This window comes from Triticum urartu, chromosome 6, assembly GCF_003073215.2.
Source record: "Triticum urartu cultivar G1812 chromosome 6, Tu2.1, whole genome shotgun sequence".
NCBI lineage: Eukaryota > Viridiplantae > Streptophyta > Magnoliopsida > Poales > Poaceae > Triticum > Triticum urartu.
In genome coordinates, this window is record NC_053027.1 from 15840922 (window position 1) to 15897221 (window position 56300).

Genomic DNA, 56300 nt, shown 5'->3' on the forward strand with positions numbered 1-56300 from the left:
TGAAATCTCAACGTCTTGATATTCTCAACCTTTTCCCAAGGCAACGTCTTATTAGCATGTTTTTTCAATCTCAGAACAAGATGCTAAACTGTTATGCTAGTTATTATGGCCTGGGAGTTGTGATGGTAGAAACATCCAGCTATGTTCGGCTACTTACAAATGGAAGGCATTGCAATGACTCTAAAAACATTGACTTCCACTTCAATATCTTTATAAGCATGTGCAACCAATAGCATTCATTTATATTATTCACGATTATTATTTGGACATTTAACATATTTTGCTATCAACATTAAAATCTTGGCCATTTAATTCCTAAGATGGTTTGTGTTGATGTACCATCATTGGACATTATCCAATAAATCTTAATTTATGATTTATTTATGACAAATTCATTTGGCCACCTGCCCCCCTCCCTAGAGAGAGAGATGGTACATATCCTTGCCATATATACTTCCTCTTCTCGTGCCGCGAGCTAAGCATTATGCTCACAAACAACTCCCCTCCTCGTCCAAACAACATGTTACACCTCCTCCTTGTGTTTTTTCGGCCCATTAATTACTCTATGCTCAGCATGGGAGGCATCAAGAAGTTCCCTATGATCAGTCTCGTCCTCGCTCATTTTGCCCACCATTCCACGACCGGATTCTCACGGCGAACATGCCGTGGTATACAACCATGTTGTAGACGCCCACCCGCCGTCTGTATCTGAGCTGCCATGAATCGTCGACTCTGCTGTGACCGATGTCTGTTCCTTGGCGCACTCATCTACTTCCCTGACCCATACCATCGCCATTCTGAGTCTGCTTGCGTACGTGGGTGATCGGTAGGAGGAGCTCCCTGGAGGCCGATATGGCTTCGATTTCTAAAGGTGCTGAGGTCGCTGCTGCTCGTTACTGGGATGTGATAGGGTACGAAACTATGAATCATGAGACAAAGCTGCTCTGTAAAAATGCAGAAAGAAATCTGCCTTTAGGCCTTGTAACTGCATTTGTAATGTTTTGGCAAATACCAGCTCAGTACGTTGAGGCCTCCGTAGCATAGTGGTAGTGCGTTCCCTTCGTAAGGGAAAGGTCGTGAGTTCGATCCTCACCGGGGGCTTCTCGTTTGCCTTTTTGCTTCTCCCCATTCTGTTTTCTTCTTCATCCGCATCCAAGCAAAGCATCCTACTGAATTACATTTCTTCATGTCACAACGCTTCATCATCCAAATCAATTTCTGGTCTTCGCTTGGCCAACCTTTTCTCCCATGTTGCATCTCAAGACCACCTTGGTTGGAGCATGCATACGAATGCAGCCTATGAATTCTGCTGTTGCTTGCCACAGCCTGTCGGTCATCTTGTTGACAAATCAGAGGACCATTTTGTCTCCCATCATCATACATCTACAAAATCAGAGGACCATTTTGTCTCCCATCATCATACATCTACAACATTGATCTGCATTTTGTTTGGGAGAAGGGGATGATGAGCCTTTGTGTGTGTGCGTGTGTGTGTGTCCCAGGGAATGGTCCTTCCTAGGATGAAATAATCCAGCAAGTATTTCTTACTTTCTTGCCAGATCAAAGCGAGAAAGAGAGAGATGCACACACATGGACATGGACATGATTAGTGGCTATACATATCCAGCTGAAACTGGGGGGAAAAGAGGGTACATGGAAGGAAAACATGAAGCTGCAGACAGACGCTCATTGAGACCACAAGTTTTCAGAGTCGGTGTCCATCACATAGCAGCGTAGAACGTCCTCGATGGCCCTTTTTCAGGAACGGCTTCACTGAGTTCCCCTTGTGTGAATCGGGGCCACTTGGCCAGCATTCTGAACCTGCACTCGCACGGACAGAAAAAACAGGTTACTCCTCAGTAATCTACACTCGCAACGTACCAGGTAGACTCACTTCGTTTTGAATTATTTTTGGAACAGTAGGTATCGAGATGAAGTGAGAAAAAAAGAGTAGGTGATTGATCACAAACCTTGACGGAACTGACTGTCCGGTGGCTCTTCAACACTCCAGCTTGTGCATCGTCTACCAAAAATGATGATTCAGCAGTTTTGGCAAAGTCTTTCTGACCAGACCATTCCATGGAGTGGATCCACCTTCAGTTTCCTTCTCAGACATAAACAATGTTACGCTGGATAAGTTGATACTCTGACGATGGCTGAAATGCATCTAATAATCTGACGATGAAGTTGAGTATATCTTAACTGCAATGCATCTAATAATCTGATGATGACTGTAATACAAGAAAATGAGGAACATGGTGCTAAGCATAAACTGTATTTTAAGCGTCACACATGCTTCATGGGATGCAGTCTTTGTGTCTTGCTCGCCTATGAAGGGTCTATATGGAAGTTGCAACTCGCAGTGAAATCTCAACTTCTTGATATTCACAACCTTTTCCCAAGGCAACTGTCTTATTAGCATGTTTTTTCAGTCTCGAAACAAGAAAACAAGATGCTAAACTGTTACGCTAGTTATTATGGCCTGGGAGTTGTGATGGTAGAAACATCCAGCTATGTGCGGCCACTTACAAATGGAAGGCATTGCAATGACTCTAAAAAGTAAAAACATATTGACTTCCACATCAACATATCTTTAGAAGTATGTGCTGCCATTCATTTATATTATTCACGATTATTATTTGGACATGTAACATACTTTGCTATCAATATTAAAATCTTGGCCATTTAATTCCAAAGACGGTTTGTGCTGATGTCCCACCATGGGACATTATCGAATATATCTTTATTTATGATTTATTTACGATAGATTCATTTGGCCACCTGCCTCCCTTCCTTGAGAGAGAGAGAGAGAGAGAGAGAGAGATGATACATATCCTTAGACAGATTCATTTAGCTCCCTACATGCATATATACTTCCTCTTCTCGTGCCGCGAGCCAAGTATTGTGCTCGCATACAACTCCCCTCCTCGTCCAAACAACATGTTACATCTCTCCCCGCGAAAATAAAAATAAAAAAAAGTGTTACATCTCCTCCTTGTGTTTTGGCCTATTAATTACTCTATCCTGAGCATGGGAGGCGTCAAGAAGTTCCCTATGATCTATCTCGTCCTCACTAATTTTGCCTACCATTCCACGATCGGATGCTCATAGCTAACATACTGTTCCTGATGACCACTATGTACACGCCCACACACCATCTATATCCGAGCTATCTTGAGTCGTCAAATCTTCTGTGATAGATGTCTGGTCCTATTTGCACACTCATCTACTTCATTGACCCCAATGGTCGAGTATTTGCCTACGTGGACGATCGGTAGGGGAGCTCCTTGGAGGCGGATTTGACTTTGATAACTATAGTTGCTGAGAGCGCTGCTACTTGTTATATGGATGGAGTAAGACCATGGGATAAAGCTGCTCTGTAAATGTTGAAAGAATCCACTTTATGCCTTGTAACTGGATTTGGAATTTTTTTGGCCGATGCTGTAACCCTTTGACATCGGAGTAGCTATCTGGCGAACGTGAACGCCCCAGAGCCATCTGACGGGGGGGTCAGACGGCGGCAGTTTTACACCAAAAACTCACGCGATTTAAACAAACTTCCATGACAGTTCTGCAAATTCAACCTGTCATCCTGACTGGCAAATTGGCATTTCTACCATTCTGTTTTCTTCATCATCCAACTCAATTACCATTTGTGTTCTGGTCTCTCCGCATTAATGCCTAAGGATTATCCTGTTGCACGCATGCCAGTCAGTTAGACCATAACTGCTTGTTGGCAAATCTGAGGACCACTTTGTTTCCCATCATACATCTGAACATTGATTCGTTGATCACTTTTTGATTGGAAGAAAGGGATGATGAGCCATAATTTGTGTGTCAGTGGCGATGCTGCCCAGAGGGTATTTCCTTTGGCCAGATCAGAGAGAGAGGGACACACAGTCACACACACACACATCGGCATGATTAAAACATGAGCGGCTCTCAAACATCGCCCCCCATGGTGTATTCCATCCTTCATCAACGTCATAAACCATACATCCTGCAGTTACATTTTGGGGCCAACTTTCTTTTCTTGTTATTAGGGACTACATATCCAGTTGAAACAGCGGAGAAAAAAGATACATGGAAAACAGGAAGCTACAGCAGACACTCCTTCAGACCGCAAGGGCGACGCGTGCAGGCTACCTAGCCAGTTTCTTTTCCCTTTTTGGTCGGTGTTGACGATCACATCGCGGCGTAAAACGTGGTCGTAGATGACTCTTCTTCAGGAACCGCCTCCTTGAGTTTCCCCTGGGTGAATCTCCTCAGCATTTCAAGGGCGGCCTTCGGTTGGTCCATCGGAACCATGTGGCCAGCATTGTGAACCTGCATTTGCACACACAAACAGATGTCAGCAATCTAGACTGGTCATCTATCTAGACTCGCTTCTGCTCCTCATTGATCTAGTGGTTAAGTAGTACTGTTTGGGTCATGTCGGCGTAACCATGCTTTACTGTGCCATCTAGGCATGCTTACTGATGCACCAAGTTTCTTCAAAAAATGAATGGGCCAACTTCTTTCGGATTGTTTTTTGGGAGAAGTAGGTATCGAGTAAAGTGAAAAAGGTGCTTGATCGCAAACCTTGAGGAAGCTGAGTGCCCCATGGCTCTTCAATACTCCAGCTTGAGCATCATCTACTAAAAACGATGATTCAGCAGTTTTGGCAAAGTCTTTCTGACCAGACCATTCCATGGAGTGGACCCACCTTGAGTTTCCTGCTCAAACATAAACAATGTTACACTTGACATATTACATGACATACATCAAATAATCTGACAATGTGTAAGACAATGCAGAACATGAGGCCAAGCATAAACTTTATTTTAACATGTTAGGTTAAAAAAGTAGGATTCAGAAACTGGGATGCTGGTGTTCCTATTCACCTAAAAATGACATGTAAAGATCCTGTCATGAAAGAGCGAGCTATATGCAGTATAAATGGGGGACATTTCAGTACTTAATTAGTTATGACAAAGCAAATTTGCAAAAATGACTCTAAAAAACATATCGACTTCGACATATCCTTACCGAGCCAATTGCATATAAGGTCATATTCCCCAGCATATATGAGCACATTGATCCCATCCTCAAGTAGAGCTGGGATGCCGACTTCCAAGTTCCTCATCCAGTCTGTGAGCATTGCTTGATAAACCGAAGTGCTGCATGAGACGAATTCAATGTCACCTACTCCAATTGCCTGTCTGACTGCTTTATCACCGAAGAACTTCTCCAAGTTTGAGAAGTCGTAGCAGAGTTTCCCTTCACACTCCTTCCTAACGTCGTAATACTGTAAAGAGGCCATTAACAAGTTTTAGTTTATAGCCGCAAATAATATGTTTCTTAGTCTTTAGTCTACTGATGCTATTAGCAAAATTAACATCAATTCCTCACTTACATTCTTGGTACCAACAAGCTTCATGATAGAGTTGAAGATGGAATTGCAGACCATATATGCTGCCATGCAAGATGCCTTCCCATCTGTACCTGAAACGTAAGTATGCCGTTAGGGACATTTTTCTTTTAACTTGGAGAAATCTTCAGGTATCAGGATGTGATTTGAATGTGTTGTTTGGTTGTTAAAAAAATGCGTTGTTTGGTTGTTAAAAAAATGCGTTGTTTGGTAGAAAATACTCCTAGATACTGTGTAGACAACTTTATTTTTTTTAACCAAAAAAGTGTACGCAACATTATTTAACCTCATTTATACCCTATAAATGGATTCATTCAAGTTTCAAGAAGTCTGACAGTTGGAAATATATACATGTTATTCTCAGGCAATGGCATCACACTGCTTTTATCTTTTGCAAATGATAACAAGGAAACAGAGCATTTTAGTTCAAAAGCATTTATGTAGTACTGACCACAAAGTTTGATTGCAAATTCACATGGTGGGATGAATTTGTTGATCCTTTCATAGTCAGCTTTCTGAATAAGGTTCATGTCCAATGCATAGTCTGTGTAGGCCTTGTATTGAATTGCTGGATCTGTGAGGCCATTACCGATCGCAAACCCCTATAATACATAAGAGAGATGCATATTAATTAAGAAAAACCAAATCATCAATAGAGAATTAAGGGCAACACGAACTTCGGTAAGGATCTTACCTTCAAGTTTATGTGAGTGCCCTCATTTTTCTTATTTCCCTGGTGAACTCGGCTTGCAAATGCCGGAATGTAGTGCCCAGCATAGGATTCTCCAGTTATAAAGAAGTCGTTCTTTACAAATTCCGGGTGCTTCTTGAAGAAGACCTGAAATGGGAGTTAAGAACAAATAATTACTACACAGCACTTCTCTGTTTTTGCTGAAGTCAACAAAATCTAAATAATCAGACCTTAGAACAATAGTACAATATGCAGCTATATTACATGATTCTTCTACTTCATCTGGTCTGATCTGAGGGCTAAATTTTAGGTAAATCATCGTTTATACCGCCTCTAATGAAGATATGCAGTCAATTTGCTATATTCATAGTTTTGCGTAAGCAAGTTCCCAATTCCAGCCTGAACAATTTACGCGGTACAGACGCACACTATCAGGCATGGGCATCAATGCACACTATGGACAGATTGAAGAGCACACATAATTAGGCATATCAGTCGGAGGGTACCTGCCTAAGTCTTGGGACAGTTAGCCAAAAGAGGTGGATGGGATACACATTTGTTGTTCTGGTGGATCAAGGGGTGCAGAAATAGTAGCTAGCACTAAATGCAGAAAGTACGGAAAACATCTTGTAATGCACTTAATCAGAAAAAAAAGGGTTATGCTCCGGTGGGAGTATCCAATCGTAACGGAATTCTTGTGCCTTAAGAAAGTAGAACTGCACTATATATGAGCATATTATTAACTGATACTACCAAACTACTACAAATAAAAGAGTGCCCTGATGTGTTTATTCTTGTTATGTCATCGTTGTACAATAGAGGATATTTTAGCATGTCTTGCTAAAATGTTCCTTACTGAATTAATGTATCATCTCGTCAGTCGTCACCATCAATTTATAAAGTACATAAGTAAAGTGCATCTTGGACCGAAAACAGTACCTGGAGAAAGTCATACAGGTCGTTGCTGACCCCTGCCTCGTCATGACGGGTATCGCGGTCGTCGGAGCTGTAGCTGAACCCTGTCCCGGTCGGCTGATCAACGAATATGATGTTCGAGATCTGCAGGCAGCAAGTACCATCAGCACAGGAGGAGGTAGACCAAACCAGAGATCACTCTCAGGCCATAGCGGCTTAGTTATAATAATTGACATGATCCAGGAGCTGACTGTCTGTCTGCAGCCCAAAGACCTCAAATTGACCTTCTGGTCACCATCAATTTAACCACGGATATATACAATTACTATTTTCTGAACCACTAGTCAGACACAGAAAAAACACTTCAGTTCAGACTTCAGAGCAGTTGCTTTCACCCAAAATCAGGCGACAGTTTCAGACTTACAAAATTTCAGGTCATATTTTTCAGTGGTTACGTGCTAGGTGAGCAAAGCATCCGGTTTCTTTCTTGACGAAACGTATAAAGCATTTTATTATTAGAATGTGTATCAATAAAGTGCATGGCAATTAAAGGTGAGATTGCCTACCTTGTCCCATCCGAACTTGTTCCAGACGAGCGACATGTTGTTGGCGATGGTGAAGGGCCCGTTCTCGTAGAAGACGGCGAGCTCGCTGCTGCACCCCGGGCCGCCGGTGAGCCAGATCACCACGGGGTCCTCCTTCTTGCCCCGCGACTCGAAGAAGAAGTAGAACATCCTGCAGAAAGAAATTCCCTCAATTTCCGTCCCGAAAACCGCTCCCCAATCGCCGGCAAGCCGGGCCGCCGGCCGTTACGGGCCAGAAAGCCTTGGAATTTGGCGCAAAAACAGAGCGAATTGGCTTCACGAGAGCGGAAAGCAAGGCGCGACGGCCGGAGTTTATCTGACCGACTGACCTGGCGTCGTGGGTGTTGGGGAGGCGGTAGTAGCCGGCGTGGTGGCCGAGGTCGCCGACGCCCTCGGGGAGCCCGGGCAGCGTGACCCGGCGCTCCAGCAGCTGCCCGGGCGCCACGTCCTCTGCCCCCGCGCCGAGGCCGCGGAGGCCGGAGGACGCCCCCGGGAGCAGGTTGAGCGCGCGGATGAGCCGCTCCGCCTGCGCGCCCGGGAAGCTGGCGTCCGGGGGCAGCCGGAGCGCGTCCACCGCCGCGCCGGCGAGGAGGCAGGCGGCGGCGAGGAGGAGGAGCAGGAGGCGCGAGGTCGTCGCCATTGATGGTGCGATGGTGGGGAGAGGAGGTAGCGGTTTCGTGGGGATTTGGCGGAGGTTTCCCCGGGAATTTATAGCGTGGCGTGGCTTTCGGGGTGGAGCTTGCAACGGACTGCTGCTGCTGCTCTGCTCTGTTCTTGACTTGGCTTGGAAGCGCATCCTGAGATGAGATTCCTCTCCTTTTTTTAATTCTTTTTTTCCCTTTTGTATCTGGATATACTCCCTCCGTTCCTAAATATTTGTCTTTCTAGAGATTTCAAATGGTCGTATATAGACATATTTTAGAGTGTAGATTCACTCATTTTGCTCCGTATGTAGGCACCATTTAAAACCTCTAGAAAGACAAATATTTAGGAACAGAGGGAGTATATTACAGTTTTGCTAAACCACATCTAGATGTGCCATAAGTATTGCACATCTAAATCCTATGCCATTGATCTTACATGGAGATTCGTGTGGGTATTTTCTCTTTCCTTTTTCTTTTCCTTTCTATACTTGATTGAGCCACTTAGATGTACAATAACTGGGGCATATCTAGATGTGTCCTAAACATTATTATCAGGTGTTGTTTAATCATAAATAACTCTGATCAAAATCCTAATTCTGATCCGAATCATGGTGCACGATGGAGTAGACCAGACGGTGCCCGTACCCACCGTGAGAAAGAAACTTCCCAGATCCAGGGAAGCTGGGCATAAGGAAGGGCTTTATTCCTTACTTTCTGCAAGGTAAAATTTTCTTTTTTGATGAGCCGGTGAGTTTTATTATTCCTCAAGAAATTAGTACATACTACGGATCCACGGAAGCTTGTAGAAGCATCGGATAAGAAGTCGTCGATGTAGACTAGAAGATGTCGGTAACTTGTGCAGTAAATCACCGACTCGGAGAAGAGAACGCAACTCCCACCCACTCCCCGACAAGGTCTAAGTTGGTCGATGTTTAGCGGTCGGAACTGGAGCCGAATAACAAGGTCGCGCTATCTACTCCGCGGGATAGCACCACCGGGACAAAATCCTACAGAATAAAAACAAACCCTTGCCTGGAGAACTAGATCTAGGAACACACCACCCTTCCCACACCTCCAACGAAGCCAAAAATCACTATAAGAACGAGGAGAAGGCAGTGAAGGACTTGTTCCATGCTGACGACAGCGTCATTGCCTCATCGTCGATTATTGGGGACAAACCTGAACTAAAAACCTCACCCTGCCATGCATCATCGATTGAGTGGCGTGCGGTGGGAGAGGGGCACGGGATCTCACAGGGGAGGACGTGGATCGGCGCTATTTCCTAGGCAGGAAGGACTTTGTTACCGGGAAATTTTTTTAGAACAATCATATTTTGAAGTTCCCAGAATTCTGAAAAAGTACACATGCATCTAGGGATGTATAACACCTTCGAAAAAATGCATGATGAAATACATTATGGTCCCAAGTCTTTCTAGCACATGCACTATTCATTTTCACTATAAAAGTATATTATTTTGTTTTTATACAGGTCACACCTAGTCGTATTTGATCGTGAAATTCTACATAAATGTAGTATACATCCCAATGTTCATGAGTAATTTTTTAAAAGATTTTCCAAAATTTTAAATATAATTTCCAACCAAAAAAAACAGAGCTCCATGGAGCTCGGGAGCAAGAGAGCGACTCAACTTATTAGTCGTAGTAGCAGCCCCTCCGTTTGAAAATAATTCAAGCTTTAGGATTGTCCTAAATCAAACTTCCACAAGTTCAACAAAGTATACATAGAAATACATCAACATGTATAAAGCCAAATTGAGCTCATTAGATTAGTTATATGAAATAGTACGTATATTTTAATATTATATATGTTTAATATCGTACTAGATCTGTGCGTATTCTATGAACTTGGTCAACCTAAAAAAAAGTTTATAACTTAGAAAAAAATTCTTAGAAGTTCAATTATTTTGAAACCGGGGGGGTAACATACAGTGTACCACGTCGTCGATATTCACGTGCTCCTGCATTGATCCTGGAACTGTCTTGGTGTTGGCCGTAACAGAATCTTTCGGCATTACACGTACACGTCCGACGGCAGGACATAGCAGCAGGTGGACGAAGTCTGTTTGCCTCGCCGGTGACATGAATGGACGGCCTTTCTTCGTGGGTTGTGGCGACGTGCAAGGCAGGACAAGCTAGGTAGCGATGTGATGCGTTGCTCAACGCCGAGAGAGACGGCAGCAAAAATAGCACCGGCTGAGAACGCAGACGCTACTTTTATTTTGTGTTGCGGATCACTGCCACGGAGAAGAAAACATCCAAGAGGGCATGTATTGAGCATGAAACTTTATGGAAATGTGGCATACACCCCCAATGTTTCATGTGTATCTATTTTCGACTTTCTAAAACTTTAAATATAGAATTTTGCTTAGAAAAGTTGATGGGTTTGAATCAGATTAAAGGTGGAGATTACAAGGTACTATGTACCCCCTGTATGAAAAAGTAGACGACAGTCTTTTGCATAGAAATCAACCTATTCAATTCGTGTATACTTTGGCTTTTAAGGAGGACGTACCCAAGCAAAAGCTCTTAAATATGATCTTTCTTGGTTTTTATAAAGATGGTTCCATGGAGCTTGAGATGGGAGCAAGAAATGCACGAACCTATTAGCGTAGTAGGAGTAGTAGTAGTAGTAGTATGCAAATGTACTATGCTGACATGTCCGACATTCATGCGTTCCTCCGTTGGTTCTGCAACTGTCCTGGCGTAGGATGCAACAGATTTTATTCGCCATTACGCGTACACGTCGGACGGCACGACATATATAGCAGCACGTTGACGAAATCTGTTGGGGTTTGTTTCGCCGGGTGACATGAACGGACGGCCGGAGAATCTGACTCAACTCAACTCTCGCATTCACGACTGCGTGCTCTGGTCACTGGATCTCGACCGTTCCGCTCTTTTTTTGGCTGCTGTCGCAAGCTGAGCTGAATCTTGTTGTGTTGGTTGTTGCTTGTTGGAGTCTTCTCCTGGTAGCACCAGCACGCTTTGGGTTGAAGGCCCCAACCACCACTGGTCGGTCAGCCGCTCAGCTTTACAGACAGACCTACTTCAGTTAACCTGAACTTCAATTGTGCGCGTAGCGGCGTATGAGCAGCCGTGTGAGCCTGAATCTTTCCCCTTTCTGAACCTGGGCTGTGGCTTGGACGGCAGGAGAAGCGAGCGAGCGATGTGACGCGATGCTCAACGCCGAGAGAGACTGAAGGAGACCAAGATAAGTAATCCGGATATCATCTTTCTTAGCGGCAGAATTAGCTCTAGGGCCGACTGAGGAAGCAAGCAGACGTTGTCGACCTGTGACGGGTGGATGCATGATAATTGATTGATTGATCTACCTGGCCGGCGCGGTGGAGTGCACGCACACCATATCGCTTGCTATCCATCGGTTATCAGTGGTGGTGGTAGTACTAACTTGGGCGTTCCTTGCACGCAGCAGCATCACCTGCGGCATTGATTGATTGCTCCGTGCTGATCGGATCGGACGTTCGATTATTGGTCTCCGTCTACACTGAATTGCAGATGCAGACTGCAACGTGAGTTGCAGCAGAGGTTGCTTGGCTTCCGCCGCTCGCAAGCTCCCTGCACAGCGCGTACGTGCGTACGTTGCAGCGACCGGCAAAAGGGCAAAGAGGCCGGCCGATTATTAGATCATCCACATCACGTCACATGCAGCACCGCACCGGCGCTGGAACAAGAGAAACAAAGGCAACATGTACACGGAAAGCAACTGCCAGAGTTCCGTCCACTCGATCGCCTATCACCGTCGGCCGTGGCTGGTAACGAATGTGCCTTCCTCTGCCTCTGCGGCTGCTCTGCGATGCCTGCTGCAGCAGAGTCCGTCCGTCCGTTCAGATCGGGGGGATGAACTGTGACCGCCACTTTCGGCCCAGCCACGTGAGACCAGTGGAACGTGATGGAGCACGGACTCCTCCGAAATGGTGGCACCGGTCAACACGACGGTGAGCGCGGGTGGTGGTGACCGGCGCTTCTCTTCTCCTGGGTCCAGGCCGGCGACGCGGGGTGCCCGTGCGGCGGAGACGGCCGGGACCTAGGGGCTAGGGCTGATGGGCTTGCTCATGCTCTGGGTAGGCGAAGGTGGGCGTGGCCCGGGAAGCGTCCGCCGCGGCAATGTACCGTGCGACAATTCAAGCTTGATGCTGGCTCACCCGCATCTGGTGAACAGTAAATTCCAAAAAATAAAGAGTAAAGCAATTCAAAAGGAATCTGACATTTCTCAAATCAAATATGCTCGAGCACAGTGTAGAATTTCAACGTTCAGCGACATTCAAGTAGCCCTACACAAGACAAGCAGAAATCAGCTTGTGTTTCTTTTTCAAACTTGCTCACATGTCTGAATTTTGTTACTTTTCTATCACGGCCTCCTCGAATGTTCAAACGTCAAAGATGCTTGAGTGCGCCAGGAGAGTGTAGAATTTCAGCGTTAAATGGTACTGTATTTGAGTAGCCCTGCAGAAAACAAACAAAATCAGCTCGTGTTTTTTTTTTCAAACTTTCTCGGATGTCTGAATTTTGCTATTTTTGCCACAGCCTCCTCGAATGTCCAAACATGACCAAGTTTTTGCACGGGCATTGCGCATCCGAGCATCTTGATCGTCAAAAAAGTAAAACAGGTTTTTTTTTGAACGTTTTTTTGGTATTTTCAACGATTTTACTGTACACGCAAAGAAGCTTTGGCTTGAAAGCTCCGACTGCAAAGAAGCTTTGGCTTGAAAGCTCCTGCAGGATTAATGAAGAACCACCGGTGGCTCGGTCGGCCGGTGAGTGAGTCAACTTTGCTGACCTAGCTACTTGGATTAATGAAGCTGAACTTGTAGGAGCAGCCGTGTGTGGGAGCCTGAATTCTTTTCCGTTTCTGGGTTTGGCTTGGAAGGCAGGCGGGAGAAGGTGGCGACGTGACGCGATGCTGGATCAACGCCGAGGGAGAGAGATTGCTACGTAACTCTAGATGATGATCCATTAGTTTCTACTAGTAATAAGTTGTGCTGGATTACAGATTCAGACTCCCCTGCTGATGAGGGCATGAGCTAGGCGAGTTGCCGCAAAGGTTGCTTCGCTTCCGCAACTCGCAAGCGCAGTACGTACGTAAGCACAACAAGGAAAATGGAAACACCCGATCGATCGATCCGTCTATCACATGCCTGTCTCGCTACCGTTAAAAAGAAACAAGGGCAGGCAGGCAGACGGAAGGCAAGAAGCTGCCGAACCAGCTCGTCCGTCGGCGTCGCTCGCTGCCCAACGAATGAACGTGCCCGTGTCTGCGTGCGTGTGTGTACGTTGTACGGACTTGCTTTGCTGCGAGAGTCTGCTAGCTGCAGAGTCCAGATCCAGCTGCATGCGCCACTAGTAGTGGTATAGCTAGATGGACGGACCACGCCCTCTCGAAATAGGCTTTCGTCCCGCTTTATAGATAAAGCATGAGATCACACATCAGAGTACACGCCGAACGATAAAAAGTGATGGGTGACCCTCATACAATGCCGCTCCTAAGATGGCCAGGCCACCAACACGCGGCGCAACCGAAAACAAGTACATGATGAGCTGAAAACACCGACACACTACGCCCTACCCACCTATAGTCACACAACATCGCCCTCAAGAGGGAGAACAACGTGAAGCGACGCCAATGCCGAGTCCAACCGGACACGGATAGAAGCCCCGCAAAGACGTTTTCAGGAAGAGAACGGCGCCCACATGCGTCGCCGTCATCGGCGACCAAGCGCAAAGCAACCCACCCGTGCCACCACGAGGTCTCGAGGGAGAGAGTGAAGAGATGAGCTCCCCAGGTCCGGGATCGGGGCGCCACCGTCGCCAGAGGCAGGGAGCACCCGAGTCACCTTCCGCCATAGCCCTCGCCGCCCACAAGTCCAAGAGACATAGCCACCACCGCCGCGATGGTGCCCGCTGAAGGGCCAACCATATGGACCACGCCCGGCACTTCCACCCACGCACGGTGCAAACGCTTTTTGGGTTGGGGGCAAACGAGACTCTACTTTTTTTTGGAGTGCAAATAGGGTTCTTTATTATTCAAAATCGTTCAAAGCAAGTCCAAAGGTGACGCGGCCTTAGCTAACAAATGAGCTTCTGCTATACTCTCTATGCTCATGAAGCTATAGTCACTTGTCTAAATGATGATGCACGATGCTCCATCTCCCTCAAGATCATCATGTACGAGCACAAGACCTTCTTATGATAATTGATTAATTGGTTACCACTTGTAGACAGCCAGTGGCCAATGTTACTGCATCGATGTTAATATCCTGTGCAAGAGCAAAACCCACATTGCATGCAGTAGCTTCAAGGCACGATGGATCGGTTTGGCCTTCTGCTACAACCACGGAAGCGCCCAAAAACTGGCCCTTTTCATCTCGCCACACGACAGCTGCTGCACCCTACCGGTCATCTCTACATAGATCCCGCCAACATTAACCATCCCGCGTCTGGAGCAAGCCATTTTCTTGTCGGCCTTGACGTTCCTTGATTCGCATTCTACTTCTTGGGTTTTGCATAAACCTGAATCTCCTCCAAATTTCTTGTTATGAAACCCCAAGTGGACATCGGGTCTTGATATTCCTCGTCGTGAATCGCTCTTCTCCTTGCCCACCATATGGCCAGAGCGTGACAAGCACTACAGTCGGCTCGTGTTGTTTCAGATACTTATCCCCAAGGTTCCGGAGACTCCTTTTTTGTTGAAAAGGTCCTTAAGGTCTTGTTTGATAAAGGGCGTTGGAAAGGTTACAGGGGATTAACCATGTGGGCCTGGTAATCCTCAGAAATCCTAACATGGGTGTTTGGTGTGCAGGGTTTTGACCGGCCCAAACCCTCAGATCCCCAGCAACCCCCTTCATTCCTGAGACAGCTTCATCACACTCAACGTGAGATGGCAGCAAGGCTCGTCCGAAGGATTCGCTACCACCTGTAGCTACTGGGTCGTCCTATATTCGCTTTTTTTGTTCGCTGGATTTCAATTGCTTTCGCTATGTTCGTTCACTAAGTTGGTTTCCAAGGTTTTTTTTCATTTGCTTTTTTATTGTTTTCCGGTTTTCCTTGTTATCTTTTTTCTTTATCTCTTCACACTTCTTAGAGGTTTATTTTTTCTTCACGGGTTTTCTTCATTTATTTCATCGGTTTTCATTTGTTTTTTCTTTTCTTCTTTTTTTTCTTTCTTGGTTTCTTTCTTGTTTCGTTGTTTCCTTTTCTTTTATTGACTTTTCTCACTTTTAAGTACACATCAACATTTTTCATATACATTAAAAAGATTTTTATATACACGTTTAACATTTTGAAATACATGATTAACATTTTTTGAAATCTTATATTTTTTATTTCTACTTTTTTCATGCACATTGTACATTTTTGGTATATATCTATTACATTTTTATAATATTTGTTTAAGATTTTTCAAATACAAGTTTAACGTTTTTAATACATTGTCAAAAAAATTCAATACAAATTTTAAATATTTTCAAATGCTTGATTTTTTAATACATGGTTAACATTTTTCTATACACATTTAACATTTTTCAAATGCTTGATTGACCTTTTTTAAAAACTTGTTGAACATTTTTTTGAAATGCTTGATCAACTTTTTTCAGAGAAATTATATATTTTTGTACATTTTTCGTATTTGTAAGAAAATTTTATTTCATACACACTTAACAGTTTACAAATGCTTGGTTAACTTTTTTTTACATGTTTTATTTAGAATATTTTGTAATATATTTATTTGGAATATTTGGTACTATAAACAAAATAAAAAAACAAAGACAGAAGACGTGAATAAAAAACAAGGTTCAGACCTCTTGCGTGCCTAGGCTGGCCCATCTTGCGTTGGCCTATGCAGGAGGCTTCCCTACGTCGCGCTAAAAGCGAGACATAGGGGCACCCTCCGTTCCTCACAGAACTGAACTCATGAGGTCCCTTGGAACTGGACGACGCGGAGATCGTGTGAGATGCTGAGATCGAGCAAGTTTAATCAAATGCAGGGAATTAGGAAAGGGGAGGGATTAATGGGGATTGGATGAAAGGGAGGGAATGACCAAATACCCTGCAATCCTCCGCCCCCTCTGGACAGCCTCCCTTCACAAATGAAGCCTAAAAGGGATTTTGAAAATAATGTTCGCATATTAAAAAAATATTCATGATTTTGAGAAAATATTCATGATTTTGTAAATATGTTTGGAAAATCCAAAAATGTCCTCGTATTAAAAATAAATTCTTAATTTTCAAAAAATGTCCATGATTTTTTTAATGCTATCAAAAATGAAAAATGTCCTCAAATTTCAGATGAAGTTCATCTATTCAAACAAGGTTCAATGATTTCGTTCATGCGTTTCACAAAATATTTTTTAAGGAAAAAATATTCTTGAATTTCAAAATTTGTTCCTAAAATTCAAAAATGTTCACGAGTTTCAACAAATGTTCACTATTTCGAAAAATGTGGGCGAATTCATAAAATATTTTCACAGTTTAAGAAAATGTTCATGAATTTGTAAAAAAAATCACAGTTTGAAAAAACATATGTTTGAATTCAAAAAATGTTCATAGTTTCCTAAAATGTTCACGAATTTGAAAGATGTTCACAAAATGAAAGAGAAAATAAATGTAAGGAAAGAAATCAAAATGACATAAGGAAAAAGAAAGCAACAATAAAGCCTTTGGTCCCAAACAAGTAAGATCTCGCAACCAATTCATGGTTCTGGCACACATGACACGTAGATAGCAAGCTTTCACACACCGACGTACATGACTAGTTTTTTGGTGATACTCTAGTCCTTCAGATCTCTCTTTTACAGACTCCTTACATGTCAAGTTCAGTGTACCCTGAGTAAAGAAAAAAGGAACAAGAAGAAAAGAAAATGAATAAAGATTCTTCTTTGGTTTACACTGGTTTTATTTGTTTCTTTCACGATTTTATTTGTTTTACATAGGTTTTCTTTGTTTCTCTTTCGGTTTTCATAATTTGTTTCTTTGTTTTCCTATGGTTTTCTGTTTCTTTCTTGGCTTTTCTATGGTTTTCTTGTTTTCTTTGTTTCCTTCTCTTTTTTGCACTGTTTTTTCTCTAGGTTTCTTTCCCCTTTTCTCTTTGGTTTTCTTTGTTTTTTCTTTTTCGTTTTTACATATATGTCTACATTTTTGCTACACATTGTAAAAAAAAATACGTCGAGAACATTTTTTAATACATGTTTCACATTTTTCGAATACTTCCTCCGTCCCATATAAATTGAAGCTAAAGTATATGTATGTAGACACACTAAAATGGTTTCTCAAAAAAAAAGACACACTAAAATGGATGTATCTGGCATTAAAATACGTCTAGATATATCTATTTGCGCCAATTAATATGAGACGGAGAGAGTAGATGATTAACGTTTTATTCCAAAAAAATGTGTCAACGTCTATTGTTTTCATACATATTGTACATTTTTTATACATGTAAAACAGTTTTTCATACATGTTTAACATTTTTTTCTGAAGCTGTGGTTTAACATTTTTCATATATACGATTAACAGTTTTTCAAAATTGCGTTTTGAGATCTACTTTTCTTGATACACATCGTATATTTGTTTAAGTCTGACACATTTTTTATACATGTTTAATATTTTACATATACACATTTAACATTTTCTAAATACATGATTAATATTTTTTGAAACATATATTTTTGGATGTTCACTTTGTCCATACACGGTGTATATTTTTGTATCATCAGGAAAAAAATTATTTACATGGTTAACATTTTTCCAAGTACATGATTAACATTTTTGAAAACTTATATCTTTTGATGTCTATTTTCTCCATCCACATTGTATATTTTTTGTGTACATTGGAAATATTTTTTCTGTAGACATTAACATGTTTCAGATGCTTATTAAAGATTTTTAGAAAATTTATGTAAAATTTTGTTTGTAATATATACATTTAGAGTATTTGGAAGTATAAATAAAAGTATCAAAAGGAAAAAAAAACTTGAAAAAAAGAAAGAAAAAGAACGCGGTGACCTCCCGCATGCCGGCCGCCCCATTTTGGCAGGCGCCATGTTGCCCGCGTTAGTTGGTCCGGCCCATTCGTGAGCTCCCTTCGGGCGAGAGCTGACTCTTTCTTGCGTCAAGCAAGACGTAGCCGGCCCCCTTCCCACCACCATTCTGCCCATCTCACAAAAAAAAACCCCCACTATTATGCCCTTCCATGGACCCCCAATTTCCCCTCCGGTTGGAGTCCTCTGTCGCCATCTTTTCTTTCTCTGCCCAAGGAAGCTTCTCCGACCCTGATTTTTCCCTCCATTTACCTCGATTTTGTAGAGCCTGAATATTTCCCAGTTTTGCTGTGCTTGGAAGGAAGGCAGAAGAATGCAATGTGTTAACCTGAAACAGATTGGACTATCTTGCAGTCAGCATCGGCAGCAGCACTGATTGATTGGTCTGGGAGTCTGGTCGATCTAGTGATTCTGTCAGAAACACATATTCGTATAAATTTGGACGGTTTGTTTCAGTTATTCATGTTGTTAGCCTGTTGGGTATACTCACGGAATGTTTACATCACCACGCAAATTCATACAGATGGTTTGTTGTCAACGTGATGTGAACTCCATCAGCATGAATCACATATGAATAGACTCAACAGTACACACTGCAGTAAATAATTGCCCATACTAATTAAGCTCTTGTACTGCTACTCCTCTAACATCATATGGATGGGCAAGAATAAATGGATCCACATATCCAGACCAGTTAAGCTAGGATAAATTACCAGAAAATTCAACGGAGATTTTTCTACCAGTGGGCCGACAGGGCTAAGGAGGCCTGAGAGGGCGTGCTTTTAGCTTGTTTTACTGCTGGAGAGGAATTCATAGACTTGTTCAGAGCAGCAAAATACATAAATTACACATTGATCATCGCACATCACTCTATAATTGCACGCACCTATCAGAAGCTTATTCAACGCAACACATATCTTGTCTAAAGTTTAAACTAAACTAGTAAATGCATGGACTTGTGCTCCCATAGGCCACGGGATTCATTCAGTATGCGGAGCCGCTTTGCAACATCTGTCATTTTTGGTCTTTGATCCAAGTCATGGCCAAGACATTCCACAGCAATTTGTGCCAGATCGTCTAGATGCTCCAGATCTTCCATCACTGCAATTTCTTCATCAAATAGATCAGTTGATTTCCTACTCTGCTTGTGATTCTCAAGGAAATTCCTTACTAAACTATTATTGTCAGAGTGTGTGGCCTTCTTCCTGGTAAGAAGCTCCAATATAATGATTCCAAAACTGTAGACATCACTGTATTCGCTAAGTAGGCCTGTTTGTAGGTATATTGGGTCCATATAAGCAACGTCACCCTTGACTGTTCTCGTGTGTTTGTAGCCTCTCCCCGTCGACCTTGGTATGCCAAATTGTGAGATCTTTGGCACAAAATGGTCATCCAAGAGTATATTTTCTGGTTTAATATTACCATGTAAGATATTGTGCCTTGAATGCATATAAGCTAGACCACGTGCTGATTCTGTGGCAATATTTAAACGCACACCAAAATTGAGAGGTATCTTGCTGTTGGTGTTGTGAAGAATGTCATCGAGGGTGTCTTTGGAGAGATATTCATATACTAGCATCGGGATGTCAACTTCTACACAACAACCTATGAGCCTAACAATGTTCTTGTGGAGGACTTGAGATTGCATGATTACTTCCTTTGCAAACTGTCCATTTTGTAGCACAGCACCACTGACCTGCTTCTTTACTATGACTGGTACCTTATCAACAAGGCCTATGTAAACATCTTCAAAGACACCTCTTCCAATACGGTTCTTATCCTGTATAGCTGGCTTAAGCTCCTCCTTCTTGAAAAGTTTCAACATATCTATCTTCTCCAACATAGGCCCACCATTCCTCGTATAATTCCTGCGTGCTTTTGTAGTGAAGATGTTCAACTTGTTGAGCACAACAGAGTTAGATCTAGAAGTACTTGCCCCTTGTTGTTGGCTGGTATTTGGCTTCGTACCTTGAGCTCCTAGTAGTGACCACTGATGTTCTTTCCCGTACCGCCAGTGATCTCTGAATGCCCCCAAAAATTCCATGGGTTCTTCCGTTTTAGCACGCCCGTTCATATCTTTTGAGAGATACTCAAATGAAAGCTCCAATGTTTGCCTTTGACCGTGTTGTTCATTCAGGGATCTAACCTGCTGCTCAGCAGATGGACTAGCGATGCCAGATTCTACTATACTTACTGTTTTATCAAGCTTATTAACTATATGATGTGCAAACGGTCTCTTCTTTGGGTTAGGGTCCATGCACTCTATCCCTATCGTAATGCATACTCTTACTTGCTCCAACTGCGTCTCCCTTTGATCTGCTGTCTCCAACCGATTCATCCAATTCTCTAGTACCTTTAAAGATGCAATGGTGAGTTCAGATCAAGATAGGAACTCTACTTATAGATGATTTGTAGCTACTACAGAAAGAGAAAAGAAAAAGAAATACGCTGGAAAGCCTAGAAGAGAAGATCATATATAACCGTTATGAATTCACATGAACACATGGGGGCAAACTAGAATAAGATCTGCCCTTTAGGTGTGATCGTGGGATCAACCACAAAATTTCATATTTAGAGAATCCGAAAAATTCTGAGTTTTTTGACACCATACCTGTGGGGTATGTCTACAACTCCAAAATAATCACCTCAAAACTCGATCTACATTTAGAGAATAAATAAAGACAAATTCGACCATAAATGATGTCAAGTTCGGGTGAATGGTGTCTCATCTGATTTTGTCTTTTTTTGTTCTCTAAGTCAGTGGAGGAACGTGAACTAAATCCAAGGGGGGCCAACAGAGCTATGGAGATTAGAGAGGCCGGATAATTAGAAGGGAGTTTAGGCTAAAGGAGGAGCTTAGCACTGCAAAGTTTTCATGGAAGGGGGCCGGGACCCCTGTTGGTCCCGCCGATGCTCCGCCAGTGCTCTAAGAGCAACTCCAATGGGGCGACCCAAACGGACGGTGCATTTGTCCGCTTTTTGTTCGTTTGGGTCGGCCGCCCACCGGCGTCCGCTCAGTTTTGTATTTGGATCGGCAATGCGCCCAACGCGCCGACCCATTTCATGTCCGCATTCAACTTTTAAATAAAAAAAGGCCCGCGGCTGATCATGCCAGCGGCTATGTCTCATGCCGGCACCATGCCAGCACCGGCATACAATGCCGGCTTCAGAAAATACCACAGTTCATGCTGGTGCACTCGCCAGCCGGCCGGCACACATGCCAGCACACAAAAAATGGTGGGACTTGGAGTTCGACCACGCCATCGTGGCTCCCGTGGTCATGCCGGCACACCTGCCGGCATACAAAAAGATGGCCCTCGACGCCATAGATCACTCGTCCTGGAACTTGAGCATGTCGGCCTGCATCTTCTCGAACCACGGCCTCTTCCTTGGCGACAAGGCGTTGAGATCCACCTTCATGATCTCCACCCCGGTCATCATGCTTGCAAGAGCCACTTCTTTCGCCTTTGTCTTGGCGTTGGCGGCCTCGATCTCTAGCATCTTGGCTTGCTTCTCGGCCTCGAGCTCGAACATCTTGGCTTGCTTCTCGGCGTCAAGATCAAGCCTCCTCCTTTGGATCTCCATGAAAGCATCCATTTGCTCCGCCTTGAAACGCCGGCGCTCCTCCTCCCTTGAGTCCTTCTTATTCATCATGCCGTCCACGCTTGCGATCAAGGCGTTGGTGGCCGCATCTCGCTTGTCCAAATTGGTAGGGTGGAAACTTCTTGCGCTCATGGAAACTTCGAGGCCGGCGGCGGCGTCGAGGTCGAGGTCGATGGCGTCCTCCATAGCTGGTTGGGGGCCGGGGGCGCGCGCTGGCGGGAGTGTTTTTGGGGGAAATGGGAGGGAAATGGTTGTGGCTGCCACCGACAGGCGGTCCCGGGGAGAGGAGTAGGCGCGCGCGCGCGTCCGTCTCCTGTCCGCGCCGACGCAAATCCGGCTCAAAAATGGGCCTGAAATGGGTCGCCCGCGGACGAAAAACGGACGCGCGTCCGTTTGGGTCAGTGCGTTGGGCCGCCATTTTTGTCCGCGCCGACCCAAACGGACGAGGGCGGACGAAATGGGTCGCCCCATTGGAGTTGCTCTAAGTGTAGTTCGAATTAGCAGCTGGAAATTTTTGAGATTGTACATCAAACATGAATGTGTGTCTGCAAAAAAATTCATAATTTGTGAATATGTTTTGTGTCTTCATAAAGATTGATTTCATTGATCTCACCTAAAGGCAGATTCTATACTAGTCTTTTATCACAGGTTGTCATGGGTTTGAGCTAGGGACTGAGTTGGTTGTTCGTGTATAAAACTAAAAAACAACTCCGTATCAGCACAATTTAAAATGTAAAATGCAATCATTTCAGTCCAAATATAGGTCTTTGAGAGTTACACGTGTGCAAAGTGTTGATATATAAGCGCATTTTCAGCATTTTCTTCAAAAGTTAAATTTTTTGGCAAACTAATGTGAATAAAACTGTGGAGTGCTACAAATGCGTCCTTAATGAGTCTGCCTTTAGTGCTCCCTGCGTATATATGAGCGCATTTTCATTTAAAGTAGTGATCTAAACGCTCTTATATTTCTTTACAGAGTACTACCTTGCATGTTTAATGAAACCATGTTGGTCTATGTCCTAGCATTAAGATCTCATTTGTAGCACTCCGCGTATGCATCATTTTTGTAATTCTCAAAATTAAGCTATCTCGTACCCGTACTTTACTTGAAAATATATTCTTAACATTGGGCAGACGCTATGCTTACATTTTTTTCTTCCAAATACCCCTTCTCTCCTGTCAGTATCTCCACAATTATAATGCCAAGACTGTATATGTCTGATGCAAATGTGACTTGTCCTGTGAAGAATTCGGGTGCCATATATCCCCTACAAAAAGACTTATGAAGTATGATCGATGAATGTGAACACAAATATAAGAAAATGTGTCAAACAGAAGAAAAGAAAAAACTGTCAGGAGGCTGGCTTACAGCGATCCACATATGCTTGAAGTGAAGGCCCGAGTCTGGTCTTTATCGAGGCACCTTGAGAGGCCAAAATCAGCAATTTTGGGTACCATTTGAACATCAATTAATATATTACTAGGCTTGAGATCTAGGTGGAGGATACGCTTCTCGTGAAGATGAAGTAGTCCCTCACAGATTCCCTTAATTATTTGGTACCTCTCTCTCCATTCAAGTCCATGAGATGCATCTGTGCAGGATTTTTTTTGTATTTTATATATTAGAGATAATTTAATGTAAATCTACATGTGCTTGATCATGCAAAGCATTTTAAATAATTTTTTCAGATGTCCCTACCTACTCTCAAATACTTAAATGAGCAGTGAATAACACTCAATAGTTAATTAACCTCCCCAAATTTATAGTGGGTCACTTCTGCTTTCCACAAGATGGAAAATTAACTTGCTCAAACCTTGTTATTTTATTGCATGCATCTGGTCTGACAAAATAGAAACATTTTCCCTGAATCTAGTAACTTGATCAGGATTCTCTTTTTATTATGAATTGAATTATTCAAAAAATTGCTAGTATATCTAACACAATATATTGACTTTAGTAAAGACATAAATACATAACATTGTGATCATACCAGCAATATACTCATCGAGACTTCCGTTTGGTACGTACTCGAAGCATAGCAACCAGTTCCGAACATCTGCCATGACAAACTTTCCTTCATAATCTTCAATTCTCCCTTGCGTGTCAGAACAATATCCAAGCAAACGCACTATGTTTTTGTGCTTAGCCTTCATAATGCATTCAACTTCTTTGTGGAATTTATGCTCATGCATCGTTTGAGATAGTTTCTTCACAGCGACCATCTTTTTTCCCACCATTCCCTGCAATCACAAAGTGTATCACATATGTGCACATGTGGTGGTCTGACTATTATGTGCATATGTCGTTTACAGTTTTTGAGGAACCAGGAGGAGCTCTGCCTTCTTATTAAGAAGAGAATTGACCGGTTAATAAGGAGAACTGGTCAAAAACCAATACATTTGTGAGACACACACACGCCAGCCCCAAGGCTACGCATTAGCCGATCTGGCGACTCTGCCACCCGAGTGGTTGGACACGACACCCCCACAACACTACAAAGGACTCCGGAGTAGCCGCTCCGACTTCCACACCTCCCTCAGGCCGCGAACCAAACTAGTTGATGACACTGCCGCCCAAGCGACCAATGCCAACACTGCACATAGGAGAAATCCAGAGCCGCCGTTCCGACTTTTACTCCAGTCCCGAGGTCACCAACCAGGCGAGTTGATCAACTACAACTGGAATAGAGAAAGCTTACTAGCTAGGGGTAATTCAGACCTTATAAACTACAGAAAATCCACCGCTGCCAATTTGCTGATCTTCTGAGAAACAGTTTGTGATGTCTTCTAAAAATGATAACGGCAGGTATGTTGGCTCTGCACTTCGATCAAGCAGCATGCGCTCTAGATCAACCTTGTTGTGTATAGTACTGATTTTGGTATCCATTTGTAATCAATACCAGAGTGTAGTACTTTTCAAACAAGATAACTATTATTTTTATCCCTGTGTTGACAACAAGACAGCTATTAGCTTTTACTCAAGTAACTAGATGAATTCCCCGCGCGTTGCGGCAGGAATTTAACAGAAAATCTTATATATCTACAATGGAAGAAAGATACTCTAGCTACAAACTTTGGAAAAATGCAGTGCCCCTGTTCCTCTATGCATGAAGAAATATAATTAGAAAACATATGAAGTTTAGTGGAGTAATCTGGAGTGCCTAGCCGCAAACAAACAAAACCTTTGACTTTGAATCCCAAGTCCAAAAAGCATGCCTAATCTTGCACAGAGCTAGCCAGCCGGATTGGAAACCGATATGCAGGTGGTTGGTTGGCAGTGGAGTTTGAGTAAATGCTGGAACGAAAGAAGGGTGGGGAAGGGATTGCTGTTGAATCCAACGGTGCCTGGGCTCACATAATATTGATCCAACGGATGTGAGTAATTAAGGTGATGTGGGGTTGCCTATATAAGATATATATAGATCATAAAAGACAACTTATATGCATCTCATCCCTCTATTAGCTAGTTGCTCAAGTTCTTTCACAAAAATTAAAAATTATTGTTCAAGTATATTCATGAAAGACAACTACTCCCTCCGGTCTTAAATAAAAGTTTTTTTAGATATTTCAATGCGGACTACATACGGATGTATATAGACGTACTGTAGAGTGTAGATTCACTTAATTTGCTTCATCTGTAGTCTGTAGTGGAATCTCTAGAAAGACTTATATTTAAGAACGGAGGGAGTATTTTATTAGCCTGATTGCAAAGTAGAATCTGTTAGAGATCTAAAAGTAAATCATTCAGCAACGCAGCATTAGATCCTCATATAGCTAGCCTGATTGGACTAGCTAGTAAGCTGTTTTTGGACTACTATACTAGCACGGCCGACATGGAAATTAGGAACCTCATAAAGGAAGGATGGATCGATGTCCAAAATTAATTAAGAGGAAACCGAAACATATCATATGCAGCAGGGAGTTGATAGCGGCCATCCATCTCAAGAAATTAAGAACACATGCACATACATACCTCGGCAGGGAGACTAACTAAGTCCTGTTGAAATCGAACCCGTCGGCTAGTCAGCTCTGGATCTGGGATCACTGACGACGACCCCAGATGGCCTAGCCTGCAGCGTCAACGCTTGATTGTAGCTAGATATTCTCGTGGCCCGATGTAGAAGGGGAAGGAATTGTGTGGAGGAGAAGGCCTGAGAGGAGATAGGGGGGGGGGGGGGGGGGGGGGGGGGGGGATATCAGAAGAATGCACTACCGTAGAACGGTGCTATGAAGCTATCACACGTTCTTAGACCAAACCGTGTGTGATACAGGCATCGCAAACCGTGTGTGATACAGGCATCACAAACCGTGTGCAATGGCCCCATTCACCGGGCACGATTTTGAGATGCAACTATGTGTGATACGGCACACACAATTCGGTATAAAGAGACAGTGTGCGATAAGTCGTGACAACACACACACACAACTGAAATTTTCTAATCGTGTGCGTTGATTGGCAAACGCTTTGCACAAATGAATTGTGTGCGATTATTTGGAGCATCGCACATGTTATGTAATACGGACACCATGTGTAAATTTCTGCACCCGGTTTCTAAAGGTAACTTGTGTCGGAGAGGTGTTGTATAATGTTCCAGGTCCGGCTAGACGGAGTCGCACTAGTAGATAAACCATCATTAGTCCCGGTTGGTAAGGGCCTTTTGTCCCGGTTTCTGAACCGGAATTAAAAGGTCGTTACTAATGCCCTAGACCTTTAGTCCCGGTTCAGTCCAGAACCGGGACAGATGGGCCTCCACGTGGCCGGTGCGCCGAACCCAGACAGGAGGGCCTTTGGTTCCGGTTGGTGGCACCAACCGGGACCAATAGACATCCACGCGTCAGCATTTCAGGGATCGGGGTTTTTGTTTTTTTTTTTTGAAAGGGGAGGGGGTTAATTTAGGTGTTTCATATATTGTGTTAGCTAGCTAATTAATAGAGAGAAGTGTCCTCTCTTATGTCCGTGCTTGGTCGACGCTACGTACTATACATACGTATAGAGAGGACTAGACACGCTAGCTAGCTAGTAAGAAAACGAAGGAAACAAAAGATCGTCATGAACATATATGCATACAGAGAGAAGTGATATCGACCACCTCTCCTTCTCCGAGAGAATGGTCGAGCAATAAGTTCTCGTATATCTATCCGACACTACCGGCTATATATATACAATAATTATCTCTTACAATATAATCTCCTAATTATATACGAAGTCAAGCTCCATATGGTATTCTCCGTCTTCAGCGATCACGTGGTCAAGGAAGAATGCCGCCAATTCCACTTGAATTGCTCGCATACGATCTGGTGGTAGGAGTTCATCCCGCATCCGAAAGACCTAATTTGAAGAAGGGGGTCAATACATATATATATATATATATATATATATAAATGAAACTCAACACAAATAATGGTAATACAATAAAATTGTGAATATTATTGCTTACGCACTTCATATTGTTCTTCAGTGTACCCCCGTTCACAAGTCGTGTAGCGGATGGACTCGCAAACATAGTATCCACAGAAATCATTCCCTTGATCCTGCCACAACCACTTTACAAGAAATAGAGGTCAATCAAACTGATAAGCAAGCATGCCAAATGGTATTGATGAAACTAGCGCTTGAATCACTAGGAGACGTGCGGAACATGGTACTATAGTACTTACTTTCGGGTATCTAAATTGCAGCTTCTTCGGCAGTCCCGGAGCTTTTCTGGTGAATTTTCTCCAAACCCTGCCAGACAATGAAAACAATTACTTGATATCAGGAAATGAACAAAGTTGCTGATATGGTGGATAATGATCGATTTAAACTTACTTCTCGAGGATTTCAGTCATGTCCGCATAATCCTGGGGATCTTTTGGTCTCGAGTCTAAGACGGTTACTAGTTCCTGCTCAAGCTTAATCTCTAGGAGAATATAGTGGAAACTGCGCACGCATGCATAACTCATCAATTACATTACTATAACCTGGACTAATATATAAGGGAAACTGAATATGCACAAGACAGTAACACTCACTTGAAGTTGTAAGGAAAGAGTATTATATCTTTGTTTTCATTTATTACCAACGATCGTAGCAAGTTGGCCTCGGATCTTTGGCATGAAATTTAACCTCAGTTGCATCTATGAGATTTGTGTTAATGAACCCAATATCACCGACTTGTCTTTTCTTCAATTTGGCGATCTTCAATCTGCATAATATAGTGAGGATAATTATAAATACATGCAATGAAAGAGCTGATCTATATAGAGAGACTTAATGACAGAAGTAGTAGTACTTAGAGACAGTAGCAGGTGACCGTTGCTTTATCGAGGGCCCTTTGATTGAAAAACTGGAAGAACTCCTCAAATGGATAATTCAACAGTTCAATTTCAATGAGGTCATGCTTCTCTCTAACTCTCAGCGTTAAAGTATTCCTCCCCCCAGACTCTCTGCAGGTTTTCAAGTACCAATCATGCAATCTTCGCATCATCGTTGTTAGAGATCTTTCATCATTGACGAGAGGCTTCCCGTACTCGAATCTATGTACCGCCTCCACCTCCAAGAAATCATAATGTACATCGTCGGGCAGGTAATCTCCAAGATTGCTATAACCTGGCACCATCCTCGGATCATTAGCGACAATGTCGCTAGGCACCTTGAGGGGGGGGGGCACAATTGGTTCGCTTGTTCGTCGAGCTGGGCAATTTGTTTCCCAGCTCGTCGTTCTTTTATCCTTTGATCACTGACAGTACTTCCCGACCGCTCCGCTTCGACAAATTTCTTTCCAATAATGCGCTCATAGTTGCCTTTCGGCGGGGACTTTGGTGGTTTTCTCAGGGCAGCCAGAGTGCGCTTCGCTTTCACCGGATCTACTTTCTCCTCCGGAGGTGGTTGTTTCTTTGCTTTCAACCCTTGAAACCAGTCCTTCACTTCGGTTCGCACGATCTTCGCGTTCTCCTCCGGGGTCATCTCGTGTGGTAATTTCTCTGGAGTCTTCAGAGAAGGACCGAATCTGTATTTCCTCCCGCCTCTGGCTATACTGCTAGACGCCGGCAGAGCAAACGGAGCGGCTGTCTTCTTTCCTTGCTTACGAGGCGGAGGAGAAGGACTACGACGCGCCGGAGCAGCCGAGCGGCGGCGGGTCTCTTCCGCCCTTGCTGACGAGGCGGAGAAGGAGGAGGCTGGCTGCTCGAGCACGCCGGCGCAGGCGGAGTGCCACCACGCGTTGGAGAAGGAGGCCGAGTGCCCTGATCGTCACTCACCGGAGGAGGAGGCGGTGGAGGAGGCGGAGTGCCTTGACTCGCCGGAGAAGGAGGAGGAGGCGGAGGCGTCCAGTTCGGAAGGTTGATGAGCTCCTTCCGCCATAGGCATGGAGTCTTCAGAGCAGAACCGAGCCGAGTCTCCCCTTCACCGGTAGGGTGGTCAAGCTGGAGGTCCTCAAATCCCTCCGTTATTTTATCCACCATCACCCTAGCATATCCTTCTGGAATCGGCCGGCAGCGAAAAGTTGCGCCTGGTTCAGTAGGAAAAACAGAGCCAACAGCCGCCTTGACCTTCAAATTCATCCATTGCGTCATAAGGTGGCAATTTTGAGACTCCGTGATAGCATCCACGGGATAGCTGGCAGGAGCCGTCAAGACATGCTCCGGCTGAAGCAGCTCGATGGAAGCCACGCTACTTCTCCGCCGAGATGGCGGGGTAGCTTCGGCAGTTCGTTTGCTGCGATTTGCTTCTCGTTCCTCTATCGCTTGTACCCTTGCGTGCAGCGCCTGCAGTTGGGTCTGCTGCACTTTTTTCCTCCTCTCCTGGCATTTGTAACCGCCTGCGTCCGGAAAACCAGCCTTCCACGGAACGGAGCCTGGCGTGCCTCGTGTCTGTCCAGGGTGCACAGGATTCCCGAGGGCCATTGTGAGCTCGCCGTTCTCTCTGTCTGGAACGAACGTCCCTTGCTGCGCTGCATCGATATAGTGTTGAAGCCTCTTGACTAGTATTTTCATTTGCTTGTCCGTCCAAAGGCACTCCCCTGATACAGGGTCCAAGGTTCCGCCAGCCCCGAAGAATCAAGTCCGGCAACGGTCTGGCCAGTTCATTGTCTCTGGTTCGATCCCTTTATCTACCAGATCATTCTCAGCCTTGGCCCACTTAGGCCGGGCTTTGAGGTAGCCACCTGACCCCGTGCGATGGTGAAGCTTCTTCTTCGCAGCATTTTGCTTGTTTGTCATCGACATCTTCTTACTCTTTTCCGATGTCTTGTGGGCCACAAATGCGGGCCAGTGATCTCTGATCTTCTCATATTTGGCCTTGAATTTTGGTGTCTCTTCTTTGTCGACAAACCTTTTCAGCTCATTCTTCCACCTGCTGAATAGGTCTGCCATCTTCTTAAGAGCAAAAGACTTGATTAATTGCTCTTTAACTGGCTTCTCAGGATCATCCTCTGGCGGTAGGGTGAAATTTGACTTCAGCTCAGTCCAAAGATCATTTTTCTGCATATCATTGACATAAGACACCTTAGGGTCTTCTTTAGCCGGCTTTAACCATTGCTGGATGCTGATCGGGATCTTGTCCCTAACCAGAACCCCGCTCTGAGCAACAAATGCGTTCTTTGTCCGGATGGGTTCAATCGGTTGGCCGTTGCGCGCAATTGCTATGATCTCAAACCTTTCATCCGAGCTCAACTTTTTCTTCGGGCCTCGTCTCTTTACCGAAGTTGTGCTCGATCCGGAGGGCTAGAAAAAAGAAGAAAGACGAGAGTTAATTAATATGTGTACATACCAAAACAATGAATGCATCAATTAGCTAGTCAGCACAGGCTTAACTAATATATATACCTGGCCGGACTCAGTTCGGTCACCGGAGCCGTCATCACGGTCTCCTTCTTGCACCGTCATTGGGTCACCGGAGCCGTCCTCACGGTCTCCTTCTTGCACCGGCATTGGGTCATCGGAGCCATCATAATCATAGCCAGCTGCTTCTTCACCCCGTCCTTCCAGACCATCGGTGTCGTTGAGAAACAACGAGCAGACAGCATCACTTCCTTGTGCGATTATGTCCCCCAACAACGCTTCTTGTGCTTCGTCTCGGGGGGTGTCCATAGTTTCTACAAATATTTAAAACATGGCAATTATTATTCAAACATGACAGATGGATATATTAGTGGCAAACGTAGAAGTAGCTAGCTAATCACAGTAAAGAATCATATTAATTAGTGGCCTTGACGCTGCTTCTCTAGGGTTTGGGGTGGCCTCGACAATGCTTCAAGGGTTTGGGGTGGCCTTGAGAATGCTTCAAGGAGGGGGTAATATCGACAACGACGACATACATACACGGGAAAATAATGTTATCGGGGAGGGGGTATATCGACCCCCCCACGTGTTGAAGTTATCGGGAGGGGGTATATCGACACCCCCCTCGTGTTGAAGTTATCGGGAGGGGGTATATCGACCCCCCCACGTGTTGAAGTTATCGGGAGTTTATATCGACACGACATACGTACATGGAAAAATAGTATTATCGGGGAGGGGGTATATCGACCCCCCTCGTACGTGTTGAAGTTATCGGGAGGGGTATATCGACCCCCCTTGTGTTGAAGTTATCGGGAGGGGGTATATCGACCCCCCCCCCACGCGTTGAAGTTATCGGGAGTTTATATCGACATGACATACGTACATGGGAAAATAATATTATCGGGGAGGGGGCATATCGACCCCCCCCCATCGTGTTGAAGTTATCGGGAGGGGTATATCGACGACGACAGACCCGATAAAACATAAGAAAACGAAGAAGAAATAAAAAGAGGAGAAGAAGAAAGGAATAGAGGAGAAGATCAAAGAAAAAAAAGAGGAGAAGAAGAAAGGAATAGAGGAGAAGAAGAAATTCTACTCTTCTTTTTCTTCTTTTTTCCTCTTCTTATTTATTTCTCCTCTTCTTCCTCTCCTCTTCTTCTTTCTTTCCTCTTCTCATTTTCTTCTTTCCTATCCTTCTTTTTCTTCTTCTTCCCTTCCTAGTTAGATATATAAAACTTTTCTAGAATTGTAACTTTTGCATATATAAAACTTTTCTATATATGAACAAAAAACTTTCTATGAACAAAAAAAATTGACATATATATTTAGCATATTCTAGCCACACACACATATACATCACATACACATATACATTATAGCCACATACACACATATACATCACATATGAACAAAAAAATTAAACTAATAAAAATAAAAAAACATATAGCCACATATGAACAAAAACATATAGCCACATACATACACATATACATTATATATATATGAACAAAAAATTAAACTAATAAAAATAAAAAATACAGAGCCGGGACGGCGGCTCACAGCGGGGGCAGGCGAGGGCGCCGGCGCGGGGGGGGGACGGGGCAGGGGCAGGGCGACGGCGACGAGGAGCGAGCGCGGCGACGGCGAGCACGGGGCAGGGCCTCGGGGAGCCGGGGCGGCGCGCGCGAGCAGGGGAGCTCGAGGCGACGGCGGGGGTGGCGAGGGCGCCGGCGTGCGGGGGCGGGACAGGGCAGGGGCAGGGCAACGGCGACGAGGGGCGCGGGGAGACGGCGATGAGGGGCGCGGGGCGACGACGACGAGGAGCGGGCGGCGACAGCGAGCACGGCAGCCTGGCGGCGTCGAGGAGGTCGGCGTCGTCGGGGGCAACTGGCGAGGGAAATCAGAAAATTTCTCAAGTGTTGCTTATATAGCAAAGGCTTTGGTCTCGGTTCGTAGCACCAACCGGGACTAATGCCCCCCTTTAGTCCCGGTTGGTGCCACCAACCGGGACCAAAGGCCGCCACTTCCCGCCCTTTGGGCTGCTAAAAAGAGACCTTTGGTCCCGTTTGGTGGCACCAACCGGGACCAAAGGCCTTGCCCTGGCGCGGTGCGGTGGGAAATTTAGTCCCACCTCGCTAGCTGAGAGAGCTTAGCACTTGTTTATAAGCTGCGTTGTGGCTCAGGTGTTGAGCTCCTCTCTAATATGTAGGCAGTACTTGCCTACCCTTGTCACCGCCTTGTTGGGCCTATTGGGCCTGCGGGCCTGCATCCTGGCCCATGTACAAATGGGTTTCTAGTTGTATGTAGGCCGTGTGGCCCAATAGGTGGCATTTTTTATTTTTTCCAGTACTTGTTTTGTTTTTTGAATTATTTATTTTCTTTTGATTCTTAATTTTTTTTTTGCTTTTAGTTTTAGAAAAATTATAAACTTTTTATTAGTGCCATTAGTTTTCAAATTTGAAAACACTTTTTGTTTTTTTGTTTTCTTTGTTGCTTTATTTATTTTATTTTATTTCTACTTACAACAAAATACTTATTGTTGCTATTTTTATTTTTTCCATTTTTTTGTTTTGTTTTCTGCATTATTTATTTTCTTTTTTTTGCTTTATTTTTTTATTTCTTTTTGCTTTTAGTTTTAGAAAAATTATAAACTTTCTGTTAGTGCCATTAGTTTTCAAATTTGGAAACACTTTTTTTGTTTTTTTTATTTCTTTGTTGCTTTATTTATTTTATTTTGTTTCTAGTTACAACAAAATACTTATTGTTGCTATTTTTATTTTTTTCCAGTTTTTTTGTTTTGTTTTCTGTATTATTTATTTTCTTTTGTTTTTTGCTTTATTTTTTAATTCTTTTTTGCTTTTAGGTCAGCAAAATTATAAACTTTCTGTTAGTGCCATTAGTTTTAGAAAAATTATAAACTTTCTGTTAGTGTCATTAGTTTTCAAATTTGAATAGTTAAAATTTGAATTGTTTGAAATTTGTGTGAATCACAAGTTTATGATTAACTTTACTAAAAAAATGAACATAGATGCGCCTATAGAGAAAATTTAACCTAAATTCATAATAAATTTCTATGAATTTCAGAGAAATTCACTATGAATTTAGGTCAAATTCCCTGTATATAGGCATCTATTTTCACTTTGAGAGGAGCTCAACAAGGCAGAGAGGGACGGGCTTATAAACCGGTGTGAGCGCCCTTTGGTTGGCGAGGTGGGACTAAACTCTGACCGCAACAAGGACCAAGCCTTTAGTCCCGGTTTGTGGCACAAACCGGGACTAATGGTCATGGACCAGGGGCGAGGCGCATTGGTCCCGGTTCGTGCGTGGAACCGGGACCAAAAGGTCTAGACGAACCGGGACCAATGGTCCACGTGGCTGCCCTCTTGAGAGTGTTCTTGGTGAGAACATAGTTGATAAGGAGCGAACCGGGATTAATGGTATTACGAGGCCCGAACCATAAGACATTAAAGCATTTCAAATGAACTCTGAAAAAGTTGAAAGTTGGCATGGTATCATAATTTCACCCACATAGCATGTGCATGTACAAAACGGACAATGGTATCATACTCGTCTGTTACAAAGTTGGCATGGTATCATCATAATAGTTGCGGGAGAAAGTCTTCACTTCTTCTTCGCTTGTGTCATTTGCTTATTGCGCCGTAACCATGGATAATCTTCATCGTTTATCACGATGCTTGGGTCATCCTTGACTTTGAAGAGAGGAATTTCATGAAACTTTTCATAATCTTCAGACATGTCTGTCTTGCCCTCCACTCCCATGATGTCCCTTTTTCCTGAAAGAACTATGTGGCGCTTTGGCTCATCGTATGATGTATTCGCTTCCTTATCTTTTCTTTTTCTTGGTCTGGTAGACATGTTCTTCACATAGATAACCTGTGCCACATCATTGCTAGGACGAATGGTTCGTCAGTGTACCCAAGATTTTTCAGATCCACTGTTGTCATTCTGTACTATGGGTCTACTTGTACCCCGCCTCCTGACAGATTGACCCATTTGCACTTAAACAAAGGGACCTTAAAATCATGTCCGTAGTCAAGTTCCCATATGTCCACTATGTAAACATAATATGTGTCCTTTCCCCTCTCGGTTGTTGCATCAAAGCAGACACCGCTGTTTTGGTTGGTGCTCTTTTGATCTTAGTCAATCATGTAAAATGTATTCCCTTTATCTCGTATCCTTTGTAAATCAATACAGTCAAGATGGTCCCCTGGACAACAAGTACATCTCATCACAAACAGTGTTGTCACCTCTGAGACGTGTTTCCAACCAACTGCTGAAAGTCCTGATGTGTTCACATGTAATCCATTCGTCACACTACTCCGGGTGTTTGGAGCGCAGACTGTTCTTGTGTTCATCGACATACGGGGTCACCAAGGTAGAGTTCTGTAGAACTATGTAGTGTGCTTGAGACCAAGAATATCCGTCCCTGCATATTATTGAGTCCCTTCCAAGCGTGCCTTTTCCAGTCAGTCTCCCCTCATACCGCGATTTAGGGAGACCTATCTTCTTAAGGCCAGGAATGAAGTCAACACAAAACCCGATGACATCCTCAGTTTGATGGCCCATGGAGATGCTTCCTTCTGGCCTAGCGCGGTTATGGACATATTTCTTTAGGACTCCCATGAACCTATCAAAGGGGAACATATTGTGTAGAAATACGGGCCCCAGAATGACAATCTCATCGACTAGATGAACTAGGACGTGCGTCATGATATTGAATAAGGATGGTGGGAACACGAGCTCGAAACTGACAAGACATTGCGCCACATCACTCCTTAGCCTTGGTACGATTTATGGATCGATCACCTTCTGAGGGATTGCATTGAGGAATGCACATAGCTTCACAATGGCTAATCGGACGTTTTCCGGTAGAAGCCCCCTCAATGCAACCGGAAGCAGTTGCGTCATAATCACGTGGCAGTCATGAGACTTTAGGTTCTGGAACTTTTTCTCTGGCATATTTATTATTCCCTTTATATTTGACGAGAAGCCAGTCGGGACCTTCATACTAAGCAGGCATTCAAAGAAGATTTCTTTCTCTTCTTTCGTAAGAGCGTAGCTGGCAGGACCTTCATACTGCTTCGGAGGCATGCCGTCTTTTTCGTGCAAACGTTGTAGGTCCTCCCGTGCCTCAGGTGTATCTTTTGTCTTTCCATACACGCCCAAGAAGCGTAGCAGGTTCATGCAAAGGTTCTTCGTCACGTGCATCACATCGATTGAAGAGCGGACCTCTAGGTCTTTCCAGTAGGGTAGGTCCCAAAATATAGATTTCTTCTTCCACATGGGTGCGTGTCCCTCGGCGTCATTCGGAACAGCTAGTGCGCCGGGACCCTTTCCAAAGATTATGTGCAAATCATTGACCATAGCAAGTACGTGATCACCGGCATGCATGGCGGGTTTCTTCCGGTGATCTGCCTCGCCTTTGAAATGCTTGCCTTTCTTTCGACATTGATGTTTGGTTGGAAGAAATCGACGATGGCCCAGGTACACATTCTTTCTGCATTTGTCCAGGTATATACTTTCAGTGTCATCTAAACAGTGCGTGCATGCGTGATATCCCTTGTTTGTCTGTCCTGAAAGGTTACTGAGAGCGGACCAATCGTTGATGGTCACGAACAGCAACGCCTTTAGGTTAAATTCCTCATGTCTGTGCTCATCCCACATACGTACACCGTTTCCATTCCACAGCTGTAAAAGTTCTTCAACTAATGGCCTAATGTACACATCAATGTCGTTGCCGGGTTGCTTAGGGCCTTGGATGAGAACTAGCATCATAATGAACTTCCGCTTCATGCACATCCAAGGAGGAAGGTTATACATACATAGAGTCACGGGCCAGGTGTTGTGATTGCTGCTCTGCTCCCCGAAAGGATTAATGCCATCCGCGCTTAAAGCAAACCATACGTTCCTTGGGTCCTTTGCAAACTCATCCCAGTACTTTCTCTCGATTTTTCTCCACTGCGACCCGTCAGCGGGTGCTCTCAACTTCCCGTCTTTCTTACGGTCCTCACTGTGCCATCGCATCAACCTGGCATGCTCTTCGTTTCTGAACAGACGTTTCAACCGTGGTATTATAGGAGCATACCACATCACCTTCGCAGGAACCCTCTTCCTGGGGGGCTCGCCGTCAACATCATCAGGGTCATCTCGTCTGATCTTATACCGCAATGCACCGCATACCGGGCATGCGTTCAGATCCTTGTATGCACCGCGGTAGAGGATGCAGTCATTAGGGCATGCATGTATCTTCTGCACCTCCAATCCTAGAGGGCATACGACCTTCTTTGCTGTGTATGTACTGTCGGGCAATTCGTTATCCTTTGGAAGCTTCTTCTTCTTCAGTATTTTCAGTAGCTTCTCAAATTCTTTGTCAGGCACAACATTCTCTGCCTTCCACTGCAACAATTCTAGTATGGTATCGAGCTTTGTGTTGCCATCTTCGCAATTGGGGTACAACCCTTTTTTGTGATCCTCTAACATGCGATCGAACTTCAGCTTCTCCTTTTGACTTTCGCATTGCGTCCTTGCATCGATAATGACCTGCTGGAGATCATCGTCATCAGGCACATCGACTGGTTCCTCTTGATCTTCAGCAGCTTCACCCGTTGCAGCATCATTGGGCACATCGTCTGGTTCCTCTTGATCTTCACCAGCTCCCCCGTTGCAGCATCACCGTATTCAGGGGGCACATAGTTGTCATCGTACTCTTCTTTTTCGCCGTCTTCCATCATAACCCCTATTTCTCCGTGCCTCGTCCAAACATTATAGTGTGGCATGAAACCCTTGTAAAGCAGGTGGGTGTGAAGGATTTTCCGGTTAGAGTAAGACATCGTATTCCCACATTTAGTGCATGGACAAGACATAAAACCATTCTGCTTGTTTACCTCAGCCGCTTCGAGAAACTTATGCACGCCCTTAATGTACTCGGAGGTGTGTCTGTCACCGTACATCCATTGCTGGTTCATCTGCGTGCATTATATATAATTAAGTGTGTCAAAAACCATTACAAAACATCATGAATAGATAATTAAGTGACCAAATTAATAGAAGTTCATCATCACATTAAAACCAAAGTACATACATAGTTCTCATCTAACAACATATAGCTCTCCAGAGCATCTAATTAATTAAACCATACATTGAAACTATGTAAAACATTTCAATGTGAAAACAAATGCGATCATAAGCGCAACCAAGGTTACAATTGATCCAACGGCATAATGATACCAAGCTTCGGTATGAATGGCATATTTTCTAATCTTTCTAATCTTCAAGCGCATTGCATCCATCTTGATCTTGTGATCATCGACGACATCCGCAACATGCAACTCCAATATCATCTTCTCCTTCTCAATTTTTTCCTTCAAGAAATTGTTTTCTTCTTGAACTAAATTTAACCTCTCGACAATAGGGTCGGTTGGAATTTCCGGTTCACATACCTCCTAGATAAATAAAATCTATGTCATGTTGGTCGGCATAATTTTCATAAACAACAAATGAACCAATAGTTATAAAGATAATATATACCACATCCGAATCATAGACAGGACGAGGGCCGACGGGGGCGGATACCAAAACCATCGCACTATATAAGATGCAATAATAAAAGTAAGAAAATAATACAAGTTTCTATCTAAACATACAAGTAAGAATATTTTTCCTTTCAGAAAGAAGATAAGAACAAGAGGCTCACCACGGTGGTGCCGGCGATGAGATCGGCGCGGGTGATCGACGGTGGTGAAGACGGGGACGGGGCGTGACGGACCGCTAAACCTAGACAAATATTGAGGAAAATTGAGCTTGAATGTCGAGCTTGGAAAGGAGAAAGCTTAAGTAGTGTGGCTCGGGCATTCCATCGAACACCTTGTGTGCATAGGAGGTGAGCTAGAGCACCACCAAGCCCTCTCCCCTCAGCGGCCAGAAAAAATAGAGCAGTGTGCTCTGCTCTTACGCGAGGGGGTATATATAGGCACCTCATTGGTCCCGGTTGGTGGCATGAACCGGGACTAAAGGGTTAGTCCCGGTTCATGCCACCAACCGGGACCAATGGTGATGGGCCACAACCGGGACCAAAAGGTCCAGACGAACCGGGACCAATGGCCCACGTGGCCCGGCCGGCCCCCTGGGCTCACGAATCGGGTCCAATGCCCCCATGGGTCCCGGTTCTGGACTGAACCGGGACTAATGGGCTGACCCGGCCTGAACCTTTGCCCCCTTTTCTACTAGTGTTGGCAAACACAACTATCGCACGCTCTCCGACGAGGCCGAAGCTGGCCAATCTTTGTTGGTAGGAACTGGAGCCGAAGGACAAAGACATCCGTGCCATCTTGTCCGAAGGACAACACCACCAAGACAAACCTGCATAAGGAAAATCCTGACCCGGAGACCGAGATCTGGGAACACACCACCCACCATACCTTTCTCAGCCAAGCAAAAAAGCACGATGAAACCAATGACAAGGCGGGAAGGACTTATTCCATGCTACCGACGGCGTCATCGCTCACCACTGATGACCGAAACCAAAAATCTCACCCTACCATCACTGATCTAAAAACTGTCGTGTCCATCCTCTCTCCCATCGCTGAATCATGGGCTAAGGAATAGGTGCCCATGATCTTGCCGGGAAAGAGATAGAACGGCGCCGCCACCCTACCTCCTAGGGATTCACGGGAGAGGGGAGGAGAACTTACTAACGTCGTAGTGTTATGCAATGTACCGTGCGATAATTCAAGTCTGAGCTTGGCTCATCCGCACCTGGTGAATAGTAAATTTTAAAAAAGATAGTAAAACAATTCCAAAGAATCTGGCATTTTTCAAACCAAAGACGCTCGAGTACACTAGGAGGGTGTACAATTTCAGTGTTAGAAGACATTCGGGTAGCCCTACACAAAAAAATAGCTCGTGTTTTTTCAAACTTCATCACATGCCTGGATTTTGTTATTTTTGGCACGACCTCCTCGAATGTCCAAACATCACCAAATTTTGCACGGGCATTGCGCATCCGAGCATCTTAATTTGTCAAAAAGGAAAAACAGAATTTTCTTTTGAGCGTTCTCGATGTTTTTGACGATTTTACTGTTCACACAGGCCCAAACATGTGAGGGATCGTTGCGTCATGTAGTACGATAAAGGGTTCCCCCCCGCTTTATATATAAAGCAGACAACCGATACATCCAGTTTGCTGGGGCCACAGCACAACAGAGCCCAAAAGGAAAAACAAGAAGAAAAAAGAAGAGAAATAAATGCCGACATCGGCAGATCAACAGAGAAAGGAAGCCCGGCAACCGCTGCACCCTCCGAAGAAGTACCACCACGCTCCCAGCATCCCGAAGCGCCGTGCACTACTAGGAAAAGGGCTACTAATGGCGCACCAGTTTTGCCCACTAATGGCACTGCTGGTGCGCCATTAGTATCACGCCACTAGTATTTCTTACTAATGGCGCACCACCGGTGCGCCATTAGTATCTGGTATACTAATGGCGCACCAAGCAGTGCGCCATTAGTATAGAACACCATGCGCCATTAGTATGCCTCCCAGGGGGCCATATTTAACCATGTGCTTTGGCATACTAATGGCGCACTGTTGGGTGATGCGCCATTAGTGTGATTATGAAAGTGCGCCATTAGTGTCTTGTGTGGTGCGCCACTAGCATGAATATTAGGGATTTTTTTTTTCATTTCTGATATTTTCACAGGTTAAAAAATATTAGAGATAACATACGACACAGATCTGCTTAGCTTACATACAGGGGGCCATATGTAACGATGTTACCTGCGTCCACCAGATCATATCCAACACACAAGTTTCATCATATATACATACATAGCCAACACATAGTTCCATCGTTACATATTACAAAAGTTTTACAATGTTCATTCAACACCGTTATCCATCAATTCACAAAAGTTTCACATTGATACAAAATAAAAACACAAATGGAAAAGAAGCACTCCATCCATGCAAGCTTCTGTGAATTAAATCAAATCTGCAAAATGATAAACAAGAAGTTAGAAGAAGAAGAGAAGAAGAAGAAGAAGACTAGAAGAAGAATAAGAAGAATAAGAAGAAGACTATAAGCTTATTATGTAAACTTGATCATTTTGTGCTAACATAAGTAATTTTGGAGCTAACCTATAGGAAACTAAGCATATAAGCTCTAAGTTAGCATACTAGAGCCAACTTAAGTAAAATGAAGCTAACCTATGTCATTTTGGATAAGAAGAAGAATAAGAAGAAGACTATAAGCTTATTATGTAAACTTGATCATTTTGTGCTAACATAAGTAATTTTGGAGCTAACCTATAGGAAACTAAGCATATAAGCTCTAAGTTAGCATATTAGAGCCAACTTAGGTAAAATGAAGCTAACCTATGTCATTTTGGATAAGAAGAAGAATAAGAAGAAGACTATAAGCTTATTATGTAAACTTGATCATTTTGTGCTAACATAAGTAATTTTGGAGCTAACCTGTAGGAAACTAAGCATATTAGAGATAACATAGGTAACTAAGTATATATATATATATATATATATATCATTTTGGAGATCTGACATACCTGACATAGTTCAGTTCTCATTGTTCTTCTCCTTCTCCTTCCTCAGCCTGATGCGCCAAGAGCGGCGAGGCGGTGGAGGCAGTGGAGGCAGCTGTGGGATGTAGTCTTCTACCACAATTGGCGTGGTCATGTCGCCCAGCTGTGGGATCGCCGGCGCCACCACTGGTGCGTGGTAATTGTCAGGCACCACTACCATCGCGAGGCCACCCTCAGCCACCACCATCTCTTGCCCATGGTCAGCCACCACCATCTCTTGCCCATGGTCAGCCACCACCATCTCTTGCCCATGGTCAGCCACCACCATCTCTTGCACCTGGTCAGCCACCACCATCTCTTGCCCTTGGTCAGCCACCACCAGCGCTAGGTCATCCTCAGCCTGATGCCCATCGTCATCCTGCAGCTCCTCATCCCCACTCTGCTCCTCTTCTCCCCCACTCCAGTCCGGATCATCCTTCTTGTTGTCTTCGCTGCTGCCAGAATCGCTGATGCTTTCGCTAAGGCCAAAATCGCTGTTGCTTTTGCTACAGCCATAATCGCTGTTGCTTTGGCTGTAGCCAGTGTCGCTGCTGCTGCTCCCATTGCCTGTCCAAATGCAACAATGACCGTTAACAATCGATGTGAGACAAAGCCAAATATGGAGGAATAAGAAGAGGCAGAACGCACTGGCATCTTCGTCTTCAGCGTAGCGCATGCGACACATAGTCTTGTTGAAAACCTTCACGATGAGCATCGTGGCGTCATCGTCGTACCTCAAGAGAAGAAAGTACCCGGTCCACAGGTCGTAGGCACTTTAGAACTTCTCCCAGCCACGCCACAGGTACATGTGGCCCTCCTCGATCACCAACTCCACGTCCCACAGCCTGCGAACCCCGCTGCCGGCCTGTCGAAGCTTCACATTATCTAGCGGATCTTCACCCAGCATCTTCATAAAAGCGTCAGGCAGCCTCTGCAATTTGGGACAAGGAGTGATGTAGCAAACAACAGAGTTATCATGGGTGAAGGGGAGATCTCTCGTTTTATATACCTGCCTCGTGGCTGATACTGAAGAAGAAAGTATGATAGTGAAGAACTCGAAAGCATCCAACTCGTACTCCGGTGAGGCAGAGCGGCAGTGGCTGCTTCCCCCCATCTCTGATAAGCAGCAGAAGAGACCAATTAGTACCCTTACAACATTATAGCAGCATAAATTTTGAGCAGAAGATAATCAACATTAGTCACAAGTACCCCATATGTCCTATTTTTAGCAAAGTCATGCTAAAATTCACGGAAAATTTCAGCATGACCTTTGCTGAAAATAGGACATATGGAGTACCCGAATTTGCCGGAACGGAAGTTAATCGACATTCCGGCAAACTCAAGGGCCTCTCGGGGTACTTGCAAATTCATCACGACACAATGGTCGGAGACAAAACCCAGCAACTTTACAAGACTTTCACAGATTTGTTTGCAAGTTCTGATATGTAATAAAGATGAGCCTCAAGATACAACACATCAAGCATGGAAAACTAGTCAAACATTTGAGATATCGAGTTTCAAGACATTATACTGCAATTCACTCATAAAGCCATGATTAAATGTGCATAACTACCACTGAGAAAATAATAGGTCTCATCTTCTCATGCATAAACTGCATATCCAGAAGGCACATAGCTAGAAAGGGTGAAAATTACATGGACATTAACCTGTCCAGTTTTTCATTATGGGATTGCTAAACATCACACATAACAGTACCACCCAAACTTTGAGCTAGCATGCAGAGAGCAATGCCATTTTTTGCAACATCAAAACTGAAAAATCAATACACTTTCTAGCATAAGACTAATCTTTTCACCAATGAGCCAAGAGAAAAAGGAATTAGCCTGTTGTTCTCAGACCTAGATTCTAGATGAATTCTATAAGCAAGTGAATCCAGGAATAAAATCATGTATTCTTTACCTTTGATTACCAAGGTCGAGACTTGCCACAACAAAGGGAGGAGTAGGTCTGGACAAAAGGAGACACGATGCCCGGATGAAGAACAAACCCACCAACCTGGGATGACCAAAGAGAACACTAGCAATTAGTCTGAAACTTTTATGCACAGGGAAGACTACCCTTAGTTATGTGGGGCTTCTAGGCACATCACTGAGTTTGTTCTAGCAAGCGACAATTTTATGTGAGCTATATGTGGTTCATAGCTGAATGTGATCATACTTCAAACTTTTAACTGTATGGGTGGGAAATCTGATGGTTGAACAGCGATTGACTTTGGCAAAAATCAGCGGCTAGTTGAATTGCTTAATTTCAGAATTGAAGCTAATCTCTCGGCTAACCGAATTGCTTACTGCTACTATGGATGAAAGATTGCAGCAAGAGAGCAAGCAAGCAACTCAGCACAAAACAGATGCAACCTAACTAGTCTCATGGCAAGTACTTAGTACCAAGCAGCAACAACAAACAGGCACGGCGCAGGGTAAAAATTACTACAACAAATTTCCATGAACTGTACTGTCAGCAAAAAACCCTGCTAGAATTACAACAACTACAATGAACCTATTTCAAAAAGATAGAAAATGAACACATAAAAAGAACACTACATATACTCATCTATTTTCCTCAGTTTTTTTAAAAGGGACCAAAAAATGGACAAACATGAACTGCAGCTACTGATATGGTCTACTACCAAACATAAACTGCAGAAAAAAGAAAAAGGAGAGGGAAGTGGTTAGGGTTCAAACCCAATACATTAGGTGTACCTAATGCACATGGAGTACTAATTATTCATGTTTGCTAGGCACTACTCCCACAATTTTTTGAACCTAATTTGACCTAAATTCGAGAGGGATTTGACCTAAACCTAGCAAAAGAGAGAAGAAGAGGGCATGGCCGGGAGGGAGGAGAGGAGGAAGAGAGGAGAAGAGAGGCAGAGGGAGGAGGGTTACCTGACCACGATGAGGTGGTGGCCGGAGCGGAGACGGCGGAGGGCGGAGACGGCGAGCTTGGGGGAGGCGGGGATAGACGGCGGGGAGGTCGCGGGCCTCCTCTCCTGGTGGACGTGGGGCCTCCTCTCCTGGTGGACGTGGGGCGGCTCCGAGGCGAGCGACGCGGCGCTCGGGGGGAAGGCGGGGCTCGGGGGGAGGCGGCGAAGGGAAGAGGGAGGCGGCGGGGGCACGTGGGCGCGCGGCTGCGGCGAGGTTAGGTCGAGTGGGGGATCTAGCGAGGGAGGGAGAGAGGCCAGAGGGGAATAGGTGGAGTGGGGGGAGGGTTAGCAATGGCGCACCTCCCCATAGTGCGCCATAAGTACGACAACAGCAATGGCGCACCACCCTCTGGTGCGCCATTAGTAGTTTTTTTTCTGATAGCAATGGCGCACCCTCCTCAGGTGCGCCATTAGTAACTTTTTTTTCTGACAGCAATGGCGCACCCTCCTCTGGTGCGCCATTAGTAACATTTTTTTTCATTATTTCTTGTTGCATCTAATAATTTGTTTTTTATCAAATTTGTTATTTTCATGAGGACTAGAACAGAAGATATCATCAAATATCATCAATTTTTTTTTGAAAATATCATCAAATTTGTTTTTTTATTTTTAATTGAAAATATCATCAAATTTGTTATTTGAAGATATCATCAAATTTCTTATTTGAAAATATCATCAAATTTGTTATTTAAAAATATCTTCAAAAAGTGGGGGAGGGTGCGGGTGTCGGCGGCGGCGGTGGAGCGGGCCGGGGGAAGGTGCAGGGTGTCGGCGGCGGCGGTGGAGCGGGGGAGGGTGCGGGGGGTCGGCGGCGGCGGTGGAGCGGGGGGTGCTCGGCGGCGAGGGGGATAGCTATCGAGAGGGAGGGGGATCGAGATCAAGTGTCCTCATGAATATTCAATATTTTTTCATATGGAATATGAAAAAATATCATCAAATTTGAAAAAATATTCATGAATTCAAAAAGTGCCCATGAAATTTAAAAATATTCATGATATCAAAAAGTAAAAAAAAGTGCCCATGAAGTTTAAACTAGTAATGACGCACTATGCAACGGTGCGCCATTAGTAGTTTTGCAAAAAAGTAAAAAAAAATACAGTAGGGCGCACTCTATGGCTAGTGCGCCATTAGTAGTTCTAACTACTAATGGCGCATTCTGCCCGGATGCGCCATTACTATGTTTGAAAAAATGAAAAAAAAACATTTTGTTACTAGTGGCGCACCGTGTGCCTGGTGCGCCATTAGTGTCTTCAACACTAATGGCGCATCTCCACATGGTGCGCCATTAGTATATAGTGAGAAGTGGTGCGCCATTAGTGTCAATTCCATCTATAGCCCTTTTCCTAATAATGGTGTACCAAGCAACACCTTCAAGAAGGAATGAGACGGCGTCGCCGTTGTTGCCCGAACAAGTTCTAGGGTTTCCCCCGGTACACGGGGGATAGTGGGGAAGGGATACACCCGACGCCCCTCAGGAGGGACCGATGGCGCCTGCAGGCGTCACCGCGTCGGTGCCAGACAAGACGACATGGATTTCTTCCGATCCACGACGACCACCACCACCCCAGGCATTTCGACATGCATCACCCCAACATCCGCCCACTAGCGTGTGCCACCACGATTACCGGGCAACCCTCGCCGCCTCACTGGAGCTGCCAACACGAGACCTGGAGATGGAAAGGGAACAACGGCCACGGGAGCGACCACAACGCGACCGAAGGGAGGGAACAGCCTCCACCGCCTCAGCGGGGCCGACCGGACGCCCGGCCGGGTCAACTTGGACCCGGACAGTCTTGTCACCACGCTGCAGCGCGCCGATCGACGAAGCCCTCACCGCCCGAGACCGTCGCCACCACGCCACCACCAGGGAACGCCGCCGAACGTCGAGCCACCGGCCCGCCCAACCCGGATGAGGCCCAAAATGGCCCAGATCTGGGTTGGGCAGGCGCCGCGAGGCCCAGAGCCGCTCCACGGCCAACGGCCGCACCGTCGTGTCGAGAACCACCGCGGCCCGCGTCATCACCACCGACGGGCAGCACCGAAGCCGGCCGAGGCGCACCGAAGCCGGCCGAGGCGCACCGCCGCCGGCCATCACCGCCCGATCGGGGGAGGGCCATGCGCGGGGAGAGGCATGCCCACCGACGCCAGCACCACGCGGCCGAGGACCGGCGGCGCACGTTGACGACGGCGGGAGGAGGGAGGAACGCGGGGGAGAGCTGGAGGGGCGCGGTGGAAGGCCCCCCGGCCGCCTCGCTCGGGGAGGCGACGGGGGGGTGTGGGGGGTGGGGGGGGGGGGGGGGGGGAGAGGGGAACCGGGGGGGGCTGGCGGCTCCGCGGGGGGGAACTCTAGGAGCGGGGAGCAGGGGGTTGGAATGAGGCTTTTCTTGCGTCCTGTAGCGTGTCGATAATCATGCGCTGCTCCAGTGATTCTGGAACTGTTTTTTCTTTTCCTTTTTTTTGAAGCATTCCTTTCCTTTTTTGTGTAGGATGTAACTGATTGATTCGCCATTACATTGCATACACCGAATACACGTCCGTCGGTCGCTTTGGCTTGAAAACTCCAACAGCAACAGGCAACAGCCACTGGTTGCTCGGTCGGTCGGTCAGTCAACTTTGTCGACCTACTTGGATTAATGAACCTGTAGGGGCACTCGTGTGTAGGAGCCTGAAACTTTTCCCTTTGTGGGTTTGGCTTGGAAGCAAGGCAGGAGAAGCGAGCAACGTGACGCGGTGCTCAACAGTCAACACCGAGAGAGAGAGAGAGAGAGAGGTAGATGGTGACCAGACTATGAAATATGTTAGCAGGACAATTAGCAGTGTCAGATAACGCAGGCGTTTATGTGTGAGCGACACGCATTGGTGGATGCATAATACTTGGTTGATCTATCTGCCTGGCGCACGCGGTGGAGTGCACGCAGCATCGGAAGAGGCATTGATTGATTGGTTTGGTTTGGTCTCGCCGATCGGATCGATGATTGCACAGGCAGACTCTGCGAGGGAGGCGAGCTGCAGCAGAGGTTGCTTGGCTTCCGCAGCTCGCAAGCGCAGTACAGTACTAGTGGTACGTAAACGCAAGGAGGAAAATGGAAATGGGCCGACGGTTCGCGTCGATCCATCGATCGATCACATGCCTCGCTCGCTACCGTTAAAAGGAACAAGGCAGGCAGGCAACATGCACACGGAAGGAAGGAAGGAAGGAAAGGAAAGGAGTTGCTCGCTGCCTGACGAATGAACGTGCCCGTTCTGCATGTATGTACATGTACCGATGTACGGACTTGCTTTGCTGGCTGCAGAGTCCATATCGAGGTGCATGCGCCACTGGTAGTGGTATGGATGGACGGACGGATCACGCCCGGCACTTCTGGCGATGGTTCACACACCGGTGCAAGGCCTTAAGGACATTTTGAAAAAAAAAAAGAGTCTCGAAAACCTTGGGGATAAGTATCTGAAATAACACGCCCGGCAACCCCCTTCGTTCCAGCTACCGAGAGCTTTTCCCCTCCTGTTAGGGTTCCCGATGTCCTCTGGCGGCGATCGCCAGAGTTCCCCATAAATCACCGAGATTCGGTGATTCCCCACGTTAACAGCTATGAGATCTCGCACAATCCTTCAGGCGACCACATGGCTGACACGGGATCGCAAGGACTCCCACAGAGAGAAGCATCAGGCGGAAGTTGATGTGAACTGGGCCCGATCTTTCGGTGAGAGAGAGATAACTATGATTTTGGGTGGGACTTGACCCTCACGATCCGGCTACCAACCGTACAGGGAGAACCGTACACGACTGATATCCACGGCAATCGCTGAACCAACTCCACGACGTTATCGACCGAGGCAACGCCGCGATCGACCTATCCACGAAGGATTTTTCCTGCAAGCAAATCGAGGAACATGCATGTGTTGTGTACGCAGTGCAGGCATACACAACACATGCATACGTACATGTATATGCACACATATGTCTGGGTTTGTGGAAATATCCTGCAGTAACATATAAAATAAAAATATGTGAAGTCTTTTTGTTCCGGAAAACAAAATAAATCATTGAATAATTTTTAATAGAAATCACCTGAAAAATAATATTTTTTTGTTGTATCTGTAGGGGCCATGTCCACGTCAGAAGTTCTGCTGAGGAGGACTGCCATTATGCAGCGAATTTGGAGGATAGGTTTGAGGGACTGAACTTGCATGGTGAAGAGGAAGAAGAACTTGATCTCTCTGGAGAGATTGAAGGGTTGATTGAGGAGTCTCGCTGGATTGGCGTGTTTAGGGTTCATACTCAGAAACCCTTTAGTCACGTGGCACTTTTTAAGGCAATGCGTAATGCTTGGGCATCGGCACAAGGGGTCACCTTCAAGCCCAAGGCTGCAAACATTTTCCTGGCTCAATTTATGTGTTTGGGTGATTGGAACCGAGTGATCAATGGCGGACCTTGGACTTCGGCGGTGCGGCAGTTGTGATTGAGGAATATGATGGGATCTCTAATGTGGAGGATTATAAGTTAGATCGTATTCCTGTTTGGGCTCGCATCATGGGGTTACCTGAAGGACTGATGAAGAAATCAGATTTGGCGACGAAAATTGCTAGGAAAGTAGGCATCCCGCCTATCAAGGTAATTGTGAATGAAGGACGTTTGAACCCTACCAAGTACTTACGAGCGAGGGTGTACATCATGTTGGATACCCCGCTTGTTCGCTTTGTTCCGCTCACACTGAAAGAGAAGAAGAAATATCCTGTTGAGTATGAGAAATTACCAGTTTTTTGCAACTTTTGTGGATTGGTCGGTCATGTGGCCATTGAATGTGGGGATGGCATTCATAGGCCTGAAGAATGTGAGTGGGGGCGCTGGCTGCTGGTCAATTTCGACAGAGACAATGCTAATCAAGCTCAAGGAAGAGGAAGGCCATGAGGGTATGGTTCTGCTGGAAGGGGCGGTGGCCCGGGTACAGTTGGTAAGCCGGGTGATCCCAACCAGGAAGAAAATCTGGATATGCAAATTGATGGTAATGCTAAGAGTGGGGCTCTGATCCCCACTGCACGGAAACGCCTCATAGCTCAGGATGGGACGGTGGCAGCGATGCTGGTGACTGTATCACAGACACCACGAGCAGGTTTCGTGAATGACAAAGTTCATCTTTTGGAGAATATCAATACGAACAAGTAGAAAAATCCTTGCTTAACACGCCGCAGAAAATTCATGACCAGAAGAGGCTCCGGTCGGTTAGCAGTACATCGGTTCAAGATACACCTAGTTCATCGGCAACGCCCCTAGAGGGTGATCGCCGGACGCAATGAAGACCGTGTGCTGGGACTGTCGTGGTATGGCCACGACCGCGGTGGAAAGGGCGCTTTTGGATGTCCAGAAGCAATGGGGGCCGGATGTGTTTTTTCTGTCTGAAACACATTTGAACAAAGCTAGGGCAGAAAAGCTTATGAGGAAGTTGAAAATGGATCACTTTGAAGTGGTGGAGAGCGTAGGGGCCAGTGGTGGCCTCATACTATTCTGGCGCAATCCTTTTGTGCTAGAAGTGATGGGTAAAACTAAGAACTTCATTGATGTTAAAGTGGGTAGCGTGTCAGAAGAGTACTGGAGGCTCACTGGTTTTTACGGTGAGCCGAGATGGGATGATAAACAATTGATGTGGGATTGCTTAAGGAATCTATACCTACAATCCTCCCTACTCTGGGTTGTTATAGGGGATTTTAACGAGATTTTATACTCCCATGAAAAGGAAGGTGGTGCCCCACGACCAGTCGGTATGATGCAAAATTTCAGAGATGCGTTAGTGGACTGTGAGTTGGATGACCTGGGATACTAGTAAATGGCACGTGACATGCACGTGTTGTGAAACTCATATTTGGAGGGATGTATGCCAATTTTTTTGTATTTATTAACTTGTTTTTTTCAACTAAAATGCATACACACATACATAGAGTGATAATAAGTTTGCTAATCTCACATAGTTTCTAGAAAAAGGTATACAATTATGATGAGCCTATTCGTGGAAATCATTAATTATTGTAAAAACTTTTTTTCAAAATTGTAGCAGTGCATTATTTGTTTTTGACATTTTTATGTACAAAGGAGAAAAGTTAATCCCTCTAATGTTTTTCTTGATACTACAATTTAATAAGTTATAGAATAAGCAATGTAGATAGATAAGTCCCTTATTTATTATTATAAAACAGATGGTTATTCGAACTAATAATATGTTTGATCAATTTTTATACTCGAACATTGTTGACAGAAACAAAGAGAAAATCATGTCACAAAAATTGCAAAACAATCTGTAAGTAAATGTAAAAGACATTTAGTTACAATATACATTCATACTTCTATTTTACTTATGGTTTTTAAATTTGGTAAAAAAATACATCTTTCAGGAGGCTGTACCGCTGCATACCTTTATGTCATTTCTCTCTATCTCCTACAGTGAGCTTGGTACAATTTTCTAATGATTGTCTTAACGCAATTTAGTAAGTCCTACACTAACCAACGAAGAGAGTACCAAGTATCTTGTTTATCTTGATAAATCATATATTAGATCAATGATTATTGTTCTACGGTCCAGGTTTCAAAAAAAAAAATTCAATGATTATATGTGTTTGTTTGTGGAAAATGATTATATATGTTTGGTAAATGCGAATTTTACAAAAAAAATATTGTAAAAAACAAAGAGAACTGTGTTGCAACATTTGTAACTCGAATCTATAAGTGAAAGTAAAAATATTTAGTTATGACACACACTTTTATTGTAATTGCAGTTCTCTAATTTTGTAAAATAAAAATGTGCCTTTTGCATAGGCTGCACCGCTCCGTCTATTTGCTGGCTTGTTGCTAGTTCAATAGCACTACTCTCTCTCTCTCTCTCTCTCTCTCTCTCTCTCTCATTTGCTTGCAATTGCTAGTAGTACTACTCTTAGGTGATGCCAGAACATTCCAGAAAGAGATGGGAGAATCCCGCGTGGTGCCTGTTCAGAGAAGGCATGCAGCAGCAGCATTGTAGACCCACCACGAATCCCAGCAATATGGACCGTTAGATGAGCCTGTCCAATGGTACAGCTGTGGCCACGATGTCCCCTGGTTAAAGAGGTTAAATGTGAGCCGTTGGATTAGAATGATCCAACGGTCCATATGGGTTGATATTCATACACTATATAGGAGTATAGATGTTGGTGATCAGTTTACTTGGAGGAGACGGCGACTACGCGAACGTTTAGAACGGGCTGTATGTAATGCAGGCTTTCATGGCATCTTCCCGCATGCAGTAGTCACCAATGCTCCACATATCAAATCAGATCACAGACCCCTCGTGCTGGACACTGAGGGAGAAGCGGGGAATATGGGACAGCAAGGAAAAAGGCAAGAGCGCTTCGAGGCGCGATGGCTCAAGGAGGATGAGGTGGGGGATCGAGTAACTGAAGCTTGGAATCGTGCGCTGGGTCTGCCTTCTCTTGCGGAGCGGACAGCAGCGGTACATAATGAGCTTCATGAGTGGGATCGGGCGGTCCTCAAATCACCGCAACGACACCTAAAAAAACTGAAGGAAGAGCTGGAAACCTTGCGATCGGGGCCACTTACTGACGAGTCGGCAGATCAGCAAAGAAGCTTACTGATTGAGATAGAAGAAACGATGGAGAAGGAAGAGATTTATTGGGTGCAAATGGCCAGAGCAAACTGGTTGAAATTCGGCGACCGTAATACAATTTTTTTAATAACTTTGCTTCAGCAAGGAAAAAACGAAATTTCATCCATCGTCTAATGGTTGAAAATGGCGTTTGGAAAGAGGATAATGAGGCTATGAAAACCTTGATTGATGGTTACTTTCAGCATCTCTTTACGGCGGAGGTACATGCGCCGAATATGGAAGTTCTTGAGAAGGTGAAACTGAAAGTCTCAACTTATATGAATGAAGCTTTACTTGCACCATACACGGAGGAAGAAGTGAAAAGGGCCCTGTTTAGTATAGGGGATTTAAAAGCCCCAGACCCAGATGGTTTACATGCTGTTTTTTATAAAAAGTTTTGGCATCTTTTGGGAGATGATCTAGTGACAGAGGTCTTGGAGGCTGTTAATACTGGAGTCATACCTGAAGGTTGGAACACCACCACCACCGTTCTAATCCCCAAGGTCGATACACCATAAAAAGTGACACAATTTAGACCGATTAGTCTTTGTAATGTGGTGTACAAAGTCATTGCAAAGATGTTGGCAGCCATGCTTAAAGTATTCTTCCCTGAGATTATCAGTGACACACAGAGCGCTTTTGTCCCCGGACACATTATCACTGACAATGTGATTGTAGCCTACGAGTGCTTACACACCATGAAAAAGAAGAAGAAGGGGAAAAACAGTTCGTGTGCGGTAAAACTAGATATGCACAAGGCTTATGACCGTATTGAGTGGGTTTTCTTGGAGTCTATTTTGCAGAAGTTGGGTTTTGACAGTCGATGGATCCAACTCGTTATGGCATGTGTTACATTGGTGCATTACAAAGTGAGATTTAATTCTAACGAGACAAACACATTCTCTCCCACAAGGGGCCTAAGGCAGGGGGATCCCCTCTCCCCCTACTTGTTTCTGCTGTGTGCGGAAGGCCTCTCTGCTTTATTTACCCATGAAGAGGAGAATGGGCACCTGAAAGGGGTCCATGTTTGTCGTGATTCCCCATTCATTTATCACCTACTTTTTGCCGATGACTCATTAATTCTTATGAAGGCAGATGCAACGAATGCGAATACCCTGAAGAGGGTCTTGGATAATTACTGTGCTGCTTCAGGGAAAATGGTTAGTGCTGCAAAATCTTCTATTTACTTCAGTCCGAATACAAATATTGATGATAAGGTAGAAATGTGCCAAATCTTGGATATTATGACCGAATCTTTATCTGATAAGTGCTTGGGTCTACCTTCAATGATTGGGGTTGATCGTGTGGATTGCTTTAAACACCTCATTGAAAGAATTCAGAAGCTAGTTAATGGCTGGAAAGAAAGGACTTTATCCTATGGAGGAAAGGAGGCACTAGTTAAAGCGGTGGCTCAAGCTATCCCAACATATGCGATGGGTGTATTCAATTTTCCGAAAAAAAAATTGCAAGGGGATCACTGATACTATATCGCATTTCTGGTGGGGTGACGGAGAGGACCAACGAAAATTACATTGGTTTGCTTGGTGGAAGATGTGTGTACCCAAACTATGGGGTGGTATGGGATTCCGTGATATACATAGTTTCAACCTTGCGATGCTTGCCAAACAGTGTTGGCGGTTAATTGAGAACTATGACTCTTTATGTGCAAAGGTATTGAGAGCAAAGTACTACCCTTCTGGTGACATTCTGAATTGTGCTCTAAAAAAGGGATCATCTTATGTATGACAAAGCATATGGTCAGGTATCCAAACATTTAAAAATGGATGCATCTGGAGAGTGGGAAACAGATTGAAAATCAATATTTCGGATGATTGTTGGATTCCAAATAGCAACACGAGGAAAATAATTACCCCTAGAGGTAACTGTATTCTCACTACAGTAAATGAACTTATTGATCCTTCTAATGGTGAATGGGATGAAATTTTGATCAGGGATAACTTCTGGCCTATTGATGCAGAAAGGATACTGCAGATTCCGATGTATCACCATGACACGGAGGATTTTATAGCCTGGCATCTCACCAAGTCAGGCATTTTTAGCGTCCGATCAGCATACTATAAACAGTGGGAGGTCTGTTACGAACCAAATAATACCAACTCTTTTGGTGCACAAGGATCTTCTCCACGCCCAGTATGGAAGAGACTATGGAGTTTGAAAGTCCCGGGTAAGGTTAAAATATTTTTATGGAGATGCCTACACAATGCTATACCATGCTGCTGTGTTTTAGCAAACCGACATATCTCAAAATCTGCCCAATGTCCAGTCTGTTCCTTATATGCAAAAGACACAGCGCATTTGCTTTTTAAATGTGGGCGAGCCAAAGAGGTTTGGAATAATCTTGGATTGCATGTAATAATGAACACACTTGCGGAGCCGGGGCGTACGGGCGCGGAAATTCTGGAGATTATCCTCTGTGACTCTGCACACCAAACAAATTACATGGACGTGGTGAAGCTACCTGAATTGGTCTCCATCGCCAGTTGGTATCTATGGTGGCAGCGGAGGCAGATTGTTCGTGAGGAGTCAGTCGAACCTCCACTACGGACAGGTCAGTTGATTCGTGCTTTATCCCTCAACTTTGTACGTGCGGCGTGCAAACCGTCTGCGACTCGGCGCCTGAACCAGTGGAAGAAACCTATAGTTGGTCAGCTAGCTCTGAATGTTGATGCTGCGTTCTCGCAGGATGATAATATGGGCGCATGTGGTGCAGTCATCAGAGATAACGGTGGCATGTTTGTATGTGCGTCCACAGCAAGGCTTGATCATGTCCCAGATGCTTTTACTGCTGAAGCTGCAGCCCTTTCGGAGGGACTAAAACTTGCTACTAGCGTGGGCTGCAACTCCATTCGGATACAAACGGACTGCATGAATTTAGTTGATGCTCTCCAGCAGAATACGGGACAGTCTACGATAGCAGCTCCAATTTTGGACGATTGCCGGTTACTGTTTCTTAACTTCGGGAAGGTCATTTTAGAGCATTGTAATCATGAGTCTAATATGATAGCTCAAGTGCTAGCATAAAATGGACGTGTAGATCTACTGAACTTGTGGTTGGACTCACCTCCCGCTTTTATTTCAGAATTGTTAGCGGACGATGTAAGCATGTTTAAATTTTAATAAAGCTAGCCATGATGGCCTTTCCCTAAAAAAAAAACATGAGATTTTTTATTTTTTTAGACAAACTCAACGTGAGATGGCAGGAAGGCTCGCCCGAAGGATTCTCTCCCACCTGTAGCTACTGGGTCCACCCATATTCGCTTTTTCTCGTTCCCTGGATTTCAATTGCTTCGCTGTGTTTGTTCACTGGGTTGGTTCCCTACGTTTTTTTTCCTTTCTTTTACTTTCTTTTGCTTTTCGGCTATCTTTGTTATCATGTTTTTCATTTCTTCACAGTTCTTACCGGTTTCTTTTTTTCTTCACGGGTTTTCTCCGTTTTTTTCATCAGTTTTCTTTCTTCTTTTCTCCATTTTGTTTCTTTCTTGTTTTTTTTTCTTGTTTCATTGTTTCCCTTTCTTTTATCGGGTTTTCACGCTTTCAAGTACACATTCACCTTTTTTCGTATATACCAGAAACATTTTTTATATACACGTTTAACATTTTGCAATGCAGATTCACATTTTTTTTTGAAATTGTATTTTTTTATTTCTACGTTTTCCATGCACATTGTATGTTTTTTACATATATCGATTACATTTTTCTACTATAAGTTAAAGATTTTTTCAAATACAAGTTTAATATTTTTTAATGCATGGTCAAATTTTCAAATGCTTGATTAACATTTTTTAATACATTGTCAATATTTTTATACACATTTAACATTTTTCATATGCTCGATTGGCATTTTTAAAAAACTTGTTGAACGTTTTTTCATATGCTTGATCAAATCCTTTGAAAGAAATTATATTTCTTTGCATACATTTTTTGTATATGTGAGAAACATTTTCTCCATTAACATTTTTCAGTTGCTTGGTTAACATTTTTTCAAATGTTTAATTTAGAATATTTTGTAATATATTTTTAGAATATTTGTAACTATAAACATAGGAAAAAAACAAAAAATGAAAACAAAAAAATGTGAACATAATGAGGTTGAGTACTCTGGCATGTCTAGGCCGCCACATCTCGTGTCGGCCTTCACGTGAGTCTTGCGTACGTCTCGCTATAAGTGAGACATATGGCGATTACATGGTCAAGTATTTTTTCTATACAAATTTTAAATATTTTTCAAAGGCTTGATTAACGTTTTTAATACCTGTTAAAAAAATTAGATACACATTTAACATTTTTCAAATGCTCGCTTGAATTTTTTTTAAAACATGTTGGACATTTTTTTCAAATGCTTGATCAATTCCTTTCAATAAAAAATTATATTTTTTGCATACATTTTTCGTATATGTGAGAAGCATCTTCTCCATACACCCTAAAAAAATTCAA

At 44.3% G+C, this 56300-nt stretch overlaps 2 protein-coding genes and 1 non-coding gene across 5 annotated transcripts; 1 reads left to right on the forward strand and 2 right to left on the reverse strand.

Annotated features, from left to right (window-relative positions):
* The first annotated feature begins 1029 nt into the window (after nt 1-1029).
* On the forward strand, nt 1030-1101 carry TRNAT-CGU. The gene has a single exon. It is a non-coding gene; the product is annotated as a tRNA-Thr (tRNA).
* Nucleotides 1102-3921: 2820 nt separating this feature from the next.
* Nucleotides 3922-8300, reverse strand: LOC125514780 (serine carboxypeptidase 3). Its single transcript, XM_048680132.1, has 9 exons — nt 7930-8300; nt 7583-7751; nt 7041-7160; nt 6105-6248; nt 5862-6012; nt 5396-5484; nt 5029-5287; nt 4582-4715; nt 3922-4326 (listed from the first exon to the last, which is right to left on the reverse strand). The coding sequence occupies exons 1-9, from the start codon at nt 8238-8240 to the stop codon at nt 4186-4188; spliced, it is 1518 nt and encodes a 505-aa protein (XP_048536089.1). The 5' UTR covers nt 8241-8300; the 3' UTR covers nt 3922-4185.
* A 10673-nt stretch (nt 8301-18973) lies between these two features.
* LOC125512184 (probable LRR receptor-like serine/threonine-protein kinase At1g53420) lies at nt 18974-26100 on the reverse strand. 3 transcript variants are annotated; one of them, XM_048677267.1, is made up of 7 exons: nt 25894-26096; nt 24640-24864; nt 23912-24161; nt 23290-23512; nt 23068-23188; nt 19831-20670; nt 18974-19724 (listed from the first exon to the last, which is right to left on the reverse strand). In XM_048677267.1, the coding sequence occupies exons 2-7, from the start codon at nt 24805-24807 to the stop codon at nt 19488-19490; spliced, it is 1839 nt and encodes a 612-aa protein (XP_048533224.1). In that variant the 5' UTR covers nt 24808-24864; nt 25894-26096; the 3' UTR covers nt 18974-19487. The 3 variants fall into 3 exon arrangements, with proteins under 3 accessions (XP_048533224.1, XP_048533222.1, XP_048533223.1); XM_048677265.1 differs by having other exon boundaries at nt 18974-20670; nt 25894-26097; XM_048677266.1 differs by lacking the exon at nt 24640-24864 and having other exon boundaries at nt 18974-20670; nt 25894-26100.
* Nucleotides 26101-56300: the final 30200 nt, after the last annotated feature.

What these genes read in the sequence shown, in the direction of transcription:
- LOC125514780 (XM_048680132.1), bottom strand. Translation starts at nt 8,240, where the DNA reads ATGGCGACGACCTCGCGCCTCCTGCTCCTCCTCCTCGCCGCCGCCTGC. An exon ending in ACCTGTATGACTTTCTCCAG is followed by an intron (nt 6,249 to 7,040) that starts GTACTGTTTTCG and finishes CTCCCATTTCAG; the next exon opens with GTCTTCTTCAAGAAGCACCC. An exon ending in GCACTCACATAAACTTGAAG is followed by an intron (nt 6,013 to 6,104) that starts GTAAGATCCTTA and finishes TATGTATTATAG; the next exon opens with GGGTTTGCGATCGGTAATGG.
- LOC125512184 (XM_048677265.1), bottom strand. Translation starts at nt 24,807, where the DNA reads ATGGATACCAAAATCAGTACTATACACAACAAGGTTGATCTAGAGCGC. An exon ending in GATTTTCTGTAGTTTATAAG is followed by an intron (nt 24,162 to 24,639) that starts GTCTGAATTACC and finishes TTGTGATTGCAG; the next exon opens with GGAATGGTGGGAAAAAAGAT. An exon ending in TCAAGCATATGTGGATCGCT is followed by an intron (nt 23,189 to 23,289) that starts GTAAGCCAGCCT and finishes GTCTTTTTGTAG; the next exon opens with GGGATATATGGCACCCGAAT.